General features: G+C 48.5%; 1 protein-coding gene across 7 annotated transcripts; it reads right to left on the bottom strand.

The window, feature by feature from the left end:
- Positions 1-27,167: 27,167 nt before the first annotated feature.
- PFKFB3 (6-phosphofructo-2-kinase/fructose-2,6-biphosphatase 3) lies at positions 27,168-53,895 on the bottom strand. Of its 7 annotated transcripts, none has more exons than XM_082450540.1 (16): positions 52,612-53,892; positions 45,579-45,704; positions 44,499-44,595; positions 43,844-43,910; positions 43,308-43,382; positions 42,864-42,920; positions 40,565-40,689; positions 39,876-40,083; positions 39,288-39,434; positions 39,060-39,164; positions 37,587-37,716; positions 36,904-36,966; positions 36,725-36,789; positions 34,791-34,964; positions 33,323-33,345; positions 27,168-29,735 (listed from the first exon to the last, which is right to left on the bottom strand). In XM_082450540.1, the coding sequence occupies exons 1-16, from the start codon at positions 52,685-52,687 to the stop codon at positions 29,726-29,728; spliced, it is 1,548 nt and encodes a 515-aa protein (XP_082306666.1). In that variant the 5' UTR covers positions 52,688-53,892; the 3' UTR covers positions 27,168-29,725. The 7 variants fall into 7 exon arrangements, with proteins under 7 accessions (XP_082306666.1, XP_082306667.1, XP_082306668.1 ...); XM_082450541.1 differs by having other exon boundaries at positions 27,168-29,732; XM_082450537.1 differs by lacking the exon at positions 27,168-29,735 and adding an exon at positions 30,484-31,233 and having other exon boundaries at positions 52,612-53,894.
- Positions 53,896-71,927: the final 18,032 nt, after the last annotated feature.

Here is a 71,927-nt window from a genome sequence, read left to right as displayed (position 1 = left end):
ACAGAAATAGATGTGACCCTTCAACATAACGCTGTAAGTGGGGCCCAAACAGTATAAAATGACAGGTTAATGGAAAACAATCACTTTCAATAGGTCTGTACTGATACCAAAAGTACAGAAGACACTAAAACTTATATTTTACGCAGTTGACACTGATCTGAGAAAGCACAAGATGACCCCAGAACAAGGAAACCTTCTCTGGGAGGCTCACTTTTGTCTTGGGTTATCTTGAGGAGATGCTTTCAAGAGAGCCAGAGCAATGAAGGAGGAGTCAAAGGACCCGTCCGGGCTCCAGGACGCTGGGTGCAGGTGCCATCCCTGCACCTGGATGCCTAGGCCACCTCTCCGCATACCCACCGACCACTCTGCTGGCCAGGGGGCTTAGACGGGGTGACCCGGGTCCCTCCCAGCAATTCCATTCTTGAACCCCTAAATAGGAAGGAGCACATTGTGGATTGGTTGGCTTGAGTGGATAATCAGAAGAGGATAAAGAGGAAAAACAAACCACCCGAAAGTACTTGAATTAAAAGACACTCTATTCCTTGTCCCAAGTGAAGCCTGTCACATTTTAGTAACGGCTTCCCAGAGACTGTACGCTTTCTCTCGCCTTGACGGCACACCAACTGCCCTCCTGATCCCCTGGACCCCAAAGCCAGGCTGTGGCAGCCTTTTCTGTCTCTTCTCTACGCCAGTGACCAAGGTAGAAGGATGTTGGAACCAAGGATGGGAGAGATTTTTCTGAGCTAACAACTCATGTCACAGAACACACCTCACTGCTGGCTACTGGGTGATGACACACCGTCACCCTTGCCTGGACCAGATCCATCCGCCTTAGGGGACCACACCCTGCCACCCACAGCCATCCACCTCCACGCAACTTGTGGGCGACCTCATCGGGTAGCCAGTTCACCTCAAGGCAATTGCCCAATTAGTTAAATTTTATGCTACCACTTTAGATTTCTGGAAGAGAGGGTAACTTTTTTTTTACACTGCAATAAGCAGGCAAGCTTTAAGAGAAGGCACATAGCAAGAAAACGAAAAGTCAAGTCTTTTAAAGATTTTACTAGTTTTAATTACATATGTAATAGAAGTAATTGTTCTCTCTGTAAAAAATTCAAATATAGAAGTTTATAGAGTAAAACGTAAAGGTCCCACTCTATCATCCCCATCCACTTCACCTTCACCTCCAAAACTAACTTAACCGCTATTAGGCAGTTTGATATGTATCCTTCTAGTCTTTTTTTCTATGCATTGGCATATAATATATATAATTTATACATTTTATATATAATTAATATATAATTATATTATTCAGTAATATTTATATGATTTATATTGTATTTTATATAACTTATATTATTAAATTATAATTATATTATTATATTAATTAAATATAAATTTTATATATAAGTAATATATTATATAATTAATATATATTATATTATATTATATATAATTATATTATTATATTTAATGTTAAATATATATTATTATATATAAATATATTTATAAATTTACTATATATAAATAAATTTATATTAAAATTTATATATAAATTTTATATATTATATATAATTATATATTAATTATATACAATATATAATTATATAATTATAATTATCATAATTATATATAAAACATATATTACATATAGGATTCTTGGTTCAAGATGGCAGAGTAGAAGGATGTGCGCTCACTCCCTCTTGTGAGAGCACTGGAATCACAACTAACTGCTGAACAATCATCGACAGGAAGACACTGGAACTCACCAAAAAAGATGCCCCACATCCAAAGACAAGGAGAAGCCACAGTGAGACGGTAGGAGGGGTGCAATCACAATAAAATCAAATCCCATAACTGCTGGGTTGGTGACTCACAAACTGGAGGACACTTAAACCACAGAAGTCCACCCACTGAAGTGAAGGTTCTGAGCCCCACGTCAGGCTTCCCAACCTGGGGGTCCGGCAACGGGAGGAGGAATTCCTAGAGAATCAGACTTTAAGGCTACAGGGATTTGACTGCAGGACTTTGACAGGACTGGGGGAAATAGAGACTCCACTCTTGGAGGGCACACACAAAGTAGTGTGTGCATCGGGACCCAGGGGAAAGAGCAGTGACCCCATAGGAGACTGAACCAGACCTACCTGCTAGTGTTGGAGGGTCTCCTGAAGAGGCGGGGGGTGGCTGTGTCTCACTGTGAGGACAAGGACACTGGCAGCAGAAGTTCTGGGAAGTACTCCTTGGCATGAGCCCTCCCAGGGTCCACCATTAGCCCCGGCAAAGAGCCCACGTAGGCTCCAGTGTTGGATTGCCTCAGGCCAAACAACCAACAGGGAGGGAACCCAGCCCCACCCAACAACAGTCAAGTGGATTAAAGTTTTACTGAGCTCTGCCCACCAGAGGAACAGTCAGCTCTACCTACCACCAGTCCCTCCCATCAGGAAACTTATACAAGCCTCTTAGGTAGCCTCATCCACTAAAGGGCAGACAGCAGAAGCAAGAAGAACTACAATCCTGCAGCCTGTGGAAAAAAACCACATTCACAGAAACATAGACAAGATGAAAAGGCAGAGGGCTATGTACAAGATGAAGGAACAAGATAAAATCCCAGAAAAACAACTAAATGAAGTGGAGATAGGAAACCTTCCAGGAAAATAATTCAGAACAATGACAGTGAAGATGATCCAGGACCCTGCAAAAAAAATGGAGGCAAAGACCAAGAAGATGCAAGAAATGTTTAACAAAGACCTAGAAGAATTAAAGAACAAACACCTAGAAGAATTAAAGAACAAACAAACAGAGATGAACAATACAATAACTAAAATGAAAAATACACTAGAAGGAATCAATAGCAGAATAACTGAGGCAGAAGAACAGATAAGTGACCTGGAAGACAGAATGGTGGAATTCTCTGCTGCAGAACAGAATAAAGAAAAAAGAATAAAAAGAAATGAAGACAGCCTAAGAGACCACTGGGACAACATTAAATGCAACAACATTCGCAAGATAGGGGTCCCAGAAGGAGAAGAGAGAGAGACAGGACCGAAGAAAATATTTGAAGAGATTATAGTTGAAAATTTCCCTAACATGGGAAAGGAAAGAGCCACCCAAGTCCAGGAAGCGCAGAGAGTCCCATACAGGATAAACCCAAGGAGAAACACGCTGAGACACATAGTTATCAAGTTGGCAAAAATTAAAGACAAAGAAAAATTATTGAAAGCAACAAGGGAAAAACGACAAATAACATACAAGGGAACTCCCATAAGGTTAACAGCTGATTTCTCAGCAGAAACTCTACAAGCCAGAAGAGAGTGGCATGATATACTTAAAGTGATGAAAGGGAAGAACCTACAACCAAGATTACTCTACCCAGCAAGGATCTCATTCAGATTCGATGGAGAACTCAAAAGCTTTACAGACAAGCAAAAGCTAAGAGAATTCAGCACCACCAAACCAGCTCTACAACAAGTGCTAAAGGAACTTCTCTAAGTGGGAAACACAAGAGAAGAAAAGGACCTACAAAAACAAACCCGTAACAATTAAGAGAATGGTAATAGAAACATACATATCAATAATTACCTTAAACGTGAAAGGATTAAATGCTCCAAACAAAAGACACAGGCTTGCTGAATGGATACAAAAACAAGACCCATATATCTGCTCTCTACAAGAGACACACTTCAGACCTAGGGACACATACAGACTGAAAGTGAGGGGATGGAAAAAGATATTCCATGTAAATGGAAATCAAAAGAAACCTGCAGTAACAATACTCATATCACATAAAATAGACTTTAAAATAAAGAATGTTACAAGAGACAAGGAAGGACACTACATAATTATCAACGGATCAATCCAAGAAGAAGATATAACAATTATAAATATATATGCACCCAACATAGGAACACCTCAATACATAAGGCAATTGCTAACAGCTCTAAAAGAGGAAATCGACAGTAACACAATAATAGTGGGGGACTTTAACACCTCACTTACACCAATGGACAGATCATCCAAACAGAAAATTAGTAAGGAAACACAAGCTTTAAATGACACCACAGACCAGGTAGATTTAACTGATATTTATAGGACATTCCATCCAAAAACAGCAGATAACACTATATTCTCAAGTGCGCACAGAACATTCTCCAGGATAGATCACATCTTGGGTCAAAAATCAAGACTCAGTAAATTTAAGAAAATTGAAATCATATCAAGCATCTTTTCTGACCACATTGCTATGAGATTAGAAATCAATTACAGGGAAAAAAATGTAAAAACCACAAACACATGGAGGCTAAACAATACGTTACTAAGTAACCAAGAGATCATTGAAGAAATCAAAGAGGAAATCAAAAAATACCTAGAGACAAATGACAATGAAAACACGACGATCCAACACCTATGGGATGCAGCAAAAGCAGTTCTAAGAGGGAAATTTATAGCTATAGAAGCCTACCTCAAGAAACAAGAAAAATCTCAAATAAACTACCTAACGTTACACCCAAAGGAACTAGAGAAAGAAGAACAAACAAAACCCAAAGTCAGCAGAAGGAAAGAAATCTTAAAGATCAGAGCAGAAATAAATGAAATAGAAACAAAGAAAACAAGAGCAAAGATCAATAAAACTGAAAGCTGGTTCTTTGAGATGATAAACAAAATTGATAAACCATTAGCCAGACTCATCAAGAAAAAGAGGGAGAGGACTCAAATCAATAAAACTAGAAATGAAAAAGGAGAAGTTATAACAGACACCACAGAAATACAAAGCATCCTAAGAGACTACTACAAACAACTCTATGCCAATAAAATGGACAACCTGGAAGAAATGGACAAATTCTTAGAAAAGTATAACCTTCCAAGACTGAACCAGGAAGAAATAGAAAATATGAACAGACAAATCACAAGTAATGAAATTGAAACTATGATTAAAAATCTTCCAACAAACAAAAGTCCAGGACCAGATGGTTTCACAGGTGAATTCTATCAAACATTTAGAGAAGAGCTAACACCCATCCCTCTCAAACTCTTCCAAAAAACTGCAGAGGAAGGAACACTCCCAAACTCATTCTATGAGGCCACTGTCACCCTGATACCAAAACCAAAGATACTACAAAAAGAGAATTACAGACCAATATCACTGATGAATATAGATGCAAAAATCCTCAACAAAATACTAGCAAACAGAATCCAACAACACATTAAAAGGATCATACACCATGATCAACTGGGATTTATCCCAGGGATGCAAGGATTCTTCAATATATGCAAATCAATCAATGTGATACACCCTATTAACAAATTGAAGAATAAAAACCATATGATCATCTCAATAGATGCAGAAAAAGCTTTTGACAAAATTCAACACGCATTTATGATAAAAACTCTCCAGAAAGTGGGCATAGAGGGAACCTACCTCAACATAATAAAGGCCATATATGACAAACCCACAGCAAACATCATTCTCATTTTCATCATTCAATGGTGAAAAACTGAAAACATTTCATCTAAGATCAGGAACAAGACAAGGATGTCCACTCTTCCCACTATTATTCAACATAGTTTTGGAAGTCCTAGCCATGGCAATCAGAGAAGAGAAAGAAATAAAAGGAACACAGATTGGAAAAGAAGAAGTAAAACTGTCACTGTTTGCAGATGACATGATACTATACATAGAGAATCCTAAAGATGCCACCAGAAAACTACTACAGCTAATCAATGAATTTGGTAAAGTTGCAGGATACAAAATTAATGCACAGAAATCTCTTGCATTCCTATACACTAATGATGAAAAATCTGAATCTCTTTAAGGAAAGAGATTAAGGAAACACTCCCATTTACCACTGCAACAAAAAGAATAAAATACCTAGGAATAAACCTACCTAGGGAGACAAAAGACCTGTATGCAGAAAACTATAAGACACTGATGAAAGAAATTAAAGATGATACAAACAGATGGAGAGATATACCATGTTCTTGGATTGGAAGAATCAATACTGTGAAAATGACTATACTACCCAAAGCAATCTACAGATTCAATGCAATCCCTATCAAATTACCAATGGCATTTTTTACAGAACTAGAACAAAAAGTCTTAAAATTTGTATGGAGACACAAAAGACCTCGAATAGCCAAAGAGTCTTCAGGGAAAAAAACGGAGTTGGAGGAATCAGGCTCCCAGACTTCAGATTATACTACAAAGCTACAGTAATCAAGACAGTATGGTACTGGCACAAAAGCAGAAATATAGATCAATGGAACAGGATAGAAAGCCCAGAGATAAACCCACACACATTCGGTCACCTTATCTTTGATAAAGGAGGCAAGCATATACAGGGGAGAAAAGACAGCCTCTTCAATAAGTGGTGCTGGGAAAACTGGACAGCTACACGTAGAAGTATGAAATTAGAACACTCCCTAACACCATACACAAGAATAAACTCAAAATGGATTAGAAACCTTAATGTAAGGCCGGACACTATCAAACTCTTAGAGGAAAACATAGGCAGAACACTCTATGACATAAATCACAGCAAGATCCTTTTTGACCCAGCTCCTAGAGAAATGAAAATAAAAACAAAAATAAACAAATGGGACCTAATGAAACTTAAAAGCTTTTGCACAGCAAAGGAAACCATAAACAAGACCAAAAGACAGCCCTCAGAATGGGAGAAAATATTTGCAAATGAAGCAACTGACAAAGGATTAATCTCCAAAATTTACAAGCAGCTCATGCAGCTCAATAACAAAAAAACAAACAACCCAATCCAAAAATGGGCAGAAGACCTAAATAGACATTTCTCCAAAGAAGATATACAGATTGCCAACAAACACATGAAAGAATGCTCAACATCATTAATCATTAGAGAAATGCAAATCAAAACTACAATGAGCTATCACCTCAAACCAGTGAGAATGGCCATCATCAAAAAATCTAGAAACAATAAATGCTGGAGAGGGTGTGGAGAAAAGGGAACCCTCTTGCACTGTTGGTGGGAATGTAAATTGATACAGCCACTATGGAGAACAGTATGGAGGTTCCTTAAAAAACTAAAAATAGAACTACCATACAACCCAGCAATCCCACTCTGGGCATATACCCTGAGAAAACCATAATTCAGAAAGAGTCATGTACCAAAATGTTCACTGCAGCTCTATTTACAATAGCCAGGACATGGAAGCAACCTAAGTGTCCATCATCGGATGAATGGATAAAGAAGATGTGACACATATATACAATGGAATATTACTCAGCCATAAAAAGAAACAAAATTGAGTTATTTGTAGTGAGGTGGATGGAGTTAGAGTCTGTCATACAGAGTGAAGTAAGTCAGAAAGAGAAAAACAAATACCATATGCTAACACATATATATGGAATCTAAGGGAAAAAAAAAAAAAGGTCATGAAGAACCTAGTGGCAAGACGGGAATAAAGACACAGACCTACTAGAGAATGGGCTTGAGGATATGGGGAGGGGGAAGGGTAAGTTGTGACAAAGTGAGAGAGTGGCATGGACATATATACACTACCAAACGTAAAATAGATAGCTAGTGGAAAGCAACCGCATAGCACAGGGAGATCAGCTCGGTGCTTTGTGACCACCTAGAGGGGTGGGATAGGGAGGGTGGGAGGGAGGGAGATGCAAGAGGGAAGAGATATGGGAACATATGTATATGTATAACTGATTCACTTTGTTATAAAGCAGAAACTAACACCATTGTGGAGCAATTATACTCCAATAAAGATGTTAAAAAAAAAAATCCAAAAAAATGGGCATTTTCTTATCTAACTACAGTGTCATTATCACTTTTAACAACAATAATTCATTGATATCACCTGGTACCTGATCCATAATTAAAATTCCTGAAATGTCAAAAATATGTATATATATTACATATATAATTAATTATATATAATTTATAATTAGTATAATTATATATAATATATATTACATATATAATTAATATATAATATATTATATAATATAATTATATAATATATAATTATATATAATATATAAAATTTATATATAAATTATATAATATATAAATATTTTATATATTATATGTAACTTATATATATAAATGAGACATAAATGGTACCAGACTAATAATAATATGTATTAGAGATATTTTCAAATCTGTACGTATATGTTTATCTCATTATCTTTAATTGTTGCACAGTTTTCCATAGTATGACCATATTATAATTTTTTAACCAATTCCATATTGATGGCCATTTAAGTTTTTCAGATATTTTTATCATATATACATGCATATATATGAGCATATAATATATATCATTCCTTAATATAAGACACTTCCATCATTTCTAAATTTATCCTTATTATAAATAACTTTCTATACAAGTATTTGCCTGCATTTATGTCTTAGGACAGATATCTAGAAGCTGAATCACTGAACTGGAAGAGACAAACTTTTTAAAACAAAAGTCTTACATGGTTAATTATTCAACTACCAATCAGAAAGTATATACTACTGTTGATCACAAATAACACTTAAAAAAAAAAATCACGAAGGAAATTTACAGAGAACATTCTGGGTATCTGTTACCAATTATACCATGAGCTTTGGCTTGAGCTTTCTGAACCATCTCCTTCATTCTCATAAAACAGAGTATAGGAGTCCCAAAAGTGTATCCTTCAAATACCCCAGGATAACAACTTAAGCCAAAGAGAATTATTTCTGTATTAGCCACGCAGCAGCAGCAGCAGCTGCATCCTGTGACCAGTGACACAGAAGATACAGACCAGAGGTTTAGGCTCTGGAGTTAGACACAGATTTGAATCTGTCTCTACAACTTGATGCTTACTCTCTCATAATACCTCTGTTTATCAACTTCTGTTCCCTTCTTTCCATATTCTCCCCTTGCCTCTCAGCTCTCAATTTCAAACATTCTGCCTTTGCCACCAGACTAATCTTCCCCTGCACCGGTTCACATCCCTCCCTTCGAAGGGCTTCCAGTGCCTGAGAGAGAGTTCCACGTCCGACTGGAACACAGAAGCTTGTAACAGACCATCACGCCCACCAACAACACTGGAACAAGGAGAAGGAGAAAAACTGGATAAACAAACAAAAACATATTTTTTAAAAGCTATTGGGAACCACAGATTCAAAAAAAAGTCTAAAGGCACTAAACTGGAGAGAGAGCCAGGGGGCTCTGCCCCGTGATCAGAGATGGCACTTTGTTTCGGAAGTGATGGCTGAGTTGGGGAAGGGTTGTGTGGGTGAGTGTGCTGGAGACAGAAGAGAGGTGATGCATGATCCCTGTGATGATTAACCGAGAGTAGAGATATAAATGCAGAGGTTCCCGCCTACCCCAACCCCTGCCCCTGGACACGCGAGGTATACTCACATCCATTCAGGTTTACGCAATCTGAGAGTTGGAAAAAATAGTTTAGGTTATTCTAGTTCAAGGTTCTCAATTTTGGCTGCATGTTAGAATCACCAGGGAACTTCTAAAAATATGTTCCGGGGGTGCAGTGGGAGGGCAAGGGGACGTCCAGACCAATTAAAACAGAAGCTCTGCGGGCAAGGCCCAGACCTCAGCACTTCCTGAAGTTCCCAAGGTGATTCTGGGATGCAGCCAACATTAAGAAGCACTGGTTTAACTCAACACGCTTCTATCATTCCTTAGACTTTAGATTAGATCCTCATGTGTTAAACTATTTTATCTCCTTCCCACTGCTGAGGGCTCAGGCTACCTCTCGGCTACCTTTGTGTCTTTATAGCATCCACCAAAGTGCTCTGCATGTAGTAGGTATTTGATAAACATTCTTGACGTGATCGATTAAATACACTCCCATGAGAGTTAGTCATTAGGAACTCAATGTCAGGAACAAAATGCATTTCTTACAACTTCAAGTTGAACACATCAAATATAGGAGAGAGAAGGACATTCCCAAGCCAGAAAAATTCACACCTTATACTTTACATCAGCCCAGGAGAGTGGAAATGAATACATTTCCAGGGAAATCACCTCAATAAAAATGAAAGAAAAACTCTGTTTCCCCGTCTCAAAAGATTTTCTTCTCTTTCTGGAATCTCACTGACTTCAATCAAGTTGGATCTAGCAAAATAACAAAGACATTGGCTTCATGGCCACCTGGTAACCATGGTTACCTGGTTTGATTTCCCCCTCTAGCCGTGACAATCTGTGTGATCCAGGGAAAATTATTTAACCTCTCAAATTATTTAAACTCTCAGCCAGAGTTTTCTCATATATCTTGTTAAAAGATAAACTGAAGCATATTAAATTTTTTAAGAGTTTATTTGAGCAAAAATTGACTTGGATCAGGGAACATCCAATCTAGTGGATAGAAAGTTGCTCCAAAGAGCTGTACAAAATGAAAGACATTTATAGCCAGAAGGGAGTGGGAACAAGGAAGTTATTCTAGGCCAAAAGCGGGTTGGTTATTGCAAGGTTACTTTCCTGTAGGGGATGCGGGGGTCTATCAGGCAGATGACCTAACTAGTGCAGATAAAGTGTTTCCTGATTGACTGGCTTAAGACTCCATTTCTGGAAGAGCGGAAACTGTAATTAAGTATGGGTTTGGTGACGTGGCGCTTGGCATAAGTGATTCCATTTTGGGCCCGTTGCCTTGTTCTTAACAATACAAAATGGAAAAAAAACATAGAACTAACTCATAAAGTTGTGGGGAAGATTCAATGCAAAGTTTCAAGTCTAGACATCTAGCCCATAGTGGGCATTCAAATACTACTTCTGTGTATTATTGGGGACCATAGAATATTATATGTCTTCATATATATTATATGTTATATATATATTACATTATTATATGTCTTCATACATTCTGTGGTAGTAAGTTGAGTCCTTGCCTGTAGTCCTGATTCCCAGAACTCATCCAACACCAAAACTGGCCACGGAAGAGCTAAGGCGATTCCCCCATCAAGACTAGAAAGGGTTCAGTTAGGACGGGTCTGAAAGATAACACATCACAGCCGTGGAACCGGAATTTGGGCTGGTTGGGGAAAAGAAAGATGGATTTTTCCCTTACTGAAGGGAGAGCTGAACTCTTGAACCAACTGGATGTGTTTTCCTGTGTTTTGCCAACTAGCCAAAAGCGGTGGGCGGATGGGTGTCTCTGCCTATTTCCTCCGACTGTTTTCACAGACCTACACTTTGAGAGGGCTAATTGTTGAGTCCTCATCCTTCTTCCCCACAAGAAGAGGGCTTTGTTCAGCGATTAAATCAGGCTGAGAGGCAAAGCCTTTCCATTTTAGATCAAGGTTTGGGCCCCCAAGGAAAAGAAATATCGCTTCTTTTTTCATTTAGCTGACAATGTTTTCTCCCTTAGAGAATGAATTGGAGATTTCCACCCACCAGAAAGGCCCCACCGTGACTCATGTGGATATCAAAATACCAGGAGGTGAGACCCCAACAAGCAAAGCAGAGCGTGAAGACAATCGTTTAGACATCTTGTTTCTACTTCCAGTGAATGAACACAAGCAAAGATCGCCTTTGGTTCATCTACACAATGGCCTCAGAGCTCTCCCTTCCTTTGTTTTGGGGCGTATTGCATTTCAGGCTCACGGGGAGAGGAAACCCTGCCAGTGGCTGGGTTCTGTGTGCTCACTGTCACCATCTCGGGAGGTTTCTTTGCTGCCCAGCTTTGCAACACTGATGGATTTTTCTCTGAAGTTCTAGAGCTGCTGAGAACTTCTCATTGTTGCTGTCTAAAGTCATCACCTGCTCTGAGAGTAAAGCATTGTGCTCCATGGCTTTAATCTGAGTATAAACTTCTTCAGTCCTTTCTTTGGGAAATAAATATTGCCTCAGTTTCTTAGTGCAAGTTACATGGCAAATTCACCCTTTAAACAGGAGACTCGAAGGAGCTTGGGTCCAGCGGGGTTGACAGCCAGCACCGAAAAGCAACGCAGGAGAGGGCTGGGGCTGAGGAACCCCATGCGGCATCATTGAGAAGGGGGAAGAGGGTCAGCTTGCAGGAGAGGAAGGAAGTTGTCTTCTCAGCTGTTAGTAGTAGCGGGTAGTGGCTGTATCTGGCAGCTTAGAGCTTTAATGCCACACAGAGCTTCTGACACATCCTGGAGCACTGTTTTCTCTCTCATTCTTTCCAGGGAAGTAACTCTCAGTGAAAAAAGAGCTGGATCAGGAGTCAAGTCGGTTTCGTCCCAGCTGCTATTATGCCTAAAATCGCTTCCCCTCTGTGAGACTCGGTTTCCTCATTTGTAAAGTGTTAGGGTTGAACTAGAGGACCCTGAAGACCCCAGCTCGAGCCATCATGGCTTCAAAGACTAAAAGGCTCATATGATGATGTGTTTATAATTCTCTTTGATAGGAACTAATGTTTTTCTCATTCATCTCCTATAAAATTTTCTCCTAGCATTTAGCAGTCTTGGACCGTAATTGGAACTCTATAAACCCTAAGTGAGTGAATGAAGGAACGAACCTGATTTAACCCAGCTCTTCTCACTCCCGAGAAGCTCCATCTCTGAGTGAGGAGGCCCCACTAGTAGTACAATACTCCTTTGTCCTTAACTGCCCTTTTCCAGCTTCTCACTCACCTAATCCTTTGTGAGCTGTGGATTTTAAAGACCGGGAATTACTTGTCCAAGGCCAAGTAATTCTACTGGCAAAGTATACCAAACGTCCAAAAAAGAAAAACACTTAAGTGATTTTTTATAAGATGAATATAAGTCTGAGTCAAAATCAGGAAAGAACAGTGTAAGAAACAACAATTATAAGCCAGTTTCACATTTACTATAGTGTGAGGCTAGAACCAAAAGGCTTGATTTCAGTAAAGACTGCTAAGAATGATGACTGAAATCTAATTCCTGGTGACCTTCATTTCAGTTTCCTCCTGAATCAGTAAACAAATAAAACACAAAATATACGAGATAAAGACACAAGTAAGAGAGTGGATACAGCTTCCCAACTCTTGCCTAGTTTCTCAGAGATGTGCTTCCTAAGTTTTGTTTTCTGTGAAGAGAAGGCAGGATGAGAAATCCACCACATCAAAGAGCCCAAGTCACCAGTTTTCTTCCATGTGTGCTCTAGAAAAAGGAGAGGGGTCATATCATCATTCAAGGGTCTATCTATTACTATATAAAGCAATTCCTTTTTCCACTACAAGGACCACAATTTTGTGTCTTTGAAGCATTGTGTTTTTATTGCATTACTGGGTCCAGAGTAGACTTGACCATAGCCTATTACAAATATACGCAAAACTCCTAAAAATGTCTACCTGCAAATTGAAATCTGCAATGTATTTTAAAAATAAATAATGACCAGGTTGGGTATATCTTAGAAGTAGAAGGATATAGTAAAAGCTCTCATAACGTAATACAACACATCAATAGATAAAAGGGCAAAAAGCACAATTTTTGTACATGCAAAAAAAACCCACATTCTGTGAAATCAACTCCGATTTATGATTTAACATAAAAAACTGACCAAATCAGGAAAAAAAAAAAAGAAAAAAGAAGAATTACTCGTCCAGATGTACTCTGCTTGCCACAGAACTAATTTATTCTTGTGTAAGAAAGCCCAGAGTGTTGACTGGGCTAAGGTCCCCCTGACCCAGAGCATCCGCTGAGCACAGCTCTTTGGGGGGGACTGTACCCACACTCTCAGGCCTGGTCTGAACTGGAATATGGTTAGTGTCTTTCTAAAACACAGTGAGCAACCAGATTGCTCCAGAGAGAAGAGCATCTCTCCAGAAAGTCCCTTGGTCTTGACCAAGCTCGTCTTCCTGTGGCTGGTGGTGGTCCGGCTCCCTTGGAGAAATGAGGGTTTGATCTTCACTACATGCACTTGACTCACGCTCCCTGGGTATATGCTTTTTTAACCTGGTAAATGGAGTGGTGTCATGCTCTTCATTTGGCACCTGGGGCCCAGAAAGTCCCCAACAGCTGAGCTGAGGCCACGCTGTCCCCTCAATGGGCTGAGGAAACTAAGAGCTACCACGTTCAACTCCAAAACCCTGGAGTTACAAAATGACGAATCATAATTTGTCTCACACTTTTCCACTCCACTGGAGGGGAGAAGCAAAGTGAATTAGAGAAAGAAAACAGGCCCCAGTAAGAAAAAGTCCCAGGCCCCGGGGGAGCAGCCCAGGAAAACATCTGCCTCAGTTGACAGCTCAGATGTGCAGACAAGATCAGAGGGGTGGCACTTAGAGGCCAGCCTGAGCACATGGCCGTGTCCTTGCTCCCTCCTAGGGGGGTCGGGGAGGGCTCATCTGATGCTGTCACAGTGCGTTTACTTCCCCTTCCTTATTCTTCCTCCATCCCTGTCATTCCTCACCACCTTAATCCACTGAGACATTCTGGGACTTTAATAACAAAGTAAAGAGCCTTGGGCGGGGAGTTACATCTAGGAGTTTTGTGTATATTTGTAATAGGCTATGGTCAAGTCTACTCTGGACTCACATCTTGGAGGTGGACAAAAATGCTAAATGTGTTGCCCTGGGACCAGCCACTGCTCCATTTCCAATCATGACAATGTGGTTTGTAAAGGAATCTTTTTCTTTCTTTAATGAGACACTGAAGCACCTGCCTTCTTCTCTATGCTGACACCTCGGCCGTACTGGAACTCTTAGGACCTGGGCATCCCCAGTGAATCTATCAGATTGCTAGCTCAGAAAGGGTGGTGCCCAGTCTTAAAAAGTTTACTGTCTTTAGTACTTTGAACAATGACTTGCACATAACACACCTTCAACAGATACTTGTTGGGAGGGATAAGCCCCTTCCAAGTCATATGTGAAAGCCTCACGTTCTAGTGAATGAGCCCCTCTAGACTGCACAGTAACTGAATCTGCTGTAAAAAAAAAAAGGGGGGGGGGCGGGATAAATTGGGAGCTTGGGATGAACAGATACACACTACTGTTTATAAAATAGATAAACAACAAGGACCTACCATACAGTGCAGGAAACTAACTGTATTCAATTCCTTGTAATAACCTATAATGGAAAAGAATCTCAAAAAGAATAGATATATGTGTACATCTATAACTGAATTACTTCGCTGTACACCTGAAACTAACACACCATTGTAAATCAACTATACTTCAGTTTTAAAAAAAGAAAGAAAAAAAGCAAAACAAAAACTGTTTTTAGGGCATTACATCGAGAATGTTTTCATCCTGCATGCTCAACCCAGACACCTGAGAGAAATCTTCCATTGCAGTTACTGCACTCGAGGAAACCCTGAGCCAGGATGACGCTGACCTTCCAGTTAGCATGGAAACAGGTAACCACCTCCATCCCAGTTAGGAATATGAAGTGCTAAACATTCTGGGTAATGCAGGGCAATAGTTCATGGAAATCAAAGAACTACAGAGCAGGTAAGAAACTTAAAAACTCATCTGCAAAGGAATATCTGTGAGTCCATAGTGATATAAATAAATGATTGAATAAGTAAATGAATGGGGAGGAGTGACTAATTTTCCTTACAGAAGAATCACACACAATCATTGTAAAAGAAAGGAAAGAAATAGAAAATTGCTGTTAGACACCACCGTAATAACATCCGCAAAGAAAATACACCAATGAATGCTAAAGTCCAAGGGTGAAACTTTAAGAAGAAACAGGATATTTGTATATCCTCAAAGTGTCTCCCCCCAAATCTTGATCAATTACTGTGGTGGTTTTAACACATGTCCACAAATTCTTTGCTACTCCTCCCTTCAGAGATGGAGATAATTTCCTCAAGAACTGAAAATTGAAAGGGAATAACACTAACCTGACGGTGAAAAGTGGCAGACACCACTAATAAGAACCTGCTGTATAAAAAATTAAATTTAATTTAATTTAAAAATTAAAAAAAAAAAGTGGCAGACACCACCTTCACCAAATGACTGGTTAACATCACCAGCAATAAGTCGTGTTGTTATCTTGTCCCCCAATATGATGCGATGAGAAAATCACCTCCCCCAAAATGTGTTAGCTTAGTCCTATCATGAGAAAACCTGAGACAAATCCAAGTTGAGGAGCCTTCTGCAAGATACCTGACTAGCACTGCTCAAAAGTATCAAAGTCATCATTTAAAAAAAGGAAAGTCTGAGAAATTGTCACAAATTGAAGAAGGTTAAATGCCATGTGGGATCCTGAATGGGATTCTGGAACCGAAAGTGGATATTAGTGGAAAAACTGGGGAAATTCAAATAAAGTCCGCAGTTTTGGTAATGGTATTACACTAATGTTAATTCTTAGTTTTGATGAACGTATCATGTTTTTGTAAGACGTTAACGTTAGGGGAAGCTGGGTAAGGGGTAGATGGGAACTCTCTGTGCAATCTTTGCAACTCTTCTGTAAATCTAAAAATATTCAAAAATGAAAAGTTTTTCTGAATCTATCTAGTCTATGCTCTTCATTTTATATATAAGAAATCTCGGGATGCTAACATGCAAATGTCCAGTATCCTAGCACCAGGCATGTGGTAAGTGCTTGATAAATGGTCCTTTAATTACATGGACTTTATTCTAGTGGCCCTAGAACCCAGGCATCCTGGCCATGCAGTCCTGGGCAAGTCCCTACAAATATTGACTCTATAAAGTAATGAAAGTAATTTTTTTTTAAGTTTTGTTTTTAAAAGATAAAACAGAAATAAAGTAAAAACAAGAAGTGGCTCCTTTCCTTTCACTAACCATCAAATTCAGATTTTCCCTAGATATATTTAGTGAAAGAGAAAAGTTAACATGGCTAAAATCTAACCTGTCTGGCAGCTGGCACATAGTTTTAATTTTAATTTTAATTAATAGGTGGTAGACATCACTACACATGTAAAAATAAAATAAAAGGAGGACCGGTGACAATCAGAATAAATATTTCACGATACTATTTGATAGAATAGGTTTTAACCATCTCATTAAATGCCCCAGACATTTAAAGAATTCATGAAATTCTTTAAGAAGAAATTTTTTCACATAATTTACATGTTTCCATGCTTCTGTTTTCACTCTGCTTTGTCAGAAGCACTGAACAGAGTTTTATCTTTTCTATTCCTTGTTAGACTGCTCATTTAAAGAGAGGGGGGAAAAAAGCCAAACTCTACAGACACTTTCGAAGTTCAGTTTTATAATAAAAATTGTTTGGATAATTAGACCTTGACACTCCTGAAGATAAAATAATCATGTAATCTTCTATTTTATTTTGCTCAGTAAAATTGTTCAGAAGATCAAAAGTAGTAAAGACAATGTAAAATTTAAAGTTTTGATATTGATGTTGAACCTTGTTTAACTTAACATTTTGGAGAGTAACTGCCTCTGACGTCAACTCAAGGAACACTTTTTTGCCGCTAATGTAATCGGTTTTGCAATGACATCAGCAAAGATATGTTTATTATTTTTTTAACAAAACACACGGAAACATGTAAAAGTTTGTAACTTTTTCTTTGGAAATAATTTCAAAATACAGAAAAGTTGCAAGAATAAGAATGGAACCAAAAAAAAAAAAAAAACTATACACCTTTTACCTGGACTACCTATTGTTAACATTTTATCCCATTTGCTTTATCATCCTTCCTCTCTTTCTCTCTCCCTCTCTCTCTCTCCCTCTCCCTGCCCCCAAGGTGAATTTTCACTCAGCCATTTTTTGCGTAAGTTGTACATATGGAGACATCACAGCCCTGAAACCAGCAGTGTAAGAGATGACGTAGAAGTTTTATCTGTGGGGATTTTTTGCAATGTTTTCTACAAATTGTATTAGCCCTAGAAAACATTCCAGTTACATTTTAAAGACTATTTATGACAACCTACATGACTGCTCTGTTTAAAGGTATTTTTCTCTCCAGCTAGAGAATAATATTGAGAATAACTGAAAATAATCACTTATGTTTAAATTTTTTTTTAATTTTAAGCATTCAGTATTTCTTACTGATATTCTTTGCTTTTTCTCAAGCGACCCTCTTTCAGAAGGGTTGTATCCTTGGACACTAGTGGAGAAATGGAAGAGGCCAAGACATTGTGAAACAAAATTATTATTTCTTCCATTTCCTTTTATCATATACCATTCAGAATAATGTAACAAAATGATTCTCCCTTTAAAGAAATATCTATAAGGCAGGGAAAGGCAGGAAGTTCCAGGGTTCAGGGTACCTTGATTAATATTTGAGGGAGTCATTTTTTGTTTCGTGCGCTAGAATTTTTTTATACACTGGGGCAATGCAGCTAGGGGAGATTTGAAATGGGCAAGAAGCACATTCTCAGACACATTATTTTGCAAAAGAATACAATTTAAGGAATTTAAGGTCTGGGATTGCTCGAAACTATTGCTGTTCCCCTTACACCTTAGAAGGTCTTCCTTTAAACACCCAGGGGAAACCTCAACCAGTTTAAAGACCACTGTCCTGAACAAGTCATGGTCATCTAGGCAAAGAAGAGGTTAAACTGGAGAAAGGAGGTAAACTGAACCCAGCTTCTTGGAGACGAGATTAAGGAGATGGCCCACCCCATCGCCATTCGACATGATCAAGAGTCGAGATTCAAAGGATGGCCAATAGGCACATGAAAAGATGCACAACATCACTAATGATCAGAGAAATGCAAATCAAAACTACAATGTAGTATCACTTCACACCGGTCAGAATGACCATCATTAAAAAGTCTACAAATGACAAATGCTAGAGAGGGTGTGGAGAAAAGGGAACCCTCCTACACTGTTGATGCAAATGTAAATTGGTGCAGCCACTATGGAGAACAGTATGGAGGTTCCTTTAAAAACTTAAAATAGAGTTACCATATGATCCAGCAATCTCACTCCTGAGCATATATCTGGAGAAAACTTTAATTCAAAAAGATACATGCACCCAATCTTCATAGCAGCACTATTTACAATAGCCAAGACATGGAAGCAACCTAAATATCCATCAACAGATGAATGGATAAAGAAGATGTGGTACAGACACACACACACACACACACATATATGTATGGAATATTACTCAGCCATAAAAAAGAATGAAATAATGCCATTTGCAGCAACATGGATGGACCTAGAGATTATCATACTAAGTGAAGTAAGTCAGAGAAAGACAAATATCATATGATATCACATATGCAGAATCTAAAATATGATATAAACGAACTTATTTACAAAATAGAAATAGACTCGCAGACATAGAAAACAAATTTATGGTTACCAAAGGGGAAAGGGGGTGGGGGAGGAGGGATAAATTAGGAGTTTGGGATTAGCAGATACAGACTACTATATATAAAGTAGTAAACAAGCTCCTACTGTATAGGAAAGGAATATACAGGGAACTATATTCAATATCTCGTAATAAACCACAATGGAAAAGAATATATATATATATATGAATCATTTTGCTGTACACCAGAAACTAACAAAACACTGTAAATCAACTATACTTCAGTAAAAATTTTTTTTAAAAATAGTTGAGATTCAGAGGGAAATGCAGAGTTGGGTGAGTGTCATTTTGTCCATTGGTCACCACTGCAGCATCTGATAAATATCGTATGATCAGAATGGCAGCCAAGAATGTGATTTGTGATTAATCAAGTGAAAAATAATTTGGTTAATAAAAGACAGAAAGGTCTGAAGTAACCTGAAACAGAAGGATGAGAGTTTCCAAATGGTAGCCCTTCTTTCACTCATTCACCATCAGCCTATTTGCTCTGAGATTGGTTATTGAGTATTTATCATGTATGTATATGTATATATATATATATATATATATATATATATATATATATGTGTGTGTGTGTGTATACCCACTGGTTCTGGTCCTCTGGAGAACCTTGATCAATTAATACAATCCTTAATATTATATACTCTCAGAGAACCCCATACTTAAACTTCATGTTTTCATACAGCTATATAATGGTATAATGATAGAGAGATATAGAGATATAGATAGATAGATAGATAGATAGATAGGTAGATAGGTAGATAGATAATAAGGGACTGGCTCACACAATTAAGGAGGCTGACAAGTCCCAAGACCTGCAGGTTGGGTCAGCAAGCTGGAGACCCAAGAGAACCAGCAATGTAGTTCCCATCCAAAAGCCAGCAGGCTGGAGACCCAGGAAGAACTGACATTTCAGGCCGAGTCCAAAGGCAGGGGAAGACCCACATCCCATCTCAAACGCTGTCAGGCAGGAAAATTCCCCTTGCTCAGGGGAGGTCAGTCTTTTGTTCTATTCAGGCTTTCAACTGATTGGATGAGGCCCGCCCACATGAGGGAGAGCAATCTGCTTTACTCAGTCTACTGATTTAAATGTGACTCTCATCTAAAAACACCCTCACAGAAACACCCAGAATAACATTTGATCTGGGAACCCTGTGGCCCAATCAAGTTAACAAATAAAATTAACCATCACAAGGATGAAGGAAGACAGTCCAGAAGACTGACACCTAAAATTGAGGCTTAAAGGATTCGTGAGACTTGGCTAAATTTGAGGGTAAAGATTTGTGATCCAGGCAGAGAGAGAAGAATGTGGAGAGGGTCAAGAATAGAAAACAAGGCTCACTCTGAAAATCACAGAGGTTCAGACAGTGGGAGCTGGGGTAGCCAGGCCTGGAGGTCATTAGGGGAGGTGTTGGAAGGTAAGCAGAAGGGTCCCTGGCTTGGGGGCTTTGCCTGCCACACTAACGTCCTGTCCTTTTTTGTGGGAAATGAATGGGTGGTCACTGAAAGGATTTATGCATAGGAATTATCAGATGTCCCTTAAAAACCTTTAAATTATAAAACAATACTTACAGACATTTTCTCAAAAATGAATGAAGTGAGCTTATCACTTTAAGGAAAACAACTGACAGTATTTGTTGGCCATTTTAAGTTTTCAAGTAAAAATTAGAACTGTAGAAAACTTGAATCCATCACTATAAGGTTAATTGCTTTCCAATACTTTAAGAAGATGAGATCAGAGGGAGATTAATCAACGTGATTTTTTTTTTAAATACTGTGTTATGAAATGTGTCAATACTGGAAGATCTTCATAACTCAGTGAATCGATATTTTCCAAATGACCAGTGTTGGATGTTACATAATCACGTGTGGGTTAAAAAAATCAATCCAAAGAGCAAGATAACCAAATGGATTTTAATGTAACAAAGTACAAAAAGTTCACTGACATGGTTTCAGATCTGGCACTGCAGCTAACATTTAAGAAACTATAATTTACCCAGTGTGGGTGTAGAATCAAAGGAGAATACTCACAATTATCTGAAAAGGCTGTTAGCATACCCCTCCCATTTTCAACTACATTTCTGTGTGAGGCTAGATTTTCTTCACATACTTCAACTCAAGCAACATATCACAATAGATTGAACACAGAATCAGATATGAGGATCTGCCATTAAAGAGATTTCTAAAAAATATAAATGCCATTCTTCTCCCTAAAAATTTTCTATGTTGAAAATTATAGTTATTTTGCATTCAATATAGGTTAGTTATAACATGTGATGTGTTTATTATTTTTAAATAAATTATTAAAACATAGTTTAAAATTTTTTTTCAGTTTTCATTTCAAATACACTAAATATAAATAGATATAACTCACACGAACAAGGGCTCTTTGGAGTCTTTAATCATTTTTAAGAGTGGAAAGGAGCCTTCAGATCAAAAATTTGGAGAACTGTTGCACCAACATATTGCGTTAACTGTTCTAAATTTAAAACATTCCAATAGTAGCTGAGTTGCACGTTTAACAGAAAGATAGGGTAGGAAAGAAATCCCTGGGGGTGTGTAGTGCCTGAGTTAATCATTAAAGGAGGCTTCCCTTTCTTGGGTGCCCTGGAGGTGTTTCCACCCTGGGTGCAATGCACTGGAGTGAGTGCTTTTGGGGTGGGGAGGGCTTTGCCTTTCTCTGCCTTGTTTGCAAATTAGAGAAAGACTATTTGTGAATCTAAGCAAACTTCTCAGGCTACTCTGGAAAGGGCAAATGTGGACGTTGAGGATCTGGAAACCTATTTGCCTAAAACGTAACCCTAACGGATGCAGGTGAACTCCTGGGAAAGCCTTCATGTACCCCAGGAACGGGGTACTCCAAAAGATGGTCTTGAGGCCCAGTTTAAAACAGGTGGGAAGGGGAAAACACAGAATCTTAGAGACTGGGCATGCTGAATCACGACCCCTTAAAGAAATCCTATTTTCTTAACATATTTTTGGACACAGACAGTCCTCTCCATAGCCCCAGGGACACAAAAGCCCGTTTGCTAATTAACATGTGATTCATCTGGCAGCGTCTGGCTCAGCCCTAACACCTGGAGCTGACCACCAGTTAGGGCTGGGCGGAATCAGGCAGTCTCTGTAAGTTCTCCCAGCCTCAGACCCTCACCTGTAAAGTGGGGTTCACAGCATCGACTTTGCATTTAAAGGACCCGGCACCCGTGACTAGATTAATAACAGCCATTCCAGTGTTTACTCTATGCCAGAACTGTCCAGGGCTCTTCATGTATAAGATTTAGTCCTCACAGAAAGCCTGAAAAGTCATTACAGTATCGCTGCACTTCTAAGGAGACTTTTGGTCTACATTTAACACATCCGAAATTGAATTTTGTCTTGCATTGGTTGTGCATGTGGTTAGTTCTCTTTTGTAGGAAAAGTTAATAAATTGATGGTGTATTCTACTGAAAATATGGTATGAGTTCCCCCATTTTATGGATGGGGAACACATTAAAAATATAAAGTAATTTGTCCAAGCCCACACATCAAGAACGTGGGAGGATAGAAGTGAACCCAGGACTATCTTTCTCCAAAGCCTGAGGTCATCTTATTGATTCACTGCACTGGGCTGGTAGTCGCCCCTCTCCCCTTGATTCTGCCACACGACACAGATTTCTGAAAATAAACTGAGCCCACCCAGGCCTCGAGTGCCCCCTCTACCCCTTTGCTCACCAAATGTAGGTGCCGGAATATCCAGGTGAGACATCTTTTGCGCAGTTAACCCGACGTCAGAGGCAGAGTTGCTCTGATGCCTGCAGCTGAGGTTTAGGCCTCAAGGAACTGAAAATGGATGGCTGGCACCCCCAGTGTAGAGCACTTACTGACAATGCAACGTTATGAAATAGTTTATATATGGGGGACACGTCCGCACACTGCCCACCCTCATCCCCACCACCATCAGGTTCTAACAGCCCACCAAGCCAGCCTGGCCCTGGGCTTCATTTCACCCTAGACGTTGAATCTTGTGTGGCTAATGCGTGACAAAAATGAGGCTTCTGCCATGGACGTCCACACCATTAAATACATGCAAAGACATCTCTCAGGGAGTGTGCAGAGGGCCCCCTTTAGTCCTAAGTGGCTGAAGTACTCTGTTTTGTGCTTCTGCTGTCTTTTTTTTTTTTTTTGCTTTTTTTGTGTGATATAGTTGATGTACAATATTATATGTTACAGGTGTATATCATAGTGATTCACAATTTTTAAAGGTTATACTCCATTTATAGTTATTATAAAATATTGTCTATATTCCCTGTGTTGTATAATACATCCTTGTAGATTATTTATTTTATACATAAGAGGTTGTACCTCTTACTCCCCCATGCTTCTGTTGTCTTCATGGGAGTTCTCTCTGAGCATGATCTTAGTGGTATGTCAGAACCTGTAGGTTGAAACCTGTGCCTAAGCCATCAATGCACTGGCTGAAGACTTGACCCAAACTACTCACACTGTGTCAAAAAAATGTGAGCTCCAACTGAAGCTGATAAAACAGCCATTAGAACTTAACTCCAGGGACTTCTCTGGTGGCACAGTGGTTAAAAATCCACCTGCCAATGCAGAGGACACGGGTTCGAGCCCTGGTCCAGGAAGATCCCACATGCCGCAGAGCAACTATGCCCGGGCAGCACAACTACTGAGCCAGTGCTCTAGAGCCTGTGAATCACAACTACTGAGCCTGCATGCCGCAACTACTGAAGCCTGCGCGCCTAGAGCCCGTGCTTCGCAACTAGAGAAGCCACCGCAATGAGAAGCCCACGCACCGCAACGAAGAGTAGCCCCTGCTCGCCACAACTAGAGAAAGCCTGCACGCAGCAACGAAGACCCAATGCAGCCAAACATAAATAAATAAATAAATGTATTTAAAAAAAAAAAAAAGAACTTAACTCCAGCAAACGTCAGTTGCCACATCTTTAAATGGTAAGGATTAAATAAAAGCCTTTGTCCAAGGATCTAGAAGAGTCTCCATGTTTTTCTTACTGCTCTGAATGTGTTTCCAATTTACATTTTAGAAAAATTTGGGGATTTGTCAAAATTGTTGCAAATATCTGTTAGCCTGTTGTTCTCCTTTTACTCATGTTCAAGGTTTTTGATGACATTGAACTTAAAATGTTCACAGGGCCCTGTGGAATCTCAGTATTTCCTTTGTAGTTAATCTTATTGCTTCTAAGCCTGGTCTTTGTCCAACCAAAAATTAGATATTCACCAACATTTTCTTCTCCTTTGTTAACAGCTTGATTTTTAAAAAACACTTAGGTGGATGGTGCAACACATGATCTGATTAGCTTTTTCATCCCAAATAGTTGGCCAGTTCTCCCGTTACAGTTTATTAAGTAATTCCAAGTTAAGAGACTCTCAACCGTGCTGGTGGGAAAAGTGGAAAGTGAGCTGAGGGCAAAGTGAGATGAGAATCAATCTGGCTGGAGGCTCCTGCCGGCCGCCCGGGCCGGCAGGTGGGAGCACCTGGCATGAAGAATGCAGGCACGGCCCGCCCTCGAGAGGGACGCCACCAGCTCTGTTCACTCAGATCACTTTGCTGCAGCAAATCCTCCCTAAGCACGCATGCTCACTCCCCACCCCACTAGGCATCCTGTCTTTATGCAACCCTGTGATCTGTTGCCTCTTAAAAGTGCTAGTCAATTTCTTGGGAGGAAAGATTAGCAAGGCGGATTCTGGATATTACCTGGGGAGTCCAGAATCTGGACCAGGGCGCCCACCTTCTCCTGAAGGGCCACTGCTGACTTCCCTGAAGAGCCTGACCGTCTGACCACCAGCTGGGCACCACTGGGAGCAAGGCGGGAACACGGCCCATGCCTCCCAGCCCAGCGGGCAAGCAGCTTGAAACTGACCTGACCTCTCACCTGTTCCACTGCTAACTCCCATTAACTTGGAGAGACCAGAAATATGCGGAGGGGAAATTTTACAACGGTAAAGCCACAAACCTTAGCGTCCCAGGCACTTGGATTTGAATCCTTGAAATTCACCTGCTAAGCAGCCTTGGGGAAGTTCTTTACCTTTGGCGAGTGTCGGATTCTCCATCTGCAAAACAGCAGACAGGAAAAGCCTCACCCCTCAGGGCGCGTAAGGATCTCCTTAAGACCATTAAGTCTTCCGGAATTGCAGCTGTTCCTGTTTGACAGAATGACTTTATCTGCCGCTGGGGAATTCCTCACTTGGTTTTCCTGGTACAAAGAGCCACAGTCTGGCTCTAGACCCTCCATAATGAGTGTCCTTCCAGCATTCACCTTCCTGCAGCTCTCTGCATCCCTTCACCCACCATGCGTCCACCTGGTGACTCATTCTTCAGTATTTTTTCAATAACGGTCACTGTCGCACAGATGACTCTCAGCTTGCCCAAAAGGCCACCGAACTGTCATGGATTCCCATCTCCCAACAGGCCTGGGACTTTAAACTATGTACATATCCTGTTAGGGCAGCCTTCCAATTTCCTTAGTAGGTAACCTGGAAGACTGGCCCTGATTTGGGGACAAGGACCGGTGTCTGTGAAAGCTGCCTCTCTAAGCCCTGCACCCAATGCATAATGAGCGCTCTGCCCCATCACGCCGGTGACAGGTGACAACCTCCGAAGTCATTTCACAGTGGAGGTGCCAACCTGCTGAGTCCTGCTCTCTTCACAAGGTAGGGCTGGAAAGCGTATGGGATGCAGAAAGACTAATTTGGGAGTGAGGGCTATTTCTGCAGCGTAGCAGTGGGGCTGTGGACAAAAAAAAAAAATCAGACGCAGTGAGAGCCCTGCGGGTCACAAAGGCCATACCCGATGGGGCTGCTCAGTGCCGCCTTATAACCACATGCATGTCCTCATCCAGCCCCGCACCCGCCTGAGGAAGTCCCCTCATCGCAGAGATGAAGGTGCTGAAGCGAAATAACAGGCTCGAGTTGTGGCAAAGTGGTCCTGGAAGTTGGATTGAGTCTCTTCCCATTGGAACCCTGAAAGGGGTTACAAGGGGGTGGGAGGAAGGGCAGGGAAGTGAAAGGGACCAAGAACCTAAGATGAAATGCCTTCCTGTGATTCTACCCAGGGCCCCAACACCATCTGCAGGGCTTGTATAAGAACAGCTGCTGACTGGGACTTCCCTGGTGGTCCAGTGGTTAAGAATCCGCCTTCCAATGCAGGGGATGTGGGTTCGATCCCTGGTTGGGGAACTAAGATCCCACATGCTGGAGGGCAACTAAGCCTGGGTGCTGTAGAGCCCACGTGCCACACCTAGAGAGCCCACATGCCGCAACTACTGAGCCCTTGCGCTCTGGAGCTGGCACGCCACAACTAGAGAGAAGCCCACGCGCTGCAACTAAGACCAGACACAGCCAAATAAATCAATAAATAAATCAATAAAAAAGAACAGCTGCTGACTGAAGGGGCTGGGAGAAGGGATGGATGGCATTCTGAATACCGTGATGGTAGATACATATCAGTATGTGTTTGTCAAAATGCACAGGACCACACAACAGAGTGAGCCCTAGTGGAAACCATAGATTCTAGGTAATAATAACGCATCAATATTGGCTCATCAGTTGTAACAAATGCACCACAAATGCAAGATGCTAATAACAGGGGAGACATATGCCTGGACCTGGGGGTATCCAAGAACTCTCTGTACTACCAGCTCTTCTCTGTAAACCTAACACTGCTCTAAAAAATAAAGGCTATTCATTTTTTTTTAAAGGTGACATTGTTTTGCAAATGCAGACATTAGGCAATCAGAATCTGCATGTCCCGTTTTGTTTTTTTTCCTTGGCCATGCCGCATGGCCTGGGGGATCTTAGTTCCCCAACCAGGGCTCGAACCCAGGGTCCTTGCAGTAGAAGCGCAGAGCCCTAGCCAATGGACCGCTAGGGAATTCCCTGCAAGTCCTGTTTGAAGGAAGGTGATGGGGCTGAGTGGTAGAAACTTGGTGTACTGAGCCCAAGTGTGATTAAAGACTCTTCCTCTCCGCCCCCCAAAAAGGACCAGAGACGCACTTCATCCGTGTATTTCAACCAGGTATTTTATTGTTCTGGCAACTGCAAAATATACAAATTTCCGACAGGCATCCCCTGTTTGAAAGCTGGCACAGCTTCATCCCAGGTAATTAATTCAGACAAATGTATACAGAACACAGAGAAGTCAGAAATCACACGTAAAAGGCCCCCAAGCCAACCAACTAACAAGACCCAATCTATACAGCTTTCCATCTTCAGGATCCCTTATACATATTAAATAAATAAATAGCACATCTGCTATCAAAATAATAAAAAAATAAATTTCAAGTATTAGAAACGAAAACGTCATTGGCGTGGTTCAAACAGTCTTTCTTCCCCCCGCCCCCAAACGAAGAGCTTCGCCCACGGTCTCAGGACAGAAGAAGGAGAGGGGTGAGCCCAGCCCCAAAACAAACACGCAAAGTTAAAAATATTGGTCCCAGATGTTTTTAGGGGGGTGAGGGAGTGAGAGTCAATGGTCGGCGTTGCAGAAGCCCTGAGACCGTGGCTCAGACACACCCTCGTCCACCGCCTCCCTTCTCAGACGTCAGGTCCCTGGTCTCCAGTCTCCCAGCCTCCGCTCTCTCTCCCCATCTCCCCTCCCCGCCCGTATTGATGTTCTCTCTCCCCACTGAGGCTCCTGAAGACCAAGGTCCCGGGTTAGGCCAAATGCATCCTTTGTGGATGCACTGATTTCGGGCAGTCAGAGGCAAGGGGGGACACACCTTCACGAAGCCTCCGCTCAGATGAGCCATGAGAGTGGAAATTCAGGGTCAGCTCCAACAACCAGAGAAGGAGCCAAAAGGTGGACATAAGAGAGCCATTCTCAAGAGCAGAGCTGCAGGCCCCTCCGTCTAAAAACACAAACCTACACACACACACACACACACACACACTCACACACACGTCTGACAAGACAGCGGGAAAGCGAGAAAGTAACCAGTCTTGCATGGCAATGTACAGAGAGACGTTGTCTTGGGAAGATGGCCAGTTAAGGGAAGGGAGGATTTGAATGGTTTTGTGTGAAACCCACAAACCTGGTTGTAGGGTGTCTGAATCGTGTTCCCATTTCTCCTAACCAGAGGAACGTGCATTTTTCTAGAAGCTCCTCTCAAACAGAAACCCCAAAACAACTCCTCTCCCCACTCCCAGCTCCAGCTGTCTAGACGCCCCTGCCCCTACCCCCAGTGACTACTGCACAAGCTAAGAGCGGTAAGGATGTGGGACCCCAAAGCAGAAGGCAGGAAGGGAAGGTGACCTTTGGCACTGGCTTTCAGAGATCCTGAAAAGGGTCATTTGGACAAACTCTACTGCTGAGTCCAAATCCATCCTCCTGGGCCTCGACACCCCCCCTCCCCCAGTCCCCGGAGGCCTCAGAGGAAAACCCGCAGGCGGAAACTACAGGTGTTCAGAACCACGTGTCCACAAGCCCTGCCTTGAACCACGCCCCCAAAATGCCACAGGTGCCATGAAGGCAAACGAGGACTCCAGAATCGCCCAAGGCACCCAGCTCCACGCCGGGCACACAGCAGACGCTCGACACAAGCATAGGGAACCGAGCTGAATCCTGCCAGGAGACAGCGGATAGCCAGGCTCTTGGAGGAAGTGGCCGTGAGCGAGGCCTGGCTTGGGTCACTGTCCCCACCAGGGAAACACAGGAGGTGATGAAGGCCCCAGAGGAGGAGGCCAGACCCTCGTTCCGCGGCCGTTTTACGGGGTGAGGGGTCCCTCCCCTCCCCACAGGCTGCCCAACTCCCACATCCTTTCAGAGCTCCAACCCCAAGGGCGCAAAATGCAAACATCTAAGTTCCTGAAGGTGTGACTTTCAGGTCACATTCTCTGCCATAAAAAAAGTGCACAAGCCAGCAGCCCCGTTAGAGCCGTGTCCCAGGTGCCTCGAATCCAGGCGGGAGCCTTCCCTGGGAGGCGAGGCCCTGGTGCTCTTTCAGCAACGTATTTCCTCCTGCCTCCGCAGCTAGACGGTCCCACACCATCTTCAGAGGCAGGACACATACCTGGGAGGGTGAGCGACATGCGGAGGGTCGCTGCCTGGCTGACCAGCAGGTCCAGATCCGGGCTCTCCCGGCCGACCCCAACCTAGCACGGGCCGAGGGCTCCCTGCAGGAGGCAACGTCCAGGCCGAGAGGCACCAAGAGCCTTCTGAAAGTCTTCAGTGTCCCTTAACCTTCAGCAGCTGAGATCCAGGCCCCCTTTAAGGTTAGGACTCGGGGCAGTGTCATCTCCCCAGCAGGTAAGGTCCAGAAACGAGATGAACAAGCCCACGGGGAGGCGCCGCCGTCCCGCCTCCACTGCACATCGTCCTTCCCGGGCCTCAAGGGGTCCGCGGGGTGCGTGGCCCAAAGGCCAGGGGAGCACAGGCAGGCGGGGGCCCGGTCCTCCTGGAGCAGCAGCCCCTCCTCCACGCCGCCCTCCGGGAGATGTCCTCGGGATCGCTGGCCTTGGGCAGACAGAAGGGCAGGAGCAAAGCTGCGGGAGCGAAAGGGCGGGGCGCCGGCGGGGCTGCGTCAGTGCGTCCTGGAGGCCTCCGCGCCGCTCGGGGAGCCTTTCATGTTCTGCTTTCGGGAGAAAAGACGGGGAAGCCGGTTACCGTTCCTGTTGACTAGGGTTCTAAAGCAAAGACGAAAGCCATGCAATTGAGACGTGCCCCCCTCTCCCCAGCAAAGAACACGGCCCTGAAGAGCATCATCACCAAACAGCGGCCCAGGAACGTGGTGGAGGCTAAGCCCGGGGGTCCCACGGGAGAAGGGCCGGGAGGGGCCCGGACATCTGCCTGTAGGAGGCAGGGAGGCAGGGAGGCAGGCAGGGAGGCAGGGAGGGGAGGGCAGGCAGCTCCTGTGGGTCAGAGCTGTTCTGGGGAGCACTGGGTGCCAGCACCTAGGGCCCCCCCCCCCGCCGGCTCACGACCCTTTAGAGCCCAAGGCTACCCTTGCCCCAACCCGGGGAAACTGTTGCTGGCTTCGCTGTCAGGGAGAGGAAGGGGGGGGTGGTGGTTAAATCTGGAGAAGCATCAGGACTCTCCTCCCAGCGGGCTGTATACCACAGCCCTAGGGACCTGGATTCCAGGAACACAGCTCGGATGCCGGAACTCAAGCAAGGCAGCCGGGCAGAGAAGGCAGGTGTCAGTAAAGCTCTCACCCTGTTCTAACAAAAGCAATCCTACCCAGAAGCCCCAACCCAAAGATGCTGGCCAGTACGAAAACCCCCTTAAAAAATATGTTTCAATCAGCTGGGAACAGATGATCGCTGCCACCACACAGCAGCAGTCTCTTGACCTACCCTCCCCCACCCACCCTGCAGGAAGGGGAAGCAGAATCTTTAAAAGTGTCCTTTTGCATCCTGAGTGTCTCCACCAGACTGTCTCAAGGGGCGGCAGGGAGAGTGGAACCCAGGCAGACAGAAACGTAAGCATCACCAAGGCCCACTCCCCTCCCGCGTGAACCGGGGGGCTGAGGTGGAGAATCTCTACAGAGGACCATCGCAGGGCTGGCAGCACGGAAGCCAGTGCCTGATCTGAGCCTGCTCTCGGCCGGACTCAGGAGCCCAGGTGACCGACCCTCCGACAACGAGTGCATCAGACAGCCCCCTGTGAGCGGGGTGTCTCCCGGGGAGGCCCCCAGCCTCGCAGCCAGAGAGGACCCAGTCAACCCGTGGGGTCAGAGATGGGGGTGCTGGCTCCCACCCACCCTGGGACGTCTCATGCCCAAGGTTGGAGCACCCACGAATGATGGCAATGCAATGATGACGCTGGGGACCACAGGCACAGGCCACGTCATTCACTCATGGTGCCCCCGGCTCTGGACACATGGGGGATCTCAAGACAATGGGGCTGCTCTTAAAAAACACACAAGTTCTGGGGCACAGGGTGTATGGGGCACAGGGTGTATGAGTCACAGACTTCACAATGGCCAGTCTGCACGCAGACTGAGACGCCCCAAGGGCTGAGATGCCATGACCCAGAGAGACGTGGAGGGGACAGGAGGGCATGCACGGAGCCATTTACCTTTCCAAGGTTAGTAAGGAGAAAACTTTGAGAAAATATGACAGACAGTTCGTCTTTCAAGCATAGTGGGGGGGGAAGGAAGAAACATGTTGGGAAAGAAAAACAAAACAAAACATCTTTAGTAGGATTCTCTTCTTAGCGTGCATTTGAAATTTAAAAGTCAAGGATGCATCGTGAGGGCCAGATGGTCCATTGGCCCCGAGCCCTAGTGCAGCCCCTGGAGAGTGGACTGCAGGGCGGGTGCTGAGTCCCACCTGGCTGTCGTGCCTGTTTTACCAGAGCACCAGCATCACCGCCATCCTCGGGCCACAACCCTAAGACCCCAGGGGCACCCCACTCCCCAGTCTCTAGGCGCTCCTGCTGCCCACGAGGAGAAATCCCCCTGGCCTGTGCAGGAGGGAACACAGACCACAGAGCCCTGGATGTAACCATCAAAGCACAGGGCATCACATCTCCCACGGGAACAGCTACTGTGCACCAGGCACTGACCACATGTCAGGTATCTTGCTAAGTGCTACATCCATATTCTCATCATCAAAACACCTGGACCCTGGGACACCTGAGTGGATGCAGGTGTGATGGGTCCAGAGAACACATTTTTGCTGAACTGAAGGGATTTTGGCTACAGGCATTATTAGCCTTAGAGATGGACAAGTTCAACCTCAGAGGGTTGGGGGATGTGCCTGAATGGCCCCCTCCCAGCAAGAAGATTTCTCTCCTGGCAGCATCAGGCCATGGGTCAGAAGGAACAGGATACACACAGATGCAAAACCGTAAGGTTCCAAACCCAAAGGCTAGTTTTCACACAAGGAGAACTCTTGATCCCAGGGCATCCTGGGTGCAACGCCTGGCGTCAAGGGGGTAACGGACGTGGGACTGTTACCCTTAAAGACTGAACTTAACGGGCAGGCCCACCATTAAATAAACACGTCTCAGCCACGGGAAGCAGCTGCAGGGGAGAGGCTGCAAGAACGAGAAAGGAAATTGAACAGCTTGGGGCCGCGCCCCACAGGCTGCAAACGTCAGGTGCCCCGGATAGGCAGGTGAACAGGACCCTGGCTGTTCTGGAAACCGGCAGAGAGAAAACAGTCAGCCTTTGGGACTGGGAGACCCATTCAAGGGCTGGTTCTGCTATGAACCAGCTGGGTAACAGTGGGCGAGAGACTCACCCTCATCTGGGCAACAGGGACGGGAACTGCCTTGCGACCTCCTGGGGTTATTTTAAGGACCAAAGACTCGGGATGTGTACAAGCCGTAAAGTGATGAAATGTATTTCTCAACAGGTGGTACCACCTAGTCCAAACATGATGCCCAACAGCGCCTATTTTCCAAGAATAAGCCACGTTTCTGCGTGAATTAGTCCAGGTAGCCTAACCAGCGAAAGGGACGCGGGGTGGGTGTGACTCGTGGCATTGGGGATGATATTTCAGGGTGTCTCTTATTAAAACTCTTCAACATAAAGGCCTCAGTTCCTTCTGGGGCTGGGGGCTGCCGGAGCAGAGGAAGTGCTGAATTATCCAGCAGCTGCTAACACTGAACTCTCTGCAGAGAAAAAGCTGCACCCCATCCTGAACATGACCGTAAATGTCGAGCAGGTTGTGATACAGGACAACCCGATGCAGAATGATGGCTCCCAAACAGACCTCTCCAGAGCCTGGGGGTCCCGGAGCCCCTGAAGGCGGGGGTCCTTGCCAGGACAGGAGGGAGAGGCTTGGGTCCTCCATTCTTTGTTTTGCAGGTTAGGCTCTGGGTAAACTTTCCTTTCAAAATGACAGGGCTCTCCCGGGAGAGGCCCAGAACTTAAAAGACAATATCACTAGGCACAAACCCAGCTCTCGCCAAAATCTGACTCTAAGAGGGAAAAAGTAGATAGACATCCAGCCATCAAGCACTGCAAATACTAACAGTCGCCCCGGCCCCGCGGTGGCCGTGGCAGCAGGAAGATGCACCAAAAACCCGCCGACTTCCTGTATCCTTTTCTGAAAATCCATGAATCCCTTATTCTTCCTCCCGTCCCATCTTCCTCCTTCAGATTCCACAGAAACTGGCATTACCCTCAACACTTTAACAGGTAGGAGGCCAAACTGGCAAGCAAGGAGAAAGAGACGCAAAAAGCAAAAGTATTCAGAGAAAAATACTTACAAACAGGCTTTCCCTAGCAAAGGCTGCAGAGAGAAAAGGTGGGAGAGAGAGTCAGTTGAGGGACAGGGTGAGGGCCAAGGTCATCGGGGACCAGGCAGCCTCCACGGGGTCAGAGCCCTGGACCCTCCTGGCCTGGCCAGCCAGTGGCCCTGCACACCGCCCAACCCCCGCCCGGCCGGTCCCCACGGCGTCTGTGACTGCGGCCTCTAACCTTCCAACTATGACCCCACCATTTACACCAACGCAGGATATCACTGACACACCACTTCAGTTCTCAGTTTTCATAAAAAGCACCTCTGACGTTAGATCTGAAAGGAGCACTAATTAGACATCTCCCAGCCAGTCTACCTCCCTCATTTTAAAAAACAGGGAGACTGAAGGCTGGGGAGGTGACGGAACCTGACAATAAAACCCCAGAGCTGGCGCCAGGAGCAGACACCACCATGTCAGACTCTCAGCACGATCACCCCATTGATCAGCCCTTGGAAGTAGCTGCTGCTCCCCCATGCCACAGATGCGAAAACTGAGGCCTGAAGAGGTACGATGGCCTGCTGGGGCTGCACAACACCCGCCCCCCGCCACAACACATTTTCAGACAACACACGGTTTAAATGAGTTTGGGGGGAAAAGCAGGAAGAGTTTGTGGGCCTTCAGCACCCAGCTCATTAACAAATCCAATTCAAACCCGAGCCTGTGATTTCTGTGTCAGAGGCCAGGCGTGGCGGGTTGGAGGTGGGGGAGACCACTGGGTGAGACCCATATTTGTGCCCAGGGATTTCTACGTCTCACATCCTGGCCAGGATTCTCGGGTGTTGTTGAGGAAAAGAGTGGTTTTCTGAAAAAAAATCTTAATGCCCAGCAGCCAGTATCTTTTAGCCTTTCACCATCACAGCGAATGAAATAACCTAAGACTGAAATCTAATTGGTTTTCTGCTTTGGGGTTTTTTACTGCGTTATAGGAAAAAGTGGCTAATTCCAGGTCCTCCGGCCTGGGTTCCAGCCCGGCCATGCTGGCTCCGTATACGCTCCCAGGGCCCCATCTGACAACAGCTTTTCTCTAACGGGGAACGATGGCAAGGGAGCAAGTCAGGAAGAATACTCAGCGTGGGGACACACAGCCCAGAGCTGGATGGAGACTCCTGAACTGGGGGTTGCCTTCAACTTTTAGAAGAAACTATCCACCAATGTGAATGGATCGCAGACACTCGGCCATTTCTTTGCTCTGCCTGGTTCTGCCCGGGGAAGACCACCTCCCCCAGAACGGGCGTGTGCACGCACAGCCAAGGTCTCAAGGACGGATCCGGGGGTCCCACACTCAGAGCGGCGTCCGTGTCCTCTCCCCGCACACCCCCAAGCGGGCCTGGGTCTGAGGCCGCCGCCGCCCCGCCGGGCACACTCCTTCCCACCAGGCACGCTCTCCCCACCCTGCACGAGACTCGACTCAGGAAGGAGAAGGGGGTCAACGCACTTGTCCGGGCAGCTGTGTGGGCACCTCCGGGGGCAGGCAGGTGGGCAGGGCAGCGGAGGTAGAGGCCACATGCTCCTCAAAGCTGTTGATGCGAGGCTTTTTGGTGGGCTCGGGGCTGGCTAGTGGGGTGACACTATTGCGTCTCATGAGCGGGTTAGGTCCCTTCTTTGCATCCTAAGCGAGACAAAGACAAAAGAGAGAAGGCGACAGTTACGAGGAAGGGGAAGTAAATAAGCCAAAAAAAAAAATCCAAAACCAAACCAAATACATTTCTCTGCTTCTGGATTTCACCGAGACCACAAGCCCGACCACGGTGAACGGCCCTGGACCGAGGGGCTGCTGGCTTGTCCCATGTCTAGCGCTCGGCAAGAACAAGGGATGATCTCTCCTTCCGAACCCCCTGCCCGATCATTCCAAGACACCCACTCAGACAGACACGATGTTCGCAAAGCAGGCGAGGGAGGAAGAGCAGGACGGTTCTGCACAGACAGTGATGCAGTTACAGCAGGGAAGAGATCAGAAGGACCTTGCTGCCAGCCTTCAAAAACACAGAGGCAGGGGTCCTGGGCGTGAGGCTCGGGCGACCGCTGGGGGCGGCAGGAGGGGCGGGGGGGAGCAGGTGTGGTGCTGGACCCCCTCCCACTGACCTCAAGCCAGGATCTTCACAGCTCCTGCTCCCAGTGAGAACACCCAGCTTAGGACAGGAAATGCAAGCCTCCGCCAGCCAGGAGACCAAAGACGCAGGAAACCGCCAGCGAGGGCCACACACTAGCCTTCCGACCAAGTGACAACTCCGGTGGAGTGGGGACCTCTGAAGTCCCCCAGGGCCTGTCACTCTGTAGCTCGTGGCCCCGGAGCCTGAGCTGGGGTCTGTCTCCATCAAGCCCCTGCCCTGCTCTGAACAGTGAAGCGTTCAGGGGCCACCAGAGCCCAGTTCGGGCCCAACCCCAAGAACTCGGCTGCTGGCAGTGCGGCGGGGAGCCTGCTACTCCCGGAAGGAGGGAAAACGCGCATCCCGCCACCCCGGCTCAAGAGGCGCCGTCACAGCCAAGGGGAGCCGTCCGCCTTCGCTTCGCTCAACCAGCCAGGCAACTGCCATGGGAGCTGGGATTTTAATGCCAAAATCTTCTGGCCAAGCTCCTCGGGAACAGGGACAAGAACATCACACTCGGTGTAAAAGAAAGGGTCGGACCGATGCTGGCAGAGCGCTGGAGTTTGACAGTCGGTATAGAGTAAATTCAAACTTTCTTTCACAATGTACACTGGGCAGAACCCTGCGCTGCCCTTGGGAGGCCCAGCCTGGCTGACCACCGAATTCCAGACCCCACCCTAGAGGGGGGGTCAGGTGCGGCCAGGCACTGGGGTCTCCTGGAAAATCATTCCACCCGACATTGCTCCCATGGCTAACTCCCAAATCACAGCTGTGTTTCCCAGTCCCACCCCTTCTTCACTCTTATCGTCTTCGTGGGAATTCGGGACCTGAGTGCATGCAGATGACTGAGCAGATCTGTGGGTCCCGTGACTCTGGAACCTGCAATCGTTTAGCTGCCCCGGAGGACAAGATGACAGTAACCGGGCTACGGTTACGTTTAAAAGAGCAAGAATGTCTTCCTCCTCAACACTCACTGCTCGGGTCAAGTGGTGGGGGAAGAAGCACGGCAAGAAAGGAAAGGAAGCCGATGCCGAGAAGCCACCAGACGGGCAGGGAGGAGCACGCGGATGCCCAGGAAAGGGAGGGCCGTCACGAGGGCCACTGTTCCAAACGAGACAGAATCCACTGACAGACACAGGCAGCCTTTACAAGCAAGCCGCCGGGGGGGGGTGGGGGTGGCGTCCCAAGTGCTGGCCCCCACTGGTGCCGCCGCTTGGCAGTATCCTTCCCAGAAGGAGTACAGGGCAGGGGTGTGCGGGGGGGGCAGCGAGCTCGCACTCACCTCTGACCTCTCCCGATGCGTGCTCACGGACTCCACGTTCAGGTAGACGGATTCTACTCGGCAGCCTGGGCGAGGGCAGGGAAGAGGTCGGCTGCCGGTTAGAGGGGCCCCGCGCCCACAGCCTCACCGCCACCCCACCAGGGAGACCAGTCTCGGAGGGGCCGCGTCACCACACTCACCGTAAGCGACAGGCGTCAGCTTCAAGACGGCATGAAGGGGGCATTTCAGGTAGGGCATCTCCTCTGAGAAGGAGAGAAGGGCCCACGGTGAGACTGGAGACTTGAGGGGGGACATTCCCAGGCCCCAGTGAGAGCTTCTGCCACGTGGGGACCACCTGCAGAGGCCTCACTGGGCAGGGTGTCCCCCCTGCCCTGCAACCCGGCCGGCCGGCCTGCTGCTCGAGGCAGGCGGCGCTACGAAGGACAGAACCGAAGCAAACCCAAACCCTCACACAATGAGCTGGAGTAAGAGTCAATTTTCCAAACAATTTAGGTGTCAGGATCCACATTTAAGTGTTAAGAGTAACGTCAGAGTTTTCTGGGCTGTTAACTCCTTAGAGGTGGGCTGCCTCTTCCCCACCCGACCCACAGCCCCTGAGACGTGGGGACACAGGGCTTCCGGGAGGCTGGTTCTCGAAGCCATTAAGCCCACCCAGCATCAAACTGCTCGAGTGTCTTCCAGGGGCTGCAAGGAAGCACCAGGCGGGGGGGTGGGGAGGTGGGACGCAGCCTTTCCTCACCCCTGGCAGCAGGCTACCCCAGCTCTAAGGCCAGTTTCCTTTCCCTCTCTCCTGTGGGGGGGCTGGGACTGGCTCCCCATCCCCCTGACCTCCCGGGAGAGGGTGCATCGGAGGACCAGGCACCTGCGCTCTTGTCCAGGAAGTAGGCCAGGAGGCAGCGCAGGACGGCCTGGTGGCAGATGACCAGCACATTCTCCTGCCGCTCCAGCTCCATGATCACCGGCTCCAGGCGCTGGACCAGGTCCTGGTAGGACTGCAAGGCAGAGGGACGGGGCACCGAGTTGGAGCAGAAGCCCGGCGTCCGTGGCCACACCTCTCCCACTTATAAACCAGAGACCACACGATGGATCCTCCATCAACCTCCTTCCCGCCACCGTCTGTGTGCTGCATCCCTCCCGGGCACTGGGGGACCCACCCCAACTGCCCTCTCCCTCTCGCTGCTCCTTCCTGACCCCCACCCTCCACCGGGAAAGTGAGGGAACGGGACCCTGACACACACTACAGCGCAGAACAGCCCTGAACACGTTACACAGAGTGAAAGACCACAGGGTGTATGATTCCACTGACGTGAAACGTCCAGAACAGGGAACTCCAGAGACAGAACGTAGACTCACAGTTGTCGGGGGCGGGGGAGGAGGAACTGGGACTGACCACTAAAAGGCTGTGGTTTGTTTACGGAGCGATGGAACGTTCTAGAATTAGTGGTGATAGCTGCACAATATTGTGCAATATAAGAAAAACCACTGACCTGTACACTTTGGTTAAAATGGTGACTTTTATATGATGTGACTTTTATCTCAATAAAAGGAAATTGAAAAAGAAGAGGTAGGCCTGTACCTTTAAGACCACCGAGGTTCCCTCCACCCCCGGTCCCCTCTCTCACTAAGCAGGTCCCAGGGAACAAGGGCCTGGGAGGGACCAGGGACAGCGTCCTGGGCTCCAGGGAACTGACACGCTGAGCGGAAGAAAGGACCACAGACGGGAAGCACCCCTGCTGGGTGTCACCAGGCCAAGCCTGCGGAGACCCCAGAGCACCGCCTACAGCTGGACTCTCCATTCAGTGCTGCAGGCAGCTGCTCGCTCAGCCCGAGGGGGCTACACGGCATAAGGGTCCCTCCACCAGCATCGATGGAGTCAGTACAAGTGACTTGCTGACTTGTCTACCATGTCGCCCACAGTCAAGGGGGGGCCCTCGTGTCCAGTGAATCACCATCCAGGACTGTTTTTCTTTCCTGAATTGTCATGTACGTCATTAGAGAAACACATCTGTCCCTGCTGCTTGTGGGAAACACAACTGTGCTTCTCTTGGAGCTGTTTACAAGGTCCAACTCGGGAAGACTCGATTCAAAGGCAGACGGGCCAGGACGAGCATCGGGACAAGGTAGCGGGGTGGACGCAGGGGCCCTTCCTCCCCAGAGTCACCGGTAATGGGTCCCTCCGGGTCCCTAGCAGCCCCCTTCCCCAGCCTCGCCAGACACAGCAGCCTCAGAAGGACCAGCTCAGCTCCTTGCCCACAGCCCCCCGGCCACCTGCCCATCACTTGCCCAGCGCACACAGGCCCGAGCCCGAGACGCAGAGGGAGCGGGCGGCACGCACCTCCCCGGTGGGGTAGCGGTAGTAGTACTTGTCCTGCTCGCGCAGTGCGTACTCCTCGGGGTAGGTGTCTTTGATCTCCTCGTAGGTCATCTCCTCACAGACGCCCTGGCGGGAACACCCAAAGGTCACCCGAGGGAATACCTGCCACGGCCGCCCCGACCTGGCCAGCGCAGCCCCTGCAGGTGGGAAGCTCTCAGGATTCCCCGCGGCTCCCGGCCCCGGACTCACAGCGTCAATCTCGTTGAGCGCCTTCCACTGCTCGTAGGGGAGCTGCAGGGCCTCCGCCGTCTGGATGGTGCTCTTCAGCTGGCTGGTCCACACCTTGAGGTCCTTGAGGTTCTGCTCCTCCACAAACTTGCTCAGGGCATTGGCGAACTGGGGGGGTGGGGGGGGTGGGACGGCGGCCGGGATGAGGGGCTCACGCTGGACCACCAGCTCTGCCCCTCCCTCCCAGAGAAACAGTGCCGGGCCGGTCCCCGTGCACATCGGGGTCGGCCACACTGTCCTCACTGCTGGTGAGGGGGGCCTGGGAGCAGCCACTGCACACGTACCCCCTCCCCTCGGGCACACACACACACACACACACACCCCTCCCCACAGGCTCAGGAGACCCTCCACCCTCCCCAGACACATATATGTACACACACAGACACACGTGCATATACATACCCAGAGGAACACACACAGACATACATGCACATGTACACATGTACACACAAGGACACACGGACACAGGGACACACACACACAGAGACGCACAAAGGGACGCACAGCCCCACCCCTCGGTTTCCTGCCCCATCCCCGCACTCCTCCTACCTTCCTGCCCCTGCTAGACAGGCCCGAGTCCCCTCCGATCTTGCCCTGGAGGTTGTGCTCGCTCTCCCCGTGCCGGCACAGGTAGATGGTGCGGGGCTGCACGTGGATGTTCATCAGGTAGTACACGATGCGGCTCTGGATGTGGTCCTGGACCCTGTTCACCAGGAACCGCCGGCCCACGTCGATCACCTTGATCAGCGACAGGTCCCTGCACAGGAGGGCGACCAGCGGATCAGAACACTGGACAGCACAGCACAGCACAGCCCCGCCCCCGCCCCAGCCCCACTGCCGAGACTCAGCCCCAACTGATCCGCAGGGTCAGCTCCTGGGGACACGGACGGAACCTCTCTTCTCCGAGAGTCAGGGGGTCTGAGTCTGTAATTCCCGCAGAGGAGTGAGTGCTGGAGAGGCTGGCTGGCCTCCCAGAGCACGGGGAAAGAAAAGCAAGAGGATGGAAAAGAAAGCAAGGGAAATACCAAAGGACAGGAGCAAGATGGGGCTCAAATATTCACTTTCCACACTTGTACACAGTGTCTAAAGCACCGAATATGTCATCAAGAGTTTTTTTTTAAGATACTTAAAAAGAGAGTTTATAAAAGTATCCAGGAGCAAATGCTTCGTGGGGACATCAAGAATAATATTCAAAGCCCTAAAGCAGGTGGCTCAGATGGTCACCTCTTAGGAATTACCTGTCACATTTATCGGGGTCGAGGGGCTGGTAGCTGGCTTCATAGCAATTAATTCTCTTCATGAAATCGTCCATAGCTTCTGCTGAGTTGCAGTCTTTGTAATCCGGGCTGGAGATTTTCACTTCCTGTAACACCACAAAGAGGCAGCTGATGAATCACGCTGGAAGGCTTTCTGCTTAGAATGAAGCAGGATTTGGGGCTCGCAAACGGGGAAAAGCACAGACGGGCTCAGAATGATGATGACCCTAGCCAGCGTTTTAAGAGAAAAAAAAGAGATACGGCTGGGCGCTGAGTCATAACCCCATGCTTCCACGGGGAGAGCACCCAGGGGTAGACAGAGCCTCTCAGCCTGGAAGGGCGAACACAGGAAATCCACGCGGATTCTAATGAACCCCTCTGAAAGGGCCCCGATTCGGGATCAATCCAGTAGTCAGGTCACCACCAGACAACCCAGCCTTCAATTCACCTGAGCTCCCCATAAGCACCTACAGCGTTCACCCCACCAAGCGGAGGTTGTCCGTAAGCAAAAGTGCACCGGGAGGTGCTGGCGATGCCCTGGTCCCACGTGCCAGGCGGGATTCTTCCTCCACTGCCCAGAGGTGGGGGCAGCACGCACTTGTCACCGGTCCCCAGTGGATGCTTCTCCACCTGAACTGCGTGTCCAGTCCTGCCCAAGGCTTGCTCTCATGGGACAGAGACGGAGGAGAAATGCCCCTCGGGCCTGCCATCCCCTATAACTGAACATTAGGCCTGAGCAACCTGGCAGGTTTCAGGGAAGCCCAGGATCTGTTAATGCATGTGCTCTTTTCGTCCTCAACAAGAACCACAACCATAAAAGAGAGGCAGGCACGCTGCAAAATCCGAGTTCAGCGGGGAGTTTCATGGGTGCACGGTTACAGTCAGGGAAGATGAAGAAGTTCTGGAGGTGAATGGTGGGGATGGTTTCCCGACAATGTGAATGTGCTGAGTGTCACGGAGCTGAACACTTAAAAATGGTCAAAATGGTACCTTTTATATTATGTATATTTTAGCACAATTAAAAAAAAAAAAATCTCAGTTCACAAACCCCTTTCTCCAGCACAGCCTTTGCATAAAAAGCACAACAGAAAGGCCTAAAAACTGCAAAGTTGCTTTGAGGCTTCATCAGAGAAAGAGATCCCTGAACACGGAGGGTCGGGGCAAACAGATCCACGGATTCACAGAGGATGAGACAGAGTTTCTGGCCAAAGCGAGTGTAGACGGCTCACTGGGGCAAAACGATTCTGCAGCTGCACTCTGCTTCCCTACCAAGTGGAAATGGTAGAACCAAACCAAAGAAATACAGCAAAACCCTTTGTTTAGAGCATGGCAACTTCTGTTTCCTCATACTCTGAGCCTCTTCCTTTGGGGCCACTGAAACCAATCTGGACTGATTTTCTACCATTTCAATAGCTCTTCCTGAAATATGAACTCATTTCTGAGAAATGCGTTTAAATATTCCCACTGCCTTGGAGAAAAGCCCCAACACCAAAAGCTAACTAACTCCCAGCATCCCTTTAAAGGATGCACACTTGTATATGGCCAAACTCTAGCATTCCCTGTAGAAGTGTCGGACCAGCTTTTCTTTACAGGTAACGTCTTACTCTGATGTATTTAAGCTGGAGAAGAAATCATCTACAGTATAAGAAAGGGAACTGCGGTGAAGTCTTCATAGTAACCGTTTCTATTTATGATCTATTGCTATCAAATAAAATTTAAGAATTAATCAAATTAAACTGCCAATTACCCTCAATTTACCCGGGCAACTTCCCCTTGGTACAGGGAGAGGAGCAGGAAGATAGTTTAACCACCCACATTCTTCCCAAAGTTGGGAATTCTGCCTTCTGTCTGCTGAGTCCCATGTGCTTTTGTCAATACACAACCATTCTTACCTACCAGGGGCCTTTACAGCAAGAGACCAGCCTGCTACCTCCTTTCCATCTGGAGGGGTGAGCTGCTCTTTGCCCTAAGCAGCCCCATCACCCCCCAACTGCCAAGCTCCTGCCACCAACAGAAACTGTTCGAGGTCCCCCAATTCCTCTCTTATGTCCCACAAAGACAGCTTTCTGCCAACCGTCTGAAAGGACCTTGATAAAGCCAGTCCAAGTCATAGAATGTGCTTTTAAGTTAAATACCGCTCTGTACTTCTGACCCCCGCCCTGATCCCTCCTCAGACAAAATCAACAACCAGCTGGGAGAGCCAGCTCGTTCTCAGGGTGGCTTCTCTGGGCTGACCCAGTCCCTCACTTTTCTCAGATTAGCACACTACAAAGGGTCTTACCATGATGTTGGAGGCCACAACTGTAGGATCATCACACACAGACTCAATGAAAAACACCTGGGACGAAGCAAGACAGAAACGCTAAGAAACAACAAATGTCGTAACACAAAGGGCCAACTTTGGTATCACTGTGATGTCACTACCATGATGGAGCAGAAAGGACCCCACTCATAAATCCCCACATACAGAAAAAGGAACCAGCCACTCAGTCCTGAGTCCTCTGCACCCGCCCCCAACATAGGGATGCTCCCCCCGCCCCCTAGTCGCTGGAACCCCTAAGAGCCCCCACCAGCCAGGCCCAATCTGTAGGCAGCAAAACCCAGGCAGCGGGAGGGGAAGGCCCGAGCGTGGAGCACAGGTGCTCCAGACACGGGAACCAGCCGATCCCTCCGGGGCTTCCCTTGCTCCTGAGCGCTCCGAGGTGAGACAAGAAATCAGGCTCACCTTGAAATCATTTTCTTTGGCAAAATGAAGGATCATGTGTCTCCTCTCTCGAGTAGTATTGGTGGCATCGAAAACCTGGCAGGGAGAAAGAAGGGCAGTGAAGAGAGCCCAGTTTGAGTTGAACAGTGTTTACCAAACCACCAGAGGTGAGGCTTGGCACTTCCTGGGGCTCCAGGAGAGACCTCACCCTCCCAGGTCCCCCACTGCCTCCTGCACTCAAGGATGGAAGGGGAGGGGTGGGAATAGAACTTAAAGCAAAGGAACAACAGCCATACGCAGGGGAGGGAGCCCAAGGAAGGGACACTGGCTCCCTCGGCTGCAGCCACCCCAGGTCCAGCTGCCTGTGCCCCCGAGTCCGCCCGATGATCACCTTCCTCCCGAGTCCCTGTGCTGCCCTTGCCCCCCGCTTCCCTCACAGCTCAGGCCAGACACCCGTCCCCACTGGAGGTGTCCCCACACAGCTCTGTCTACATTCCCCTCCCCCGCAGGGCACCATCCCGCTGGGATCGGAGACAGGGCTTATACTCCAGGCTTACCGCAATTTGGCCCCCTTCCTTCGTCAGGTAACTTTTAACATCTCTCAAGGCAGCCAGCGCACACTGCCTGCAACACACAGAAAGAACATGGGCGCGTCAGAGCCGGGCCATCGCAGGGGGACGCGCAGGCACCCCCAATTCACCCCAATTCACCCCAACGAGCAGGGTGACCTGTGATTCTACTGCTAAACTGCTCAGGCAGGCGGGACCGTCAGGCCCGAGGCCCCCGATGGGGGCCCCGCACACATGGCTGCAGCACTTGGGACTCAGCCTCGTGCCGGCTGCACACTGAAATTCCCCTGGGAGCTTTCAAAACACGGATGCCCAGGTCCTGCCCACAAATGCCCACTGTACCCATCTGGGCAGGGCTGTGCCCAGCTCCCAAGTGATTCTAAAGTGCAGCTGTCACACTTTGGTTCCCTGGTCACTTTGAGCTGAAAAGAAAATCCTTTTCCAACGTAAACAGATGATTTTCCAGGAAAATGATTTAGTTCACTCCTAATGAGATGTTGTTGTCGGTCAGCGGGATCAGTGAGGCTCAGAGGCCGAGGGGCCCATGCTGATACACAAGGAGGGGGACCAGCTGCCTCTCTCTCACCCAACCTGGCGCTACGGAGCGCCCGTCCCCCTCTGCCCACCGCAGCCCGGGCCTCACTTGCGGACTTTCATGGCTTCCTCGTTGTCAGGGCGGAAGAAGTTGTAGGAGCTGTACTGCTTCACGGCCTCCCGGCGGTACTCGCCCACGTTGAACACTGGATGGAAAAGAAAGGCCCCTTAGCTGACCACGCTGACCACTAGAAGGGCCTCTCATGGTCAGGATCGCTCTTTCCAGAAAAGAAAAGCAAGCCAGCACACGACTTGAATAAGATCCCGATAAGACCCGGAAACCAGACAGTGGGCTCCGCGTCCTGTGCCAGCATCGCTTGGCCTGGAAGGCTGCCCAGCTCCCCCAGACCCAGCACCCTGCTTCTCCGGGGTCGCCTCCCACGGCCCAGCCTGCAGGCCGGCCTCTCCAGGCAGGGGCTGGAGCCTGAGCCTGAGAGCAGGTGGCAGCCGCAGGCCTAGTGAAAATCGGGGCCATGATGTCCGCCAACGCACTGGGGGTGGGGGGAGTGAGGGCTCATACGCATGGCCAGGGCCACAGCAGCCATTCTGCAGATCAGCAGCCCGCACCCAGGGTGGGCAGTGGGTGCTGAACCAGCGCTTAGTGTAGGAAGCACTGCGCTGGGCACAGGGCGGGGTGGGCAGCAAATGTGAAAAATTAGTCCCTGTGCTCAACACCCCCCGTGTAGGTGGGAAGACCAGGCGAAGATTTGCAAAAATATAATCAATAGTACAGAGCACTTTATGACGGTCAGTGGAGGAGTGTCACAACTAAGGGCTTGGGGAACTTAAAGGAAAAGATCCGCACAGACTGCGGTGGTCAGAGAAGGCTTCTTGGAGGAGGTGAGGGCTGAGCTGGGCAGGATGCAGGGCAGTGGGAACCAGAGAGCAGCCAGTGAAAAGAGACCCTCCCCCTCCCGTACACAGCAGGGTGTGCATACAGGGTGGTGGGTGGCACAGCCGGAAAGGAAAGTGTGTCCCTCGACTACAGCGACAGCACCCCCCAGATGGCCCTGCAAAGAGAGTTCCAGCAGCTGGAGAGGGAAACGCCATTCTTTTTTTGGGGGGGCGGTCATGGCAAGCGCGAGGGTGCCCTCAGCCTGACAGCCCTGGCCTGGAGGCGCAGGCTCACCTTTCGTGGGGACGCCAATCCAGTTGAGGTAGCGGGTCAGCTTCTTGGAGATGTACGTCTTCCCCCGGGCGGGGAGGCCCACCATGACAATCACCGTTGGGGAGTTGGTGAGCTTCGGCCCACAGGCTGGGGAGAGCAACACAGAAAGGGCCATGAATAAAGCAGCCAGCGGGGCCCACAACAGGCTTTAAAGAATTCCACGGGGGACTTCCCTGGCAGTCCAGCAGTTAAGACTCCGTGCTCCCAATGCAGGCGGCATGGGTTCGATCCCTGGTCAGGGAGCTAAGATCCTACAAGCCTCACGGTGTGGCAAAAAAGAAAAGAAAAGAAAGAATTCCATGGACACACGGCTTTCATTCCCACCTCGAAGCCCCTACATTTTACAATCCAGTGGGACTGGGCCCCTGGTGGCCAGAACCCTTGGTCACACAGCTCTCTCTTGCTTTGAGGTCCACATGGCAGGGACCCCAAATTCCCAGCCTGACACCTGAGGGCCCAAAACCCAGCCAGGAACCAATTACTAACCCCAGAGCAGAAAGCACCCCTGGGGGTGTAAGGCTCACAAATGATGAGGTTATCAGTAGGCGAGCTTGTTTCAGATGCAATATAACATGTAAATCAAGGCGGCAAGTAGGAGCCCTGGGGGGCGGGGCCCCAGCGGTGGCCAAATTACAGACAGAAGCCTATTGCCTATTTCCCCACCGCCATGCACGAAGTCTGCATGGCCTTCCTAAAATAAGTAATTTTTAAAGGCAATTTTCACAAGTAAGAGTTTATCAAATGGAAGTAGGTCAGGGACCCGGAAGGCTGACTCCCACAAATTTATCTGTCCCTGAGACTCTCCTGCCCTTTCCTCCTCCTCCCCTTCCAAGTTCAGGCTGACACCAGGCCACATGGGCCCCGGTAGGGCCCCCGGAAACCCAGAGGGTCTTGCCTGTGAATCCCCTCCTGACTTCGCTGCTGAACCACTGTCCCATGTTCCTCAGAATCTCAACAAAACAGCAGGGAGAGAGGTTTTCACTGGGTTTGAAGAAAGCAGTCCAAAGAACCCTGTTCTGGACATTTCAGGGGCAGTGTTTCCTTGGCTGGTGTCTTGCCCCTGAGATTCTCCGGCATCCTGGTGACGCGAGTGCTCTCGAGCTTGGGGCTGCCCATGGGAGCCAGAGACCAGCCGCCTGCCCGCCCCCTGACCAGCAGAGGGGAGGCAGGGAGGGCCGCCAGGCCACTGACAGCACAGGCTTGAGGAGACGCCGCCTCTTAAGCTGGACACCCCAGCACAGCCCCGTGATGCTGGGCCTGGGGGGCCAAACTGAGGTCACGTGTCCAAACACCGGCGATGCTGTTCCAGGGTCTGCCCCTGGACCTGCAGGCTGGGACCACAGAGGCAGCAAGCACCGCACACAGGGGCTGTGTCTCCTTTCATGTTTCTAGACCATCGGTGACCTTCTCCACGCAGAGCGAGGAGGAGGAGGCCAGGAGACACTAGGGAGCCACAGAAACCCTTGGCTGGGATTCCCCAGCAGCCATCGGCCGGGAACAAACAGGTTCCTAGAAAACAGAGGCCATTTCCCTGCCCTGCGTGAGCACACGAGTGGGGCAAAGAAGTACCCGTCAGCCATGTGTCACTCTGGCAACTGCAGGTGACACATGAGAAAGTGAAAGTGTCCTCGCTTGTGCCTGGAAACAATACTCATTTTGCTCACCCTTCCCCCAAGCCACCGGTTTTCCCCTGGTCTTATCTGATGTCCCCACATGCCACTGCTCTCAAGAGCATCCAGACACACACAGAGACAGACGTGCGCGCGCACACACACACACACACACACACACTCTCAGCTGTGCACATACATGGAATACTTTTGTTGGACTCATGCCAAGGAAACAGAGACAGAGGCTGACCGATTTATCAAATCGGGGATTACTTCTATATCCACTAATCGTATGCGCAAATCTCCTCTGGCAGTAGACACTTTGGGAGGAAAAAAAAAAAAAAACCATAAAGACATGGCAGAGTACATATCTGAAGGCAAAAATTCAAGCTGGATCTCAAACCCAAACAAACCATCCCTCCTTTGTCTGGCGAAGCAGAAATGATTCCTCTCTTCCTTTGGCTTCTTGCATGAGATTCAGAGAGCTGCCAGAGGGATGGCCAAAGGTGCCTGCAGCTGCCCCTCCGCGCAAGGGTCCCCAAGAGAGAAGGGAAACCACAAAACCTCGTGGCTAAACCTTCCGGTTTTACTCTTCTTCATTCCTGCCCCCTCTTTTTTTAAACTCACAACACAGCTCAAGTGCTTTCATGGTCCTATAATCACCTGCCTCTGCTTCAGTTCCCCTCTGACTCTCAGTTTCTTTTTCTCTGCAGACCTTTTTAACCCTCCCACCTCTCATACCTTCCTCCCTGGAGCTCTGCCTTTTCGTCTTCCTCCCCAACAGCACAGGGGTTTTCACAAGATTTTCCAAAAAGTACTTGTGTGTAAGGGGATACACAGAGGTTAGAGGGGTAAAGAAGCAATCGTCTGAAGCCCCTGGACAGAGGCTGCATTCGCAGGTTCCAATTCCAGCCCTGCTCCCTGACTGAGCTGCTAACCTCTCTGATCGATGTAACCCACTGCCTCAAGCAGGCAGGACAGCTGTCCTGGCCCATGGTACGGACACCACAACGCAGGCTCAGAAAATAAAAGAAACCAGTGGAAGACACTTTGCCGCTGCTCCCATACCTCCTGCAAGCTTTCTTCTACTCAGAGGCGCTCCAAAATGTTAACCTCAAAAAGATGCCACATCACTTGTGCTCTTTCCCTACGAGTAGGTAAGTCATGTTTCAGTGCCGAGTTTCAGGGGAACTAATGGAAGACCGACGGCCAAGCTGCAGCTGTAGACAGGGCCAGTGCTCAGGATGGCCCCATGGAAGTTCCACGGCCGCGTGTCTACAGTAACCATGGCAACCTGCTCCCCTGCTGCTGCCAGGCAAGGGCAAACCACATGCTGCACAGGAAGCCCTGCTGTGACCCTGCGGTGATGCCACTGCCCAAGAAGGGCTCTCTGGGGAATGGGTCCATGTGATTGGCCCTGGACAGTGCTCCGCTGGACACAAACCCTCTCCTGAGATCACACCATCCCAGAGAGTCTGCTTGGTCCGTGTTAAGAATACACATCTAGGGACTTCCTTGGCGGTCCAGTTGTTGAGACTTCGCCTTCTGATGCAGGGCGTGTGGGTTTGATCCCTGGTCAGGAAGCTAAGATCCCACATGCCTCACGGCCAAAAAACCAAAACATAAATCAGAAGCAATATTGCAACAAATTCAATAAAGACTTTAAAAATGGTCCACATCAAAAAAAAAAAATCTTTAAATAAACAAAACAAAACATCTAAGTGAGCTTGCCCCAGGCAGGTGGGCTGAGGCTCTGCAGGGTAGGGAGACCCCAGCTCAGCAAAATCTCTTTTCAAAGCTCTTCTGGACTATGTGGTGGATTCCAAACTCATTCATTGCTTTGCACGCACATTTTAACTCGCGCCTAACCTTTGTGCAGCAAACGGCCCTCCCAACCCGACACGCTCTCTGGCAGAGAGCGAGGGATGGGCATTTTAGTGAATCAGTTGACAACACAAGAGCATGGTGGCTGAGAGGGTCTAGAGCCAAGCAGAGTTCAAAGCCGGGCCCTGGCGCTTCCTCGGGCCGTGGACAAGTTACTTGATCTCTCAGGGTCTTGGTTTTCCCTTTCTGTGAAATGCAGGGATGCTTCATAAAGGTTCTCGGGAGGATTAATCACAAGATAATATGTGTAAGATACTTGCCACGTTGGCCTCCATCAGCCATTAAGGCTTCAGCATCCCAGACACGAGGGAACTAGGACCCACAAGTGAAGGAGGTCCCCCTGCACAGGCGGTGAGGGACAGACCTGGGGCTCACCTCGGTCTTTCTCACCCGAAATCCTTCAATCCCTCCTTCCTCAATCAGCGGTTCTCAACCAGTGGCTGAACCTAAGAAGTTTTTTAAAACCAGGATGCCCGGGCCCCACCTGCAGCAATTCTAACTTGGTGTGGGGTACCAGCATGGATTTTTTCCCCAAAGCCTCCCCCAAATGATTTTAATGTGAAGTCAGGGCCAAGAATCACCTCTATAAATTATAGTGGCCACCCAAGGATAAGGTCAGGATTTCTCTGGAAGGTTTCCTTCCCTTCCTTCCCTCTTTAAGTTGGAAAACCATCAGTGGAGCTAAGCCCCTGCTGAGATGAAACCTTCTCTCAGCAGACAGTACACAGCCTACTTTACAGAGATGAGGCAACTGGATTCTGAGTGGGGAAACGATAAGTAGGTCCAGACCTGTACACAGAACTCTCAGCTTTCTGTGATGACAAACAGAAAGGATCGCCAGCTCTTGCCAGTCGAGAATTTACTTCCTTGTCCATTTAGCTGATTCACCAAGTCAGTAAGTCTCCCTGAGTTACGGTCTGCACTTGAAGGAAGCTGCAGGTTTTGTAAGAAGCATTTACCGCCATGAAGGTGTAGCAACGGGGCCCCTAACCGATGTGTTTCAGAGGTGGAAATACCACCAAACGAATCAATCTGGGGCTCTGTACCATGCTTGTTTGAGTGTTCTTTATATATCAGCAGTAGTGTTTCCCCTGCCCTCTTGTAGTTTTCACATCTCAGAGGAGGCTGCTGTAGACCCCCAACTAGGACAGCACTCAGAACGACGGGAACAGGTTCAGAAGGGAGAAAATCCACCCAATGTTCCAAATGCCATGAAAGAAGGGGGGAGGGGCAGGGAATCTGGAAAGACGCCAAGAAGGGATACCCTCTCTTCGCTATTGGACGAGAGACAAATGTGACTATATAAACAGAGACAGACACTGCTACTTAAAATAATGGCATGCAAGCAGTAAATATCCAGGGTACAGATATTTTCATAAGGAAAAAACATAACCCCACAGCAACATGCAAGGATTCCAGGAGTGGGCGGGGACAGGAGACTTAATCCATCAGCTTTAGCAAGCCCCCCCCACCTCAAGCCGTGAATTGTTCCGACAGGGATTTTCAGGCAAATCTCTCATCTGCGTGTGAGACGTGCAGACTGATAGATTCTAATGGATGGGTCCCTGAAGCCTGGAGGAAAAGCATGGCTGCATACTTGTGTCTCTCACAATCACGCGGCTGAGCGGATGCCAGCCAATCTCAGCACCCCGGCACCGGCTGGACCTCCCAGTCCTCACCCCACCGTGAACCCCAGGGGACGACTAAATGTGTGTGTGCATTTGTATGCGCATACATACAGGCGTTTAGAGAACCAACCCATATTTGTATGACCCATTACAGTTTACCGAGCACTCCATAAATATCTTTTATTCAAAAGTCAAAAAGGCTGGGGCTGTTTCTGCATCTCGCCATCTCCCTCAGGATTTCAGGCGGGGCATTCCTCACTACCAATAGGTTTCACAGAAATACAACCGGACCGTGGTCAGCCTGTTCAGCGAGCTATGTAAGAGCATACCTGAAAGGCCGGCGGAACAAGACATCTGCAAGGCCCCCAGCCCTCGGCTACCTCGTAAAGAAGCCTAGCTGTCCTTCAGGCTCCTGTAGCCCACTGGACCTGAGGGGTCAAGCTGGTGGAGGAGCCCCCCCACCCCCAGTGTGGGGAGCACCTGGCCAGGTCCCCATCAACAGGACGACCTAGAAGCACCCCAGGGCCAGCTCTCCCAACCTCCTGGGGCAGGTCCGGGGTTGGTGGGGGGCGGGGGGGGGTGTGATTCACACCCGGGCAAAGCCTGGGGAGAGGAGCTGTCACCGTGGCCTTGGTGACCATCCCCTGAAAAACGTGGCAGCAGAGAAGGTCAGCAGGCCACCTAGTGCTCAGGCTCTGTGGATGCCTAAAAGCCACCTGAAGGGTTTGCACCTGGGAGCCCACGTTTACCTCTCAGGCAACCTGACCTGACCTGGAGCAAAACACCACTGTCTCGGCCTGGCCACCTGATAGGCTCCTGGGCGGGTTCCCTGGAGGAGTGGTGTCGCCTTCAAACCACTCTTTTAAGAGGTGGCTCTCTCCCTGGCTGGGGACGGAGCCCAAGGTAAACCTTCCCAAAGCATTTATGGGCCGCGACGGACAGGGCGAGGAGGTGAACTGCCAGCAAACTCCGAGCTCAGTGAGTGTCTGTGAGCGCGCGCGCACGTGGGAAACGTTGCCAACTGTGCAGTCACCCATCCGCAGAACCCCCACCCAAAACCTGCACAAAGGCTTGGTTCCAGACAGCTCTCTTGTAGGACCCAGCACAGGAGCTAGAGGTGGGAGCGGGCAAAGGAAGAGAGGAGGGAGGAAGACAGCAGTAAAGACAGAGAAGACAGAGGTAAAGAACAGAACTAGAGAGAGGAGGTTAGAAATTCATAGAAAGGAGGAAAGAAAAACAGGAGATATATAAAGAGAGAGAAACATATAGAAAGATGGAGTGAGCGGGGGTGGAAATATAGAGATTGAGAGATAAATACATAGGAGGGAAAGGCGAGATGGAAAGAGGTAAAAAGGAGGGAGGGAAGGAGGGGGAGAGAGAGGAGGGGAGGTAGCGACGGACAGAAAAAGGGGGCTGAGACCCGAGGAGGCGCGGTGGGCGCCCGGGAGCGGGGCCCGGGCCGGGGAACACGCCGACGTCCCTTCCCACGCCTCCCCAAAGCGGAGACTTTCTGCCGCGCTCCGCGCCTCCCGTCCCGTGCGCTCGCCGTTTCCGGGTCCCTCTGCGCTCCCGGCGCGAGCGGAGTGGAGCTCCGCGGAGACCCCGGGCCGGGCCACAGCGCCCCTGACGCCGGCCAGGGTTGGCGCAGCGCCCGCGCCGTCCCCGCCTCGCGCCGAGGCCGGCGGGGAGGAGCTGGGGGCGCCTGGGCCGGGCCTCGGGGACGGCGTGGAGGGCGGCGCCCGGCCCGCCCGAGCGCGCCGGAGGAGGGGAGCCGGCACAAAAGCGCCCGGCCGGCGCCCGCCACACAATGGCCTCGCTGTCCACACGGCGCGCCCTCCCCGGCAGCCCGGCCCCGCGCACGTCTGCACTCACATCTGGGCAACGAGGGGCGGTGGTCGACCGGGATCCAGATCTTCTGCACCCGGCTCTGAGTCAGCTCCAAGGGCATCTTCTCAGCCGAGACTCGGCGGCCCTCCGCCCCTTCTGAAGAATTCGGACTCGGGGAGGAGAGCGATCTGGAGACCCCCGAAACAAAGGGGGGAGGGGGTGCGTGCGCGAGAGCGCGGCTTTTTGGAAACGTGCTTTGTGCTAAATCACGGACGCTCGCCCGAGGCGTGAGGCTCCCAGAGAGTGGCGTGAGGGCTGGGGCTGCACCCGCAGCTGCCGCAGGGCTGGACTCTTCCGCTCGGGAAGCCCCGGGATGCTCAGAGCGCCGTGACAGCCGCGGTCCCCGTGTGCCGGCTCGAGTGCGCCGCGGTCCCCACCAACTCGCCTCCTCTCTGGCTCTGCTGGGATGCCCAGCGCTCCTCCCGGGCTTTTAAGAATCCGGGCCGGCAGAGACGCACACGTCAGCCCCGGGGCGGGGACGCATTCCTCGTGTTCCATCCCCCTTTCACGTGGAAGGAGGGTGGCCCAGCCAGGAGACAGCCTGCTGGCGCCCCCTGCAGGCCGGCGACATCGGCGCGCCCGGCTACTGAGGTCCCTCGGATAACGCCCTAAACCAGCCCTGGCTGAAAGTGCTACTCCGTGAGCCTCCTCCTATCATCCCCTAAAAGCGACCTGCACAGTTTCCCAGAATAATCACCTCAACTGCGCTGGGAGGAAAGAAACAGCACCATCCAGTGGGGTCCACGGAGCCCCTCTGCCAAATCTCCTGGCATGCTTAATGCATCCTGCTGACTCAGTCTCTCTGGGAATGGGACACCCATACTCTGCATTTTTAGCACGAGCTCCGGGTCAGGCACAGTCAAGGTGAAGACGCGGGTTTAGGGTTAAAGGTTGCAGAGAGGTTAGAGGGGACCCGGGGGGGGGGGTGTCTCTGCCACCCTAGAGGGAAGCCAGAGGGAGGATGCTGAGAGCGCCTGTGGGTCACTCCTTGCCGGAGCTGCTCCCTAATAATACCTGTGAGTCACCCACCACGGGCCCCGCCACCCACGGGGAGAGGGCTTCCCTGGTCCTTCGTCCTCATTCCGCCCAATTTCCTGAATTCCTTAGAAACCCCAACTTGTGCTGAACATTGCTCCCCCAACACCCAGCTCCCAAGACCTGGAACCCCGGGTCCAGGAATGCCGGACACGAGGAGGGAGTGGGAGAGACCCGGAGGCTGGACCAAAATGGAACGTGGCATCTTGGTTTTCACGGTCACCGTTTACAATATTTTCGATATACCTTTATCTCTCCGAGTAGAAGAGTAAATAAAATAGATCCTATTCCGACGTGCAATTCATGACTTGACTGCAAGCCCCGGAATAACTATTGGGAGGCGCCACCATGATTGTGCAAACCCCTAAAATTCGTGCCATTTAACCGGCGCAGCCCTACTGCATCTCTTCCTCGCCAGTTTTTGGTGTATGTGTCCCTTCTGCATCCCCGGTCCCCACAGCTTTGCATCAGCAGGCGACATGTGGCAGTCGTGTAGTCAGGTCGGTGGCCGCCCTGTGAAGATCTGGGCTGCTTTGAGCGGGGGCTGCCGCCCGCACAGGGCATGGCATGTATGTGGCTTTGGAATGCGATGCCTCGGTGCGCAGCGCAGCCCTGCCCTGCAGAGGTGTATCCCTCACGCTGGGCTGCGCCGTGATTGGAAGGAGGCGGCGCTCGCTGAAACCCACACCGCCACGGAACAGTCTGCGCAGAGGCTGCCACACGTCGCTCACGTACCGCATGGCTCGGCTGGGACGGCGCCCGCTCCCTGGCGGCCGTCAAGCGGCTCCCGCCTGCCCCGCCCCCCCGGCCTCCCCCTTCCCCTCACCCCAGCCCGCCCAGAGGCGGGGAGCGCCCAGCGTCGCCCATCGGGCGGGTGCCCCAAACCACCCCCCAGCCCGACCTCCACCCCAGGCACACCCCCAGTCCAAGCATCCCCCTCCCAGCCCGCCCAGGGTCGCGGAGCGCCCAGTGTTGCCCACCCGGCGGTACCCTCGACCCCTTCCCCCCCGCCCCGCGCCCCGACGCCCACTCTAGGCACCCTACTAGCCCGGGCATCCCCCACTTTCCCCGCATCCCAGCCCAGGGACGAGAGTCGCCTACCGAAAGGGTGCCCTTGACCTCCTCCTCCCCCCGCCCCGCCCCCACCCTGGGTACCCCCCCACTCCCACCCCCACCTCCCTCTCCTGAGTCCCTGCTCTCCTCCCTCCCACAGCTTTGCTGACAGTCTGGTTTCGGCGCTTGGGCAGCTGTTCAGAAACCCGAGTGCACTGCATTTGGACTTGTTTTTCTGTACCGGGAGCAAATGCCAGAGATGACACCCTATAGCGCCCCAGGGAGAGTCCCACTCCACTCCTGAAATAAGAGTGGTCTGATCCAAAGAGGAAAATAGCAGCGAGGGAGCGCTGGCGCCCGCGCCGGAAAGTCGCTGGGGCCGGGGTGGGGACGGCTGCAGCCCTACAAGCTTGCACACTTGTCTCTCCCGGAGGACCCAGTGTACCTGGTGTACCCGCGTGCCTGTACTTGCCCACCGATTTTTTTGCACACGCTGAAGGGCAAGGCAGGGGATGGCGGTCCAAGCTTGAAAACAACTGTGGGTCTCAGCTCAGCGGGAGAGCGGTCCACACCAGTGAAGGCACATCTTTAATCTCATCATCTGGAGGATGTGTCTGACCAGGGTCCAGCTCTGAGGGCACCAGGCAGTTGACGTTCCTCGGAGCTTCTAGCTAAGTATTCACACTCCACACCCAGACCTGGTGCCTTCCCGGCCCGGGTGTCGGTAATGCCTAGAGCCTTAGGCGTTCTGGCTGCAGAGCAGAGACTAAGTTCTCCTTCATCACCTCCTACACCTAATGGGGGCCAGCAAATGGAAGTTTCACGTAATCCCCCTCCCACTTCTGATATCTAAGTGCAAACAAACTGGGAATGAGTGGGGGGCTAGGACAAATTTACACTTTAAAATAAAGGGGGGGTAGGGCAGCTAGAACTGGTGTGGCCCTTGCAATCCTCAAGTGCCATACATTAGCGTAGCATCCTTCTGCAAGCTAACACTGATTCACTGCAATGCCGTTTACAAACAACCCAACTGCATCTGAACTCCAAGAACGTACTGGTTCAGTGTTTACTGTTTTAGACATCCACCTCTTTCCCTAGTTCTGCTAACGACCGCATCTGTATCCAACTATCCAGGGCTTTGACCAACTCCCCCCAAGCCGACGATCAGAACGCCGTCCTTCAGAAAAGGCAGCAGAGAATGTAAAAATTCCTCGAATACGATGATGGTTTTACAGATAGGACAGCTCCAAGTACTGGGGCGGGTGGGGGGGATTCTATGACCCGTGGTCCTAGGCATTATTAAGGCTAGAAGGAATTTTCCAGATAATCCAGTCATCCTTTTAAATGAGTAAAGGGAAGTTTAGCGATTAGAGGGGTTAGAACTAGGCCAAAGGTCAAGGAACCCAGCCAGTTAGGACCCTCTACTTGACACAGTGGGCAGATGGCCCCCAAGGGACTTGTGATGACTACAGCCTGACCTGGGGGCGCTGAGTGGAGTCCTGATGAGGGGCAGAGCACACTGTGACTCAGACCACCTCACCCAGAACAGCTGAGTGGTCTGGCAGGAGAGAGCAAAGAAAGCCTGTCTTGCACAGTAGTGCCTGGTGCCGTGCTTATTTATAGCGAATTCCTTAGCTAGCTCCAGACTCAGAAAGGATGGTGGGGGTGGGTTTTCTCCATGACCTCTCTCTTCTCAGTTCCCTCTGCCGGCCAAAGGCATCTAACCCTCACCCCTGCTCCCCGATGCTGCTGTAACTTCAGCCAAAAGCAACCCCGTTTCCACGATCAGAAGCCAGTGAGCCAGATTTAAGCATTGAAAGCATGCTGGAACCTACCTCCTTCTGTCCAGTGAGAGGAGGCAGAACAAGCCACGGCAGGCGTGAGCAATCAGAAGTTGCTAATTAGACACAAAGTGTCATCATTTGCTCCTGCGAACAATCCTGTGTCTGAGAGAGTGAAGAGAGACGCCAAATAAAAGACTGAAATAAGCCCTTACCTCACCGCCCATCCAAAGCCAAAGACAGGGGAGAGGGCGACATTTTGGGTTTTTTTCTAAATAAAATGCAACTCATGTGAATGGGAACACAGGCACGGACGTCCACACGATGCCACAACGGCAGGTTGAAAACCCAGTTCAAAACTTGCACACAGAGGTTTATAGCAGCTTTATTCATAATCACCAAAACGTGGAAGCAGCCAAGATGTCCATCAGTAGGTGAAACGATAAATAAACTGTGGTGCCTGCAGACAATGGGATATTATTCAGTACCCAAAAGAAATGAGCTGTCAGCCACGATAAAGACATGGAAGAACGGTAAGTACATATTCCTAAGTGGAAGAAGCCAATCTGAAAAGGCTACAGACTGTATGATTCCAACTCTATGACATTCTGGAAAAGGTACAACTATAGTAAAAAAGATGAATGGTTGCCAGGGGTTGGGGGGAAAGAGGGATGAATAGGAGCAGCACAGAGGATTTTTAGGGCAGTGAAACTGCTCTGTATGATCTTACAATGATGGATACATGTCCTTATACATTTGTCCAAACCCATTAAATATACAACACCAAGAGTGAACCCACAGTAAACTATGGACTTTGAGTGATAATGATGTGCCCATGTAGGTTCACCCTTAGTAAAAATGTACCATCTGGTGAGCGACATTGATAACAGGCGAGGCTGTGCGTGAGTAGGGGCAGGGGGTACATGGGAAATCTCCATACTTTCCTCTCAATTTTGCTGTGAACCTAAAACTGTCCTAAAAAATAAAGTCCATTTTTAAAAAATCATTCCTCTTCTACAAATGTCACATACACTTTTCTCCAAATGAGGGGACTTACCCATCTCATTACGAGAGTATCAGAACAGTTAAATGTGGCCATGACCTGGCTCTGGGTGAAGCGTCACAACTGAAGTCCTACTGAACCAGCAAGTTTCCTTTCCTTCTGCCCAGTCCGCGGTCCTCCACTTCCTGCAGGCCTTTCCTCTTCTGAGTGTACGCCCCTGACCTTGGAACCATGCTATTAAAACTGCCCCTGAGTGTTTCACACTTAGTATCCCACCAGGCTCCTGCTTTGAGAGTATTTTACACTCCCTGTCAACCTCCTCACCCTATATCAAGACATATGTTATTTGTGTTTAAAAGTATTACTTTATGACTTCAGAATATGTGTGCTTTTTAAAAATCAGATATTCTGTAGTCTAGTTAACAGTCCTGTACCAACGTCAATTTCCTGGTTTTGATATTTTACTACAGTCATATAAGAGGTCACCATTAAAGGAAGCTGGGTGAAGGGTTCATGGGACTCTACGTACTATTTTGTAACTTCTTGTATTTCAAAATAAAAAGTTTTTTAAAAACTCCCCAAATTTTAAATTGATGATAGCTCAGTTTGCTCAAATTCTGGAGGAAAAAAGAAGAAGAAAAGCATAGATGGTATAGATCCAGGCATTGAGGGAGAAGGGAACTGACGGAAAGGTAGCCAAGAACTCTGTAGTGATTTGCATGTGTTCCTAACACCTTTGCTTCTTGCAAATGACACAAATATACAAACAGAATTTGCACAAATCCTGCACCTGTGGAAAAACGGAATCAAGCTCAAGCTGTGTTTTACTTGGGGTGGGGGGATGATTCTATTTCTGGGCTTTGCGTAGATCGTGGGGAGAATATTGGTGGGTTTGTAGTCTTTGTTGTCACCAATTTGCATGCACAACACAAAATAAAGAGAAGACACATGCAGAGTTCAGCTGAGGACTCCAGACGGCTATGCTGAGCCTGTCTTTCCCGGAGGGAAGAGGAGCCACAGAGATAAGCAGCTCACTGTGCATCTTCTGGCACATGTAATAGATGCTCACAGGCAGTGGCTGCGTGTCAGACACAGAACAGGCTGCACCGGAACCTCAACAAGCTCGGGTCCAGCCAGGAAGAGCAGGTGATCACACAGCTGTCATCAAGGTGTTCCGTGCTCCATCTCGCTCCGGGTATGACAAAGAAAGATCTCCCACGCCCAAGAGCTTGTAATTGAAGACCAGAGGGGGAAATGTACACGAATTAGAATACAAGCAGGGAACTAAGAGAGAGGTGTTGGGTAAGATTATGCCAAATGCAGGCTCAGGGTAAAGTCCAGGTTGAGAGAATAAGGAAAGTTTGCATGTAATGGGGGCAGATCCGCTGGGAATTTCATATCCCATTTCATTGTCCTTCAGCCTTTCTCTGCTAAGCCCAAGAGCAAACATGGAACTAAAAGTCAGTATCTCTCATTTCTTCCCACATGAAACAAGTATTCACTGAAAGCAACTGTCCCGGGGTCTCCAGAGTCAAGTGAGATGTGGTCCTTGTCAGAATTATGAATTCATTTTTGAATTTCACAGTGTCCCTAACACACAAACACACACAGACACGCACACGCGTGTGTGCGCGCGCCCCTACCTTTTTCCCTTAGAGTTAATGAAACTGAGGCTCAGATATACTACATTACTTCCCTGTGATCACATAGCTAATAAGCAAAGGAATAAAAAACAAGTTCTCCGGCTAGGCTGGTATTCTTTCAAGTGTCACCCAATTAAATTACTTTCCAACTAGAACATTCAGTCTTCTTCTCAATAACAAAGTCAACAATAAAACTTTGGATCCAAGTGGTTTCTATGACAATGTCTAAATTACTTAGTATTTGGATATAATGAGGAAATAAGAATCGTCTTAAGAAACGATTATGAAGATTAATAACTAAAAAGTTTCAAATGAACCTACAATGTAAAGTGCTACTTAGCATATGAAGACAGAGAGATAGCCTCCCAAAGAGTCCCAGCCCTCATACTGGGACAGCCTCGCCTACTGATGCAGAAAAGGCTCATGGTCGACACCACAGCTGAGCTAATTTAAAAAGAAATTACTATTTTTTGAAATAAAACTGTCAGCTTTAAAAAATTTTTAAGAAGAGGTAGAGGAGGCCTTGGGCTTTCTGTGTACTTCTCAAAGGTTTTCAGATGTCCTAATTGATTAGCAAAGGGAAAGAAGAAAAGAAAGATCCTATTTCTCAGACACTATTCAAATTCTTCGATAAGCTTCAAATTTCTATTGTTGATAATACATCTTTACAGCCAGGCTGTCAACAGCACGACATCACCGTAGCTGCAGGGCAGCACTGGCCCATAGGAGCGACAGCCTTGGCTTAAGATTTTCCAGTTGTGAGAAGAAACAGGAGAAGCTAACAGCAGCACTAGATCCTAGGTAACCTCACATAGCCCAGACACTGTCCCTTCAACACGTGCTGTGACAAGTTGGCGAGATGGTCCACATTCCATTTTGTATCCTGCATCTTCGGTCGCCCTTCCAGGTATCTGGAGTAAGAGGCGTCCAAGTGGAGACACACGGACAGAGGCGCTGGGGTAGGATCTGGATTCAGGGAAGAGCCAGGTGGGTGGCACAGAGAGGACAGGAGAGTGAGGAGGGGGCGGGGCAGTGAGGGGGCACCTTGTGGACCGTCAGGACGACTGGCTCCTGTTCTGAGAAAGAGGAAGTCCCCAAAGGGCACTGAGAAGGATGACCAAGAGGACGGGAGGGACCTTCCTCGCTTTCACAGCTGTTTCCATCCCGAGAGGCCTGGAACAGAGCCGGGCTGGTGGCACGTGTCCGTCAACACTGGTTGACAGAATGCATGTTTGGTTAAAGACTGGCCTCTGGGGACTTCCCTGGTGGGCCAGTGGTTAAGACTCCACGCTCCCAATGCAGGGGGCACGGCTTCGATCCCTGGTCAGGGAACTAAGATCCTGCATGCCACAGTGGCAAAAAAAAAAAAGACTGGCCTCTGGTTACGGTGCTAAGAACAGGTTATAATAAGCAGGTAATGGTCTTGGGATCCTGAAATAACCGTTAGCTCCAGGATCTCCACTCTGGGTGTGTAAGGAAGATGGGGTCAAGGGGAGCTCAAGAGACAGGCCCCTGCGTGGAGACAGTTTCTCTTCCACTCCTCCCCCAGAGAGCATTTATCCTATGAAACTAGAAGAGGAGACCAGGCCAGAAACCTTTATTCTGGAAAATTCCTCTCCAAGGCTTTAAAACAAGAGGCGGGGGTGGGGTAGAAAAAGATCGGGGTGCTGGAACCCATAACTGGATGCTGGGATCCGTAACCACACTATACGTTGTGGTAAAGGGTCCTCAGATCCTGAAAAAAGTTGCCGTCTGCAGTGAGGATAAATTAATGGGTACTTTGCTGAGAAACTATGTATCAGCTTCTGATACATAGCTCCTGCCAGCAGCCCTGACAGGAACCCACATGCTCCTTTCTCTGCCCCGCCAGGCACAGAATCCCCCTAACTCCCGCTTACCTGCCCTCACAGACACCCCACCGGCGAGCAGACCCGAATGTTCTATTCTGACCAGCAGCCATGATCCTCCTAGAGACGTACCAAGTGTGCAATCTAGTTTAAATACCATTCTCTCACCAGTTTGGTTTGTGACTTGGTCTCCCTAGGCTTGACCATCTCTGGCTGCACTGCTAAAATCCAGCTTCTAAAGAAGAAAATCTGAGGACCAGACACCGGGGCACAGGGACCCCACACAGACAAGGCTGGCCACCCGTTCCTCTCTGACACCAACCTGGTTTGTTTTCATTGTGAGCATGGATATATGCCCTAGAACACTTGTGGCTTTGTTTCTTATCAGAAGAGTTTCCCAATGACAATATTTTATAGACACAAACACACAACAGAGATCAAAGAAACAATCCAGAAGTGAAGAAAGACCCAGATAAACTGATGTAGCAGCTCTGGGTAAACTCACTGTGGAGTAGGGAAAACCATGGCAGCTACTAAGCCACCCCAGATGTCCCCTGTCTGAGGGTCTTCTAGGACCTGCACGACACTCTCTCCCAAATCACAGATGGAAAAGAAACAGGCAAAAATCCACCTCTGCCATGAGAAGAGGGCTGCGTGACTTTCAGTAGGTGAAAGATTTTCAGAGTACATCACTAGATAAACTGAGGATAAGTTGGACAACTCTGGAGTTATTCTTTTTGATAGCTCTTGCTGTTTCTTCATCAGTAAGAAAGCTATCACTCAGCCATTAGTCATGGTGGATAAAGAGGCCAGAGAGATGCCAGGGAGAGTGTGCAAATGCCTGAACAGTGATTACATCCACTAAAGACTCAAACAACCCAGCAGCTCTTCACTGCCCCAAGGCAAGCTCACAACAGCACAGCTGCTTGTCAGATACCTGTTACCAGCTTTAGGAGGGCCAGCGCTGCCCTGATACAGAAGGCTGGACTTTGAATCTGCACCCAGACACTTAGCACTGCTCCCTGGGGACAGTGTACACATCCTACCTGGCCCTCCTCTGCCACCCATCCCCCAGTGCCAGTAACTCCTTTACGCAAAAAGGCAGTGGATGTAGCAGCATTTTTCGCAAGAACCAAAGGCCCAAGTGTCCATCAAGAGATGAACGGAAAGACAAAATGTGGTCCATGCATACAGTGGAATATTATTCGGTCATGAAAAGGAAGGAGGGGGACTTCCATGGTGGCGCAGTGGTTTAGAATCCGCCTGCCAATGCAGGGGACACAGGTTCGAGCCCTGGTGTAGGAAGATCCCACGTGCCGCAGAGCAACTAAGCCCGTGCACCACAACTACCGAGCTGCGCTCTAGAGCCTGCAAGCCACAACTACTGAAACCCGTGCGCCTAGAGCCTGTGCTCCACAACAAGAGAAGGCACCACAAGGAGAAGCCCGCACACCGCAACGAAGAGTAGCCCCCGATCGCCGCAACTAGAGAAAGCCCACGCGCAGCAACGAAGACCCAATGCAGCCAAATATAAATAAATAAATACATTTTTTTAAAATTTAAAAAGAAAAGGAAGGAGGTATTGAAACACACTGCAACATGGATAAACCTTGAAGACATTACAGGTATGGACTGAGTTGTGTTCCCCTAGAACTCATATGCGGAAGCCCTAACCCCTAGTACCTCAGAATGTGACTGCGTTTGGACATACAGTCTTTAAAAAAGTAATTAAGTTAAATGAGGCCATTAGCACGGACCCTCATCCAACCTGACTAGTGTCTCTATAAGAAGAGGAATTTGGAAATTCCCTGGGGTCCAGTGGTTAGGACTCCGTGCTCTCACTGCCGAGGGCCCGGGTTCAATCCCTGGTCAGGGAACTAAAATCCCATAAGCCGTGTGGCATGGCCAAAAAAAAAAAAAAGAAGAGGAATTTGGACACAGCAGGACATACCAGGTGTGTATGCCCACAGAGGAAAGGCCCTGTGAGGACACAGCAAAAAGCCGGGCATCTGCAAGCCAAGGAGAGAGGCCTCAGGAGAAACCCAACCTCATCTTGGACTTCCAGCCTCCAGAACCATGAGAAAACAAGTGTCTGTTGTGTAAGCCACCCAGTCTGTGGTATTTGTCACGGCAGCCGGAGCAAACTAATACAATTATGCAAAGTGAAAGAAACCAGACACAAAAGGTTATGTACTGTGTGATTCCATCAGTGGGAAATATCCGGAATAGGTAAATCCATACAGACAGAAAGCAGATTAGTGCTTGCCAGGGGCCGATGAGAACAGGCGTGACTGCTTACTGGGGATGGGGCTTCCTTTCCAAGTGATGAACGCGTTTTGGAATTGGATGGAGGCAAGGGTTGCACAGCACTGTGACTGTACTAAATGCCACTGAATTGTGTGCTTTAAAATGGTTCATTTTAGGGGCTTCCCTGGTGGCGCAGTGGTTGAGAGTCTGCCTGCCAATGCAGGGGACACGGGTTTGAGCCCTGGTCTGGGAAGATCCCACATGCCGTGGAGCAACTGGGCCCGTGAGCCACAATTACTGAGCCTGCGCGTCTGGAGCCTGTGCTCCGCAACAAGAGAAGCCGCGATAGTGAGAGGCCCGCGCACCGCGATGAAGAGTGGCCCCCACTTGCTGCAACTAGAGAAAGCCCTCGCACAGAAACGAAGACCCAACACAGCCAAAAATAAATAAATAAACCCAAAGTTTAAAAAAAGAAAAACCCACTTATAAAAAAAATAAAAATAAATAAATAAATAAAATGGTTCATTTTATGTTATGTGAATTTTGCCTCAATTTAAAAAAAAAAGACAGCGGATGAGGGAAGACAGAGAGCGATCAGAAAAATGAAGATATTAAACCTGTTCAAGTTAGGACAGGGTGGTAAACAAGACAGAGGAGAAGAGGATACTCAAAAGACCAGGAGAAAGCAAACTCGAGAGACCGGAGAAAAACAGAAAAGACACGGTCAGCCCAGACCTCTGCATCCACAGCCCAGTCTGCACCTGCCGACTGGCAGCCTTCCCCCACTTTGCTCCTTACCCAGGCCCCTTGTCATCAACCACACAAGGGGTAGGGAAGGAGGAGAGGGGAGGAGACCGAACAAAATCATTTCACATCGTGTTCATTCCACATCAGGCGGGTGTGACCTGCTGTACCAGAGTGGCTTTGCTCAACGATGCATCGGGGACAATGCCCACCTATATACAATGGGGTTTTCGTATGAAGAGTGCACAGCAGAGCCCCTGGCACACAGTGGGCTCACGATTTTGTAGCCAAGAGCTCTGTGCAAAGCGAGCCTTCAGCTTTCTCCAGACCCTGCATCTCACCCTGAACTCTCAGCCAGGTGGTGGCATCTAAGCTAGAAAACAGGTTCCCTGATTCCTCCACCTTCGCCACTCCACCCTGCTCAGTGAAATCCATCACATAGCTGGGAGGTTGCATTACTTCCTGTAATAGTCACGGTTCTCCTGAGAAATATGTATGTATGTACAAAAGGCCACTCATTATACGGTTTTGGAGGCTGAGAGGTCCCACCAGCTGCCGTGTGCAGGCTGGAGACCCAGGAAAGCAGGGGGGATTCACTCAGAGCCTGAAGGCCTGAGAACCAGGAGCTCCGAGGTCCGATGTCCAAGGACAGAAGAGGATGGTCACCCCAACTCATGCCGAGAGAGCGAGTTCGCCCTTCCTCCACGCTTCTGTCCCACCCAGGCCCTCACCAGACAGGATGGTGTACACCGCTTTGGGGAGGACCATATGCTTTACTCAGTCCGCTGAATCAGAGGCAGTCTCTCCAGAAACATCCGCGCGCACACACACCCAGAAATCATGTTTTACCAGCTACCTGGGCACCCCTTGGCCCAGTCAGGTTGACACATAAAATGAACCATCACTCACCCCAGTAGCCACTCTTCCCATCATCCTTAGCAGCAGAACCCCCGTTTTTAGCTAAACAATCTCCTGGCTAAATGATGATTCTCAGACTTGCAGGTTAGCCATGGCTGAGGCGAAGGTGGAGCCAGGGGAGAGGGTCAAGCTCCCAGCCGCTCCCCTGCCCGCACCTGGCACCTTCTTCTGCTGCTGGAACAGCTCACATCCCCACCCTCCACACCCTGCATGTTCCCTAGGCTGTTTCCACACCGCATCTACAAACCCCAATCTAGAAATCTGACGGCCCTCCCGCAAAGCCTCAGCTTGAACCTGTGGCTTCGGGCTGGTCATTCTAGTATTAGATGGGCTGCTGGCCAGACAGACAAATGTCCCTTCCTGCAACTTCCCTCAATTCTCTCTCTGCCACCTGCCCCCTCCTCCAGGGCAGATGCCCACCCTCCAAGCTGTGTGAGCAGCCGTCATGTCCCCATGAGACATGCACTCTTCAGGCTCAGAAGCCCACTCCTGGGCTTTAAAGCAGCGTGAACACAGCCTTCCATGGCACACAGCAGAGCAAGAGTGGACTGGCCCCACGATGTGAAAGGAATCAGGTTCTAGGGAGGAGTGAATGCTGACTGACACCATAAGGCCTGCTGTTAATACCACAGCCAGGCTCTTGAAATGACTGGCAAAAAGCGATACTAGGGAACCTGTGGATAACCCAGGTTTGGATCCTCAACTACACAAACCAGCCCTGTCTGGTCTCCAAAGCTTATTCAGCGGGAGTGGGGGGCAAGGAAGAGACTGCAGGGTGGGGAGGGGCGTGGGCTAGGGCTGGGAGCCTGGACCCCGCCCTGACCCTGTCTGTACCAGGTCACGGGATTGCCCTCTCTGGACCCAAGTTCCCTCCTCTGCCCATGAGCCCTCTAGATGGTCTGGAAGCATCTCCTCCACTTCTCCAAGGATTCTAATTGCTCTCAATGAAATGCAAATAGAAACTGGATGGTAATTACTAGACTATAAGCACTTAAAACACAGACAGCTATTCATCCGTGTATCACCAGAGCCTGCCATCATGTCAGGCACACAGGACGTCTTCAGTACGTTGGATGAAGGAAAAACGTATTTGCAGTGATGCTATATGGCTCGCATCATGGGCTGGAAGTAGCCTCCGTAACCACTCAGGGAACCCCAGGGCTCAGAGAGGGACAGAGAGCCTCTCGCCCTGGTGAGCAGCTGGCTCATCTGGAAAATCCGGATAATCGCTGCCTGTGCACCTGGCGAGGTGGGGAAGGGGGTCAAATCAGATGTCACGGAAAGTGCTCAGGCAAACACTCCAGTACTCAACACACACATGAAGGTTAGCGTTTTCTGAATCATCCAGGCCCAGCCCGAGGTGGTGGCTGAGGCGTGTTAGTAGACTTCTTCTCCTCTTGAGGCTCCACGACCTGGTCTGCAGCCCTTGGTTTCCTCAACACACACACACACACACACACACACACACACACACACACACGGAGAAGAGCCGAAGTCAAAACAACCGAGGCTCCCGACCAGGACCCTGGTGAGGACAGAACTGACAAGCGGCCACCTTCTGCCGCGTGGTGAGCTCCCAGGGCGATGCACCGGGAGCCGAGGTTGAGAAAGTGGGGAGCAGGCTGTGTCGCAAGTCGGCTTACGCCCCACGGCGCATGCAGCTCTGCAGTTGCCAAATCAGAGCTGACATCCTTTCCCCTCTCTGTTCCCCCTTGTACTTCTTCCTTCTCCCGGTGGAAAACATTCTAAAAATAGAGCCAAATCAAGCCAAAAAAATGTTTAAATGCAGGTTTTAGAAAACAGCACTGAGTAGATGTTGGAAAGCCTACAGCAGCTGGGCAGTGCTAACGCCTAGCGTTCAAGTTAGAGGGGCGGGTGGTCTGTAATCGCCGCGCTAAGACCGCACTGCGCATGTGTCCGGTTCTGGGAGACGCCTTTTAAGGGAACGGTAACGAACTCAGACACATCCAGAGGAAGGCAATCAGAAGGCCCCAGGCATCTGGAAACCACTCTGTGAGGAACAGCTAAAGAACTAGATGTGAGATAAAGAACAAGATGATGAGATAAAATGATAACCAGGTACCAATACAGGGGAGCTGACTTGCATTGTGTTGCTCCCGGGAGCAGAAGCCCGACTGCGGGCTGGAGGCTACGGGGGACCATGATGGGACAGAACGATGACACAGTGCCTGCCGCATTGTGAGCCCCCGGCCCAGCTCATCAACTTGGTGATTTGGGGCAGGGCACTTCTGTACACCTGAAGTGTGGAACGATCTCATGATGTCAGTGGTTCTTTTCCGTTGTAAAGTCTTTAAGTCTAGAACCACGATACTAAGTGAATCTGGGTACAAAGCTGCTGACCCAGCATTTAATCACGCATCTGATCAGCCTGGGTAGCCACGGGGCCAGGAGCCACAGATTGGGTGGAACATTCTTCTGACAAGCCCCTTGGAATGCTATAGCCCTCCGGTGATCCCGGCTGACGACTCATTCCTTCCAGTCACCCGTTGGGGCAACTGGAGACCATTACGGCCCCTCTGAACCAATCAGAGACGCCAGCTCGAAACCCCAGACAAGAACGGAGTTAGACACCTAGACCAGCGTTTCCCATCTAGTGATGATTGAAACCTCGGGGAGTCACAAACGCGTGGGATCCCAAGAAGATGTCCACCCCCCGTGTAGGAATTAGTTCTGTTTCAAATTTCTAATTTTTGAATCAACAGACACAATCTTTAAATATTTTTCCTACGGCCGCCTTAGAGGTATGCCCCTCCGGTCTCCCTTAAGAAACAACTTGCTCGTCAGCTATGAGGGGTGCAGTTAAATGAGCCTCCAGCCACAGCACTTTGGGATCCATGGTGGCCTCGAAGCCCAGGCCATGCCCCTCCCGGCAGCTCCCAGGTAAGGACTGAGGCCCAGCGGGGCACCAGGGCCTGGCCGTTTCTGCCCACAATGGGCAAGCTCTGCACTGAAGCTCCCCACCGGGGCTGGCAGAGACTTCTCAGAGATGCCCTCCATCTCTTCCCGCACACCCCCCAACTCGCCATTCACAGGTATCAGGCCTGCAACCCTCTCCCTTTATTTTTCACAAGCACTACCCCCAATAAATCTCTTGCACTTCTGACTCCTGTCTGCTTCCTCGAGGACCCAACCAACACACATGCCCAAAATAAAACAGCTTGAGAGCATCCGAGTGTGTATGGAGTTCACAGAAGTTAGGGTGCAAGACGATTGTGCTCTTGATGCTTGGCTGGCTTAGCGCTCAGATGAATTATCAGCAGCCGCGCTGAGGGGTTTGGCCATGGTACAGCTTCAGACGAATTTAGTCTCAGTTATTTGGTATTTGATGTATACCCTGTATTGATGACTGTGTAAAGATGGGAACCACAAGAATCATTGATGTTGACATGTGACTTCATGAGAAAATGATAAGGAGATGTCAAAAAAGACACAAGGGTCTACTTTAAGACATTCCACGGGTCAAATCTGGTACAAGTTGGGCAACAAAATGAATAATAGTAATAGATTATAACCCTGAGTAAAATGAGAATCCCCAAATCCATTCACCTGTAAATAAAATGAATGAATGAATGGGTGCAGGAGATGAAAGAGCATCTCTTTACACAGAATGCCAACAAATAAGTGTAAAAACAACGATGAAATTTGTAAGGCACTACTTGGTAATAATTATTTCAGATAAGAGTCATCGAGTGGCTGAAAGTTTGACAAGAAATGGGATATTTGCAGCATCTCAGAGTATCTCCCCACAAGACACTTATTAATTACAAAGGAGGAATAGTAACCTCACAGTAGAGGAAGCTGGCAGACGTCATCCTACACAAGGGATCAAAGTGAACATGGGCAGGAATAAGACAAAGACCTACCACACAAAGACCTACCCCGAGGACACGGCACTACTCCCGGGTGTTCCTGCCAAAAATGTAGAGGCTGGATCTAATCATAAAGAAGCAACAAACAAACCCAGATAGGGGGATATTCTAAGAAATAAATGGCCTGGATCCCGAGGAGTTACTTGCATACCCATGTTCAAAACAGCATTATTCACGGTAGCCAAGAGGTGGAAACAAACCAAATGTCCATCCACAGATGAATGGATACACAGAATATGGTCTATCCATACAGTGGAATATTATTCAGCCTGTAAAAAGGAAGGAAATTCTGACGTCTGCTACAACATGCATGAACCGTGAGGACATTATGTTGAGTGAAATAAGCCAGTCACAAAAGAACAAATACTGTATGATTCCACTTACATGGCGCACCTAGGGTGGGTAAGGTGGATGGATGGATGGATGGATAGAGAGACAGACAGACAGGCAGAGGAGTGAGGGAAAGAGAGAGAAAAAGAGAGAAGCAGAAATCAAATAGGGTAAATGTTAACATTTGCAAAATCTGGATGAAGGCTATCTTGGAAGGCTTTGTGCTATTTTTGCAACTTTCCTGTAAGTCTGAAATTATTTCAAAACAAAAAATAAAACTCAAAAAAATTTTAAGTTCATGAAGCACCTAAAATGGTAGTAAAAAATTTTAAGTTCATGAAGCACCTAAAATGGTAGTAAAAAAATTTTAAGGTCATAAAGCACCTAAAATGGTAGTAATTCTGCACATTCACTTCAAAAGGCTCTTCCTTGGGGTTGGAATTTGCATGCATCTGATCAAATCACGGCATCTCTCATATTTCAAAATCTAATGTTGAAAGATAATGTATAATGGCAATTACATTTAATTTAACTTTTCACTTGTTGGCAACAAAAGACCTGCCACATGGGAATTCCCTGGCGGTCCAGTGGTTAGGACTCCGAGCTTTCACTGCCAATGGCCTGGGTTCGATCCCTGGTCAGGGAACTAAGATACCAAGAGCCGCGTGGCTTGGCCGAAAAAAAAAAAAACAGAAAAGTCTTGCCACACAGGAAACAGGTAATTTGTAGAGAAGCAGCCTAGAATAGTTGCCTAACATTTCTCTCCTCATTTACTATATTTTAAATGGTGTAACATAAGCCATGTCATATATATTACACTACATTAAACAGTGTAACATAAGCTATGTCATACATATTACACTATTTAAATATTATAAAGTTATGTAGAGCAAAATATACTGGCATAAAGGATGCTTGGCTTTTTACTTTTAAAACACTCTGCAGGGGACTTCCCTGGTGGTGCAGTGGTTAAGACTCCGCGCTCCCAATGCAGGGGGTCCGGGTTTGGTCCCCGGTCAGGGAACTAGATCCCACACGCATGCTGCAACTAAGAAAACAACTAAGGAGTCCACCTGCCACAACTAAGACCTGGTGCAACCAAATAAGTAAGTAAATATTAAAAAAAAAAAAAAACAACACTCTGCAGAAGTCTTGGAACTCCTCTCCATCACCTCACTGGCCAGAACGTGGTTTCCACACTGGCCACAAAGTCAGGAGGGAAACTCAGTCTTTTATCGGGACCGAATGCCCGGGATTCTGCTGCTCAGAAAGGGGGCGCGTGGATGTTGGGGGAATGCTCGCAGTCTCTGCCATAGCATCCTTTTCGGATAACACAGTTTTTCAACAAACCCCTCTCAGGAGACATAGTCTTTTATTACAAAAAGAGTGGGGAAAGCTATTAAGCTTTGCACTCAGACGAGACCAATGAGGTTTATATGTTCCGTCTCCAACCCGAACAGGTACAATCGTGTGATTTTTTTTTTTTTTTTTTTTTTTGGCCACGCTGCGTGGCTTGCGGGATCTTAGTTCCGGGACCAGGGATGGAACCCACGCCCTCAGCAGTGAAAGTGCCGAATCCTAACCACTAGACCACCAGGGAAGTCCCTACGGTGCCATTCTTGAACTCACCTGTCGAAAATTCATGTTACCCTTCCATAACTAAAGCAAATCAAATAGCATGTGTTAGCTGTAAAATACCGAAAGCTGAAGATCTGTTTCAGTGGATGTGGAGACGCGGCCCACTGTCCGCCCTGCAGCCCCTCCGTTTCTCCCCGGCTGCCTGCACCTCGCTTGGGCAGATGGGGGAGGCGGAAGTCCCCAATTTCAGGGTAAACTGCCTCCCGTCCCATCCGCAAGCCACTCCCCCTGGCAGGTCTGGATGTGACCATCTGACCCATTCTCGATGGAAAACAATAAAGAACATCCTTTAGGTTTAAGCTACTGATGGTCAGGAATTCCGTGAGTTCTAGCCAAAAGCATTCCTACCTGGTAGACGTATCATGAGCATCATGAAAATTCTAATACAGACTTCACACACAATTATTATATTAATAATATAATCGAGAACAAAAGAGTTTCACTTAAAGTCATTTCTCTTGTTATATACCACCAAAAACACCACCAGAAAGAAAAAAAAACTTTTGATTTTGGCCTCTTTGCATCCCTGAAAGCAAGGGAAGACCCCAACAGCTTCACTGGAGCCACCCCAGAAAACTTGGACAGGGTTCCTGCTCTTGCGGGAGAATCAGCAAGACCTTACATCACTGTGGAAAGGGTGCCGGAGTTTTTGTAATAAAGGAGGAAGGAACTATTGATCTAGTATAACTAGGTGAGGCCTGAGCCCCACGGAGCGACCTGCCTCAGCTCCCAGACTGAGAACTGGTCCAGCCACACCAGCGGGAAGATGGGCGGGACCAGAGGGACCACATTTGAGGCCCTGGCCTTCCTCCACCACCCTCCTCGCCCCCTCAGTTGGCCAGTTTTTGTGGCCTGTTCTCTTCATCCTTATCAAGCTTGCTTCCAGAAAAGAATCTACACCCCATCCCCATTAGATCATCAATGATTGCTGGGTGGCTTAAAGCATAGCCCCTCCCGTGGTCCTGGACTTAACCAGCATCCAAGCCCTTAAGCTGAAGAGACAGCACATCAGGCACAGATCCCGAGGCCCTGCACGCGCCGCGGCGGGTGGGCTCAGGACTGGCCTCTTGTGGCCTACATCTGCTTCCAGGGGCTGGTCTCTTCCGGGGGGATCCCTGAGCCCCTTCACGTCTGCCTGCTGAGGGGGATTCTCTCTTTGCTTTGGTCTTTAG

This window comes from Balaenoptera physalus (assembly GCF_965194825.1).
Source record: "Balaenoptera physalus genome assembly, chromosome: 2".
Classification (NCBI taxonomy): Eukaryota; Metazoa; Chordata; class Mammalia; order Artiodactyla; family Balaenopteridae; genus Balaenoptera; species Balaenoptera physalus.
The sequence above is the reverse complement of the archived record's forward strand: the minus strand, read 5'-3'. Positions and strand labels throughout refer to the sequence as shown.

Excerpts from the sequence above, each read along its gene's own strand:
- PFKFB3 (XM_082450537.1), bottom strand. The coding sequence starts at position 52,687 with ATGCCCTTGGAGCTGACTCAGAGCCGGGTGCAGAAGATCTGGATCCCG. Across the intron at positions 43,383-43,843 it reads AGGAAGGGGGCCAAATTGCG|GTTTTCGATGCCACCAATAC; the intron begins GTAAGCCTGGAG and ends TCTCCCTGCCAG. Across the intron at positions 33,346-34,790 it reads CCACACAGCTGCCCGGACAA|CCTTTGCTAGGGAAAGCCTG; the intron begins GTGCGTTGACCC and ends TTCTCTCTGCAG.